A 61544-nucleotide genomic window follows, 5' to 3' on the forward strand; every position below is an offset into this window, starting at 1 on the left:
CCTAGGGCGGGTCATGTTTGACCCTCGGGGAATAATTTGAATAATCCTGGTAGTGGTCCACTAGATGATGCTACATAACAAATATCAAAGTTGTCTTCTGCTGGTTTTCACCACCTTTAAGGCATACAGACACTAAATAGCCTGAGCACCTATGAAAAAATGGTAGTCGCTTAATGGCGGATTCAAATAGTTCTCAGTTTTTTTTTGCTGTAAGAAGGATTTTCCTTGAAATCATTGCTATATATTGGTTGAAATCATATTGCATGCCTATACTTGACATACTGGTAGCATTTGCATGTTGAAAAAAGACTCCAAACTACATGTGAAATTTATTCATACACCCCTACCCTAAATTGTGATTGTCATTTCAGTGTAAAAATTACGGTGTGTCCGTTTGACCAGAAATATTTTTCTTGCATCAAACATGACCCCTACTTTTCTTTGGATATTTTTACAGTATTAATGTTGATCTACAAGAAAATGTAAGCTAAAGAAATTTAAAATGGGTCTAGGTGTGTATTGCAGCATTGTGAAAACTTGTCATTTTATATAGAATATATAGTGGTGGCTATTTAGTGTGTTATAACCTATAAGAATTGTCACCGGGTAGAATTACTAAAATTTTCTGTCGTCTGCAAATAAAAAACAATTTGTAAACATTGCACATCAACCCAGACAATTGATTTTTGAAAGAATTAAGCAAAAAATAAATGATAATTCTATACCGGTGGGGGAAAAAGGGTGTCGGAAATGGCTTGGTTGTACGACAGTAAATAAAAATCCTAGCTATGGAAAAATAACCACAAAACTGCCTGGAGAAACTGTCAGAAAACAATATTATGTGCACAGACTTATGTGTCAGGCCACTAGAAATATTTTAAAAATACCCGAAGGCCTACACGTGTTGCATATATGCCATTTTTCTCTTTGTGTGAACCCGGAACATTTGAGCAGAAATGTTGGGACCAATGCTCAGGCCATAAGTTTAGGGAGTTTTCTTTCAAGGACTGTATTCTATGGTATACAGTAGTTTACTATTTTATATAATATTTTTGATAAATATAGCACTATTATATACACAACTTATACAAGGCTTATTTACATTTGTGCGGTTAATATAACTTGTTAATGTGTGCAGTGCCGGCTCAGCTGGCCACAAGGCAGCACAATAATTTTACTTATAACCATCTTTATTTCATCCTAATATCACACTCTATGCATAAGCATGATCTTTTAGGTGTGGGGTGCTAGAAAAGTCAGGCTTGGGGTCAGTGAGACCCTTTGAATAGTGTAAATCTGTATGTAATTTGTAACCTATACTGGCGTGATGCAAAACGACTGCGTCTTGCTCGCGATATGTACCTAGTAGTTTTACGCAACTTGTCGTAGTACTCTGTTCTTAAAAGGTGTCTGATAACAGAAGAGCCATGTGACAGTTTTACACCATTTACCCTAGCTTTAAGGATAACAGTGTCAGCAAGCCCATGATTTAGTCTTAGAATCTGGCCATGGATACGCCATGGCAGTTGCGGAGAAATGTAACATTTTTGGGCAAGCATGCATTGTAGGATCTGTTCACTGCTTCACATTTCTGTGTAGATGTTAAAAATTTAGTTTTTTCTATGCTTTCTGGACCAAGGAGAATTTCAATACATTTCCTGAGTAAAGTCTCATCATCATCAGTCATTTTAAGCCTGACATTGTCTAGCATATAGTTTTTTGCTTTTCTGTAGTTGCCAGAACAAACCAAGCTGTATTTAGGACATGAGGTACCACAGTAACCTTTGAAACATAGTACTATTTCTGAAATTATATTAGGCATTTTGTGTTTTATTACTTTCAAATTGCTTTTGTACTTTTTATGTGCACTTGATAGCTCTGAAACACACCTAGATTTAATAGATAGAGCAAATCTGTTTTTAGATTAGACTTCTGTTTACCACGGAACATTTTGTCACTAAATGGTGCCCGGTTAATTTGCCTTTTTAGAGAATTTGCTAGGTGCCTCACATCTTTCAAGTGCACAGTTTTAGTTCCTTGAACTTTGTCTACATCAGAATGACCTTTAGAATCTCCATCACCTGTGTGGTGTGAAATCTGAAGATCTTTAGTAATATCCTTAGATACCATTTCATTCCATTTGAGCAGAGACCAGGTGTGCAGTATCAACACCTTTTTAATTACATTTGACATGAATAGTTGGAGAGAACTTGAATACCATGGCCATGAGATATGACTTTAGCTATAGAATGCAAAAATATGCAGTATTGTCCCATTTGAGATGAAAAAAAAGATAATTTTCCCATTTTTTACTGAAAAATAAGCTTTTTTTTAACAAAAAAAAATTCACTTAACACTAATTTTGTTCTATATTTTATCACAGTTGCATAATTATAAGTTTTTTTCAGTGTGGTTGTCTATTCCGCACTTGCTGGTGGTATATTTGATGTAATATCTTATGGGTTTTTTGAAAAAACAGCGTTTAATGACTATATGTGATTCAGCCAAATTTAACGGTTAAACTGCAGTCTTTGGACAAAATGATGGCTGTACAAAAATAGTGATTTTGAGAAAACTACTGGTTTGTTTGGGCTGAAACTTGTTTTATAAGCTGAATATAGATGAAACTTCACATAGAGAGCAAAAAAGCTGAAAAAAAAAAATATTCATATTTCCTTATAGGCATACAGACACTAAATAGCCTGAGCACCTATGAAAAAATGGTAGTCGCATAATGGCGGATTCAAATAGTTCTCAGTTTTTTTTGCTGTAAGAAGGATTTTCCTTGAAATCATTGCTATATATTGGTTGAAATCATATTGCATGCCTATACTTGACATACTGGTAGCATTTGCATGTTGAAAAAAGACTCCAAACTGATTTAACATGTGAAATTTATTCATACACCCCTACCCTAAATTGTGATTGTCATTTCAGTGTAAAAATTACGGTGTGTCCGTTTGACCAGAAATATTTTTCTTGCATCAAACATGACCCCTACTTTTCTTTGGATATTTTTACAGTATTAATGTTGATCTACAAGAAAATGTAAGCTAAAGAAATTTAAAATGGGTCTAGGTGTGTATTGCAGCATTGTGAAAACTTGTCATTTTATATAGAATATATAGTGGTGGCTATTTAGTGTGTTATAACCTTAATAGCACCTTATCTCACATTTGTCTTCTTTTTTACTTCTACATTTCCCCACCCGCTTGTTTACATTCATGTTTTCTAAATTTTCAGCATGTTTGAAATGCTTTAAACACTTATTTACTGTGCAACTATCTATTTTAAATCATTCTGCAATTTTTCTTCCACTACAACCATGTTCATGAAATGATAATATGGTATTTTTCACAAATCTTCTACTCATGTCACTTCAGCAGACGAAATATGTAAAACACCAGTTATTTCCCTTTTAAGATCTTCAGGTGCTACTATAAATTGTTACCCTGAAAAATGATCCTACCCTTAATTGGTTTTTAATTGGAAAAAATTTGCAGTCCCCTATAAATTGATAAACTTGGTGGTCTTTTTGAGGACATTAATTTGGCATATGAGTGTACATAGGAGGCTTTAGTTCTAAATAATGATGTTTATATTATAAACATTTATTGTATCAGATGATTCAATAAATATAATCTGGCGACAGGCTATATATCTGAGATTTTACTTACCCAGAGATAAAAATAGGTATAATGTGAACAAGTTTCAAGATAACATTTGAAAAAATAATCTAAGTACTATTATTTTACATTACAGAGAAATTTCATAGGAATGCCACTGGTCAGTTGAAATCCAGTGGTATTGGTTCCAGTGAAACTCAATGCCAGTGGACTCCACTGGAATTCCAGTGGATTCCACTAGAACTCCACTGTCAGTGGAATGCCAGTGATAATACCACTGGAATTCCAGTGGAATAACTATAAACTCATGCTTCCAGTGGAATTCCACTGGAAACCACTGGAAACCGCTGGTATTCCACTGACTTTTTTCTATAGGGAAACCTGTTTATTGGTATTTTGAATAAGAAAAAGATGAAAAAATAATCATTATTATAAAGAAATACATCTTCTACCGAAGTTGTTCAAACAGTTCCGCTTGGTTGCACATAGGCGCTGCTAGAGATAAAAATAGAAAAAACTTCAAATGACATCTCCTATACCAATGGTCCGATTTTAAAATAATTACACACAAATGGTCCTGATGTCAGCCTCTACCAACATTGTTCAAAGTATACCGATTATGGCCACCAGAGAGCCTGGTCAGTTTTCCCTATATGTATATAGTGGAAACTTTAACAATCGTTTTGTGTGAAACTGCTGGCCCGATATTAGAATAATTTTTCACAAATGGTCTTTGTGTGACCCTCTACCAAAATTGTAAAAAACATGGCCGCCAGAGGGCATGGTCATTTTTAGCTCACCTGAGCATGAAATGCTCAAGGTGAGCTTTTGTGATCGCCCTGTGTCCGTCATCGTCCGTTCTTCCATTGTCCGTCCATCTGTCTGTCCTGTCAGTCAACAATTTGACTGTTAACTTTCTAAAGGTCACAATTTTGATCTAATCTTGACAAAACTTGGTCAGAATGTTACCCTCAATAAAGTCTTGGACGAGTTCGATATTGGGTCATCAGGGCTCAAAAACTAGGTCACCAGGTAAAATCAAAGGAAATTGGCCCAATCTTATTGAAACTTGGTCAGAATGTTACCCTCAATAAAATCTTGGACGAGTTCGATATTAGGTCATGTGGGTTAAAAAACTAGGTCATCAGGTCAAATAAAAGGAAAAGCTTGTTAACACTCAAGAGGTCACAGTTTTGGCCCAGTCTTAATGTAACTTGGTCAGAATGTTACCCTCAATAAAATCTTGGAGGATTCTGATATTGGATCATCTGGGGTCAAAAACTAGGTCACCAGGTCAGATCAAATGAAAAGCTTGTTAACACTCTAGAGGTCACAATTTTGGCCAAATCTTAATGAAACTTGATCAGAATGTTACCCTCAAAAAAATCTTGGATGAGTTTGATATTGGGTCATCTGGGGTCAAAAACTAGGTCACTAGGTCAAAGCAAAGGAAAAGCTTAACGTTAACATTGTATAGGTCACATTTATGACTATATCTTCATGAAACTTGGTCAGAATGTTCATCTTGATGATCTCAAGGTCCAGTATGAATCTGGGGTCATGTAGGATCAAAAACTAGGTCACTAGGTCAAATCAAACGAAAAGCTAGTTTACATTCTAGAGGCCACATTTTTGACCATATCGTAACGAGACTTGGTCAGAATGTTAATCTTGATGATCCATAGGTCAAGTTCAAATCTGGGTCAGGTGGGGGTCTAAAATTAGGTCACCAGGTCAAATCAAAGGAAAAGCTTGTTAACACTCTAGAGGTCACAATTTGGACCTAATCTTAATAAAACTTGGTCAGAATGTTACCCTCAATAAAATCTTGGACGAGTTCAATATTGAGTCATCTGAGTTCAAAAACTAGGTCACCAGGTCAAACCAAAGGAAAAGCTTGTTAACACTCTAGACGTCACAGTTTTGGCCCAATCTTAATGAATCTAAGTCAGAATGTTACCCTCAATAAAATCTTGGACGAGTTCGATATTGGGTCATCTGGGGTCAAAAAATAGGTCACCAGGTCAAATCAAAGAAAAGCTTGTTAAGACCCCAGAATTCACAATTTTGGCCAAATCTTAATGAAACTTGGTCAGAATATAACCCTCAATAAAATCTTGGATGAGTTCGACATTGGGTCATCTGGGATCAAAAACTAGGTCACCAGGTCAAATCTAAGGAAAAGCTTGTTAACACTCTAGAGGTCACAATCTGGGCCCAATCTTAATAAAACTTAGTCAGAATGTTACCCTCAATAAAGTCTTGGACGAGTTTGATATTAGGTCATCTTGGGTCAAACACTAGGTCACCAGGTTAAATTTAAGGAAAAGCTTGTTAACACTCTAGAGGTCACAATTTTGGCCCAATCTTTGTGAAACTTGGGTCAGAATGGTAATCTTGATGATCTCAAAGTCCAGTTTGAATCTGGGTCATGTAGGATAAAAAAAAAAAATAGGTCACTAGATCAAATCAAAGGAAAAGCTGTAGAGGCCTCATTATGACCATATCTTAATGAAACTTAGTCAGAATATTAATATTGAGGCTCTATAGGTCATGTTCAAATCTGGGTCAGGTGGGGTCAAAAACTAGGTGACAATGTCAAATCAAAGGAAAAGCTTGTTAACACTGTAGAGGCCACATTTATGACTGTATCTTCACGGAACTTAGTCAGAATGTTAATCTTGATGATCTTTAGGTGAAGTTTGAACCTGGGCCATGTCAGGTCAAAAACTGGGTCACCGGATCAAATCAAAGGAAAAGCTTGTTAACACTGTAGAGGCCACATTAATCACTGTATCTTCATGAAACTTGGTCAGAATGGTAATCTTGATGATCTCAAGGTCCAGTTTGAATCTGGGTTATGTAGGATCAAAAACTAGGTCACCAGGTCAAATCAAAGGAAAAGCTAGTTTACACTGTAGAGGCCACATTTATGACATATCTTAAAAAAACTTGGTCAGAATGTTAATCTTGATGATCTTTTGGTCAATAGGTCAGGTGAGCGATACAGGGCGTTCATGGCCTTCTTGGTTATTTTAAGAAACCCTGTCCCCAACTTTTGAAGAAGTACTGTCTTTTTATTTTAAAGACAAAAATGATTATAAAACATGTTGGTTATTTATAGTAATACATATGTGACAGATACCAGTTGTTAATTTATTTTTCATTGTATTTCTAATTAAAACTTTCTTTTATTATTACCAAGAATAAGGATTTATTGCTCTCTTTTTAGCTTACGTGAGCACAAAGTGCTCAAAGGTGAACTTTAGTGATCGCCCTGTGTCCATCGTTTTTCGTGGTCGGTCCGTTTGTCCATTGGCAGCCGTCGTCAGCAATTTGACTGTTAACACTGTAGAGGTCACAATTTTGGCCCAAACTTAATGAAACTTGATCAGAATGTTACCTTTAATAAAATCTTGGACAAGTTTGATATTGGGTCATCTGGGGGCAAAAACTAGGTCACCAGGTCAAATCAAAGGAAAATCTTGTTAACACTCTAGAGGTCACAATTTGGGCCCAATCTTAATGAGACTTGGTCAGAATAAAATCTTGGACAAGTTTAATATTGGGTCATCCAGGGTAAAAAACTAGGTCACCAGGTCAAATAAAAGGAAAAGCTTGTTAACACTGTAGAGGCCAGATTTATGACAGTCTCTTCATGAAACGTGTTCGGAATGTTAATCTTGATGATCTCAAGGTCCAGTTTGAGTCTAGGTCATGTAGGCTTAAAATCTAGGTCACCAGGTCAAAACAGATGAAAAGCTTGATTACACTGTAGACACCACATTTATGACCATATCTTAATGAAATTTGTCAGAATGTTAATCTTGATGATGTTTTGGTCAATAGGTCAGGTGGGCGTCAAGTTCAAATCTGGGTTAAGTGGGGTAAAAAACTAGGTCACTAGGTCAAATCAAGGGAAAAGCTAGTTTACATCCTAAGGTCACATTTATGATGTATCTTCACAAAACTTCATCGGAATGTTAATCTTGATGATCTTTAGGTCAAGTTCGAACCTGGGTCATGTCAGGTCAAAAACTGGGTCACCGGGTCAAATCAAAGGAAAAGCTTGTTAACACTGTAGAGACCACATTGATCACTGTATCTTCATAAAACTTGGTCAGAATGGTAATCTTGATGATCGCAAGGTCCAGTTTGAATCTGGGTTATATAGGATCAAAAACTAGGTCAGCAGGTCAAATCAAAGGAAAAGCTAGTTTACACTGTCGAGGCCGCATTTATGACATATCTTAATGAAACTTGGTCAGAATGTTAATCTTAATGATCTTTTGGTCAATAGGTGAGGTGAGCGATACAGGGCCTTCATTGCCCTCTTGTTTTTAGCTCACCTGAGCACAAAGTGCTCAAAGGTGAGCTTTTGTGATCGCCCTGTTGTCCCTCTACGTCGTCAACAATTTGACTGTTAACACTCTAGAGGTCACAAATTTGATCCAATTTTAATGAAACTTGGTCAGAATGTTACCATCAATGAAATCTTGGATGAGTTTGATATTGGGTCATCTGGGGTTAAAAACTAGGTCACCAGGTCAAATCAAAGGAAAAGCTTGTTAACACTCTAGAGGATAAATTTTTGGCCCAATCTTAATGAATCAGAATGTAACCCTCAGTAAAATCTTGGACGGGTTCGATATTGGGTCATCTGGGGTCAAAAACTAGGTCACCAGGTCAAATCAAAGGAAAAGCTTATTAACATTCTAGAGGTCACAATTATGGCCCAATCTTAATGAATCTTGGTTAGAATAATACCCTCAATAAAGGGTTGGATGAGTTTGATATTGGGTCATCTGGGGTCAAAAACAAGGTCACCAGATCATATCAAAGGAAAAGCTTGTTAACATGGTAGAGGCCACATTCCGGACTGTATCTTCATGAAACTTAGTCAGAATGTTAGTCTTGAGGCTGTATAGGTCAAGTTCGAATCTGGGTCAGGTGGGGTCAAAAACTAGGTCACTAGTTCAAATCAAAGGAAAAGCTTGTGAACACTCTAGAGGCCACATTTATGACTGTATCTTCATGAAACCTAGTCAGAATGTTAATCTTGATAATATTTAGGTCAGATTCAAACCTGGGTCATGTCAGGTCAAAAACTAGGTCATCCAGTCAAATCAAAGGAAAAGCTTGTTAACACTGTAAAGGCCACATTTATGACTTTATCTTCATAAAACTTGGTCAGAATGTTAATCTTGATGATCCATAGGTCAAGTTCAAATCTGGGTCAGGTGGGGGTCTAAAATTAGGTCACCAGGTCAAATCAAAGGAAAAGCTTGTTAACACTCTAGAGGTCACAATTTGGACCTAATCTTAATAAAACTTGGTCAGAATGTTACCCTCAATAAAATCTTGGACGAGTTCAATATTGGGTCATCTGAGTTCAAAAACTAGGTCACCAGGTCAAACCAAAGGAAAAGCTTGTTAACACTCTAGACGTCACAGTTTTGGCCCAATCTTAATGAATCTAAGTCAGAATGTTACCCTCAATAAAATCTTGGACGAGTTCGATATTGGGTCATCTGGGGTCAAAAACTAGGTCACCAGGTCAAATCAAAGGAAAAGCTTGTTAAGACCCCAGAATTCACAATTTTGGCCAAATCTTAATGAAACTTGGTCAGAATATAACCCTCAATAAAATCTTGGATGAGTTCGACATTGGGTCATCTGGGATCAAAAACTAGGTCACCAGGTCAAATCTAAGGAAAAGCTTGTTAACACTCTAGAGGTCACAATCTGGGCCCAATCTTAATAAAACTTAGTCAGAATGTTACCCTCAATAAAGTCTTGGACGAGTTTGATATTAGGTCATCTTGGGTCAAAAACTAGGTCACCAGGTTAAATTTAAGGAAAAGCTTGTTAACACTCTAGAGGTCACAATTTTGGCCCAATCTTTGTGAAACTTGGGTCAGAATGGTAATCTTGATGATCTCAAAGTCCAGTTTGAATCTGGGTCATGTAGGATAAAAAAAAAAATAGGTCACTAGATCAAATCAAAGGAAAAGCTGTAGAGGCCTCATTTATGACCATATCTTAATGAAACTTAGTCAGAATATTAATATTGAGGCTCTATAGGTCATGTTCAAATCTGGGTCAGGTGGGGTCAAAAACTAGGTGACAATGTCAAATCAAAGGAAAAGCTTGTTAACACTGTAGAGGCCACATTTATGACTGTATCTTCACGGAACTTAGTCAGAATGTTAATCTTGATGATCTTTAGGTGAAGTTTGAACCTGGGCCATGTCAGGTCAAAAACTGGGTCACCGGATCAAATCAAAGGAAAAGCTTGTTAACACTGTAGAGGCCACATTAATCACTGTATCTTCATGAAACTTGGTCAGAATGGTAATCTTGATGATCTCAAGGTCCAGTTTGAATCTGGGTTATGTAGGATCAAAAACTAGGTCACCAGGTCAAATCAAAGGAAAAGCTAGTTTACACTGTAGAGGCCACATTTATGACATATCTTAAAAAAACTTGGTCAGAATGTTAATCTTGATGATCTTTTGGTCAATAGGTCAGGTGAGCGATACAGGGCGTTCATGGCCTTCTTGGTTATTTTAAGAAACCCTGTCCCCAACTTTTGAAGAAGTACTGTCTTTTTATTTTAAAGACAAAAATGATTATAAAACATGTTGGTTATTTATAGTAATACATATGTGACAGATACCAGTTGTTAATTTATTTTTCATTGTATTTCTAATTAAAACTTTCTTTTATTATTACCAAGAATAAGGATTTATTGCTCTCTTTTTAGCTTACGTGAGCACAAAGTGCTCAAAGGTGAACTTTAGTGATCGCCCTGTGTCCATCGTTTTTCGTGGTCGGTCCGTCGTCCATTGGCAGCCGTCGTCAGCAATTTGACTGTTAACACTGTAGAGGTCACAATTTTGGCCCAAACTTAATGAAACTTGATCAGAATGTTACCTTTAATAAAATCTTGGACAAGTTTGATATTGGGTCATCTGGGGTCAAAAACTAGGTCACCAGGTCAAATCAAAGGAAAATCTTGTTAACACTCTAGAGGTCACAATTTGGGCCCAATCTTAATGAGACTTGGTCAGAATAAAATCTTGGACAAGTTTAATATTGGGTCATCCAGGGTAAAAAACTAGGTCACCAGGTCAAATAAAAGGAAAAGCTTGTTAACACTGTAGAGGCCAGATTTATGACAGTCTCTTCATGAAACGTGTTCGGAATGTTAATCTTGATGATCTCAAGGTCCAGTTTGAGTCTAGGTCATGTAGGCTTAAAATCTAGGTCACCAGGTCAAAACAGATGAAAAGCTTGATTACACTGTAGACACCACATTTATGACCATATCTTAATGAAATTTGTCAGAATGTTAATCTTGATGATGTTTTGGTCAATAGGTCAGGTGGGCGTCAAGTTCAAATCTGGGTTAAGTGGGGTAAAAAACTAGGTCACTAGGTCAAATCAAGGGAAAAGCTAGTTTACATCCTAAGGTCACATTTATGATGTATCTTCACAAAACTTCATCGGAATGTTAATCTTGATGATCTTTAGGTCAAGTTCGAACCTGGGTCATGTCAGGTCAAAAACTGGGTCACCGGGTCAAATCAAAGGAAAAGCTTGTTAACACTGTAGAGACCACATTGATCACTGTATCTTCATAAAACTTGGTCAGAATGGTAATCTTGATGATCGCAAGGTCCAGTTTGAATCTGGGTTATATAGGATCAAAAACTAGGTCAGCAGGTCAAATCAAAGGAAAAGCTAGTTTACACTGTCGAGGCCGCATTTATGACATATCTTAATGAAACTTGGTCAGAATGTTAATCTTAATGATCTTTTGGTCAATAGGTGAGGTGAGCGATACAGGGCCTTCATTGCCCTCTTGTTTTTAGCTCACCTGAGCACAAAGTGCTCAAAGGTGAGCTTTTGTGATCGCCCTGTTGTCCCTCTACGTCGTCAACAATTTGACTGTTAACACTCTAGAGGTCACAAATTTGATCCAATCTTAATGAAACTTGGTCAGAATGTTACCATCAATGAAATCTTGGATGAATTTGATATTGGGTCATCTGGGGTTAAAAACTAGGTCACCAGGTCAAATCAAAGGAAAAGCTTGTTAACACTCTAGAGGATAAATTTTTGGCCCAATCTTAATGAATCAGAATGTAACCCTCAGTAAAATCTTGGACGGGTTCGATATTGGGTCATCTGGGGTCAAAAACTAGGTCACCAGGTCAAATCAAAGGAAAAGCTTATTAACATTCTAGAGGTCACAATTATGGCCCAATCTTAATGAATCTTGGTTAGAATAATACCCTCAATAAAGGGTTGGATGAGTTTGATATTGGGTCATCTGGGGTCAAAAACAAGGTCACCAGATCATATCAAAGGAAAAGCTTGTTAACATGGTAGAGGCCACATTCCGGACTGTATCTTCATGAAACTTAGTCAGAATGTTAGTCTTGAGGCTGTATAGGTCAAGTTCGAATCTGGGTCAGGTGGGGTCAAAAACTAGGTCACTAGTTCAAATCAAAGGAAAAGCTTGTGAACACTCTAGAGGCCACATTTATGACTGTATCTTCATGAAACCTAGTCAGAATGTTAATCTTGATAATATTTAGGTCAGATTCAAACCTGGGTCATGTCAGGTCAAAAACTAGGTCATCCAGTCAAATCAAAGGAAAAGCTTGTTAACACTGTAAAGGCCACATTTATGACTTTATCTTCATAAAACTTGGTCAGAATGTTAATCTTGATGATCTGTAGGTCAATTTTAAATCTGGGTCAGGTGGGGTCAAAAACTAGGTCACTAGGGCAAATCGAAGAAAAGCTTGTTAACACTGTAGAGGCCACATTTATGACTGTATCGTCATGAAACTTGGTCAGAATGGTAATCTTGATGATTTCAAGGTCCAGTTTGAATCTGGGTCATGTTGGGTCAAAAAATAGGTTACTAGGTCAAATTAAATGAAAAGCTAGTTTACACTTTAGAGGCCACACTTATACCATATCTTAATGAAACTTGGTGAAAATGTTTATCTTGATGGTCTTTAGGTCAATAGGTCAGGTGAGCGATACAGGGCCTTCATGGCCCTCTTGTTTTAAGAAACCCTGTCCCCGACTTGTGAAGAAATATTTTCTTTTCATTTTAAACACAAAAATGATTATAAAACATGTTGATTATTTATAGTAATACATATGTGACAGATATCAGTTGTTAATTTATTTTTCATTGTATTTCTAATTATGTCTCCCACAGGAGACATATTGTTTTTGCCCTGTCCGTCCATCCGTTTGTCCGTCCGTCCGTCCGTCCGTCCGTACGTCACACTTCATTTCCGAGCAATAACTGGAGAACCATTTGACCTAGAACCTTCAAACTTCATAGGGTTATAGGGCTGCTGGAGTAGACGACCCCTATTGTTTTTGGGGTCACTCCATCAAAGGTCAAGGTCACAGTACCCGAACATTGAAAACCATTTCCGATCAATAACTAGAGAACCACTTGACCCAGAATGTTGAAACTTCATAGGATGATTGGTCATGAAGAGTAGATGACCCCTATTGATTTTGGGGTCACTCCATCAAAGGTCAAGGTCACAGGGGCCTGAACATTGAAAACCATTTCCGATCAATAAATAGAGAACCACTTGACCCAGAATGTTGAAACTTCATAGGATGATTGTACATGCAAAGTAGATGACCCCTATTGATTTTGGGGTCACTCCATTAAAGGTCAAGGTCACAGGGGCCCGAACATGGAAAACCATTTCCGGTCAATAACTTGAGAACCACTTGACCCAGAATGTTGAAACTTCATAGGATGATTGGTCATGAAGAGTAGATGACCCCTATTGATTTTGGGGTCACTCTGCCAAAGGTCAAGGTCACAGGGGCCTGAACATGGAAAACCATTTCCGGTCAGTAACTTGAGAACCACTTGACCCAGAATGATGAAATTTCATAGTATGATTGGTCATACAGAGTAGATGACCCCTAATGATTTTAGGGTCACTCTGTTAAAGGTCAAGGCCACAGGGGCCTGAACATGGAAAACCATTTCCAATCAATAACTTGAGAACCTCTCGACCCAGAATGTTGAAACTTCATAGGATGATTGTTCATGCAGAGTAAATGACCCCTTTTGTTTTTGGGGTCACTCCGTTAAAGATCAAGGTCACAGGGGCCTGAACATTGATAACCAGTTCCGATCAATAACTTGAGAACCACTTGACCCAGAATGTTGAAACTTCATAGGATGATTGAACATGCAGAGTAGATGACCCCTATTGATTTTGGGGTCAGTCTGTTAAAGGTCAAGGCCACAGTGGCCTGTTCATGTAAAATCATTTTTTGGAAATAACTTGAGAACCACTTGACCTACAATGTTGAAACTTAATAGGATGATTGGACTTGCAGAGTAGATGACCCCTATTTATTTTGAGGTCACTTGATCAAAGGTCAAGGTGACAGAAGCCTGAACAGTGACTTGAGAACCGCTAGGCCAAGAGTGTTGAAATTTAGCGGGATGATTGGACATGCCAAGTAGATGATCCCTATTGCAGCCAACCATCAGTGTCTCTTTGACTTTTGCTCCTAACCCCTATTGACTTCTTGCCTATAGGACTTTGCATTGGGGGAGACATGCGCTTTTTTACAAAAGGATTTTCTAGTTAAAGCTTTCTTTTATTATTACCAAGGATAAGGATTGATTGCTCTCTTTTTAGCTTACCTGAGCACGAAGTGCTCAAAGGTGAGCTTTAGTGATCGCCCTGTGTCCATCGTTCGTCATCGTCTGTCCGTCGTCCATCATCCGTCGTCATCAACAATTTGACTGTTAACACTGTAGCGGTCACAATTTTGGCCCAAACTTAATGAAAAGCTTGTTAACCCTCTAGAGGTCACAATTTTGGCCCAATCTTAATGAAACTTGGTCAGAATGTTACCCTCAATAAAGTCTTGGACAAATTCGATATTGGGTCATCCAGGGAAAAAAACTAGGTCACCAGGTCAAATCAAAGTAAAGCTTGTTAACACTGTAAAGTCGCCATATGACCTAAAATTGTGTCGGTGCGACGTTAAACCCAACAAAATAAATAAATAAATGTTTACACTGTAGAGGCCACATTTATGACCATATCTTAATGAAACTTGGTCAGAATGTTAATCTTGATGATCTATAAGTCAAGTTCAAATCTGGGTCAAGTGGGGTAAAAAACTAGGTCGCTAGGTCAAGTCAAAGGAAAAGCTAGTTTACACTCTAGAGGTCACATTTATGACTGTATCTACATGAAACTTAGTCAGATTGTTAATCTTGGTGATCTTTAGGTCAAGTTCGAATCTGGGTCATGTCGTTTCAAAAACTAGGTCACTGAGTCAAATGAAAGGAAAAGCTATTTAACACTTCAGAGGGCACATATATGACCATATCTTAATGAACCTTGGTCAGAATGTTAATCTTGATGATCTTTAGGTCAATAGGTCAGGTGAGCGATACAGGGCCTTCATGGCCCTCCTGTTTCTTACTATGATTCTTAAAAATGTTAATTATTATATTTTTATTACTAAAGGCATTGAATTTATTCAGTTGTTAGCTTATGTTTTCAGTTAATTTCTTTTATTACTTTATCCAACCTTATTATTTAAGGTTAACCATATCCAATATAACTCCTTCAAAACTCATGATAATGTTAAATACCAGTTTTCAAAGTCAAAGATATCATGAAAAAGAGAAAATACCACATATATTTAGGGTGACAAAATTATGAAAAGGGGAATGAATTGACCAAAAAGGGACGAGTTGACCAAAATGGGGATGAGTTCACCAAATTTTATCATTAGGGAGATTAAATGAACAATTCAAGGGGACAAAATGACCATATCGGGGACGAGTTGACTGGGGAACGAGTTGACCGGGGGACAAGTTGACTTGATACCTTTTTACCGCTGTGTGCGCAACTGCGTAAGACCCTGCATGCTATTTTGTTATTCTCACATTCAAATTATATATATTGTGTTTTTGTATCAGTGCACAAGTATTGGATTTAGGCCATAGAAACCGACAGAAAAAGAATCTTTTAAAATATAAGGAACATTTCTCAGCCATTTAAAAGAATACTTAGATGTAGGCCTATAGAAAGAGATTATATCACTAATTTATACAAAATGTTCAATTTTAAAGGACTCTTTAACAGTACAGAATTGATTATATAAATCTTACATGTGAAAAGTACCCTGTTCACAACTCAATGCTCCGAGTCCTCTTTCAACTTGAGAAATCACTGCTCTATGGTCAGTCTAGAAATATCCATATATATTTGACAATTTTAATTAATAAGTCATTTTACTTACTATTTTGGATCAGAGGGGATGTGAGAAGATGTCTGGTTATATAGAAGATGTAATTCCAAATTACCAACCAAATACTTGAATATTAAGTTTAGAGCCTCATAGACGCACATCTGTTCAATATAGCTACAAAATAAAATATTGCTGGAAAAATTCCTATCGCATTTTTAGTATGTTACATTCCGTGCAAAATGAAGATATTTTTTAAGTACATACACAACACTATATGACAAATCATGAATAAAACAATCACACCCATCTGAGTCTAAAAACCAGCAACTTTTATCGTTACTTCAATAACTTGTAGGACGGCAGTTGCAGCCTGACTGCTCCAATGACCATAACTGAAGTTGTCATTTATACTGTACCTGACTGATGTTTCCCAAATGTTGATTCATCAACCTCTACATTCAAGATCTGATGACTGCCATCAACAGCATCAACATTTACCATGAAACCAGCTCTACTTGAAATTTGTTGGCAAACTTAATAAGTTATCCGGAGGGCACCTACTGTAAGCCTATGGCATTAGTTCTGTTCCCATTAATACTTATTTTTCCAGAACTATAAGCCTCTACAATCTGTATTTTCAGTGACTTACTTGTCAGATCTCTAGATAGCTGAAGATCCTTTGATAATATATACGTCTTTTATTATGTTAAGCTCCAGCTAATAAAAACAGATGTGAAAATAGCAGTTTTCAGAGTTTTGGAAACCAGAACTAATTTCCAGGAAGCAAAATCACCATGACCATGAGGTGTCAATGTATGTGGAAAGAGTCTACAATTGAATCAACCAACACAGCTAATCCCCCATCATTTCATGTTTGAAAGGATTAAATTTGGATAGAAAGCACAAAGATAAATTGTTTTCTCTGAATAATGTACAGTATTAGATTATCAACATGATTGATATGGTTAATGTCTGAATCATTTTGAGTAAAGATGATTACTACTTACCGCCCGCTTAACTCAGTAGGTAAGAATGTTGGTCTACGGATCGTGGGGTCGTGAGTTCGATCCTCGGGCGGGGCGTATGTTCTCCGTGACTATTTGATAAACGACATTGTGTCTGAAATAATTAGTCCTCCACCTCTGATTCATGTGGGGAAGTTGGCAGTTACTTGCGGAGAACAGGTTTGTACTGGTACAGAATCCAGGAACACTGGTTAGGTTAACTGCCCGCCGTTACATGACTGAAATACTGTTGAAAAACTGTGTTAAAACCCAAAACAAAAAAAAGATGATTACTAAGGCTCGATTTGGCTCGTGTGAGAATTACATCATTTTTACAAAAAAGAATATTACTTTCCTATGTCATTTTTGTTTGTTTTTGCCTCTAAGACAGACAACATTCACAAATCTTAACGCAAAACTCATACCGACCCCATGTTGATTCACTTTATCCTTCTGTGCCTTACGAATTCCGAGAAGAATGCTCGGTAGACTTTCTGAGGAGGCCTTCTGAATTAATCGAGTGTTCAGAATGGTAGGCTAGAATACCATTCCCTTCTTGGAAGGTCTAAATCGAGTCTGCCTAAAGTAAACTTTAAAGAAGTATTATGACAACATTGATGTGCGTAGTACAGTATCAGTTTTCTGAGAATTATTTTTAGTTTGACTTGCAGACCCTGTAAGGTAAGAATTTAAGAACTCTGATATATCTTGTACATATAGATTGTGGCTGCGTTCTTGAATGTGGGTTTTCCTGTTCAAATTTTATGCTTGTTTTATTCATTATAATTACAGACCCTCCAGGACCTCCAGTTATAACTGGCTACGCCGATGGCAGTGAGTACCGAGTTATAGAAAATACACAAGGACGATTATCATGTTCTGTAACTGGTGGAAATCCGGCACCAACTTTGACATGGAACTGTATCAACAGTGGTACCTTAGAAACAACCAGTGATGGTACTGTTACCAAAACACATGTATGGACAGCTCAACGAAACCAAGATAGGACCTGTACATGCCGGTCCTTCCATTACAGTGGTGAAAAAACTGTTTCTATTAAAATAGAAGTATTGTGTAAGTTTCACTTTTATGCCCCCCTTCGAAGAAGGACGGTATATTGTTTTGCAGATGTAGGTCAGGGGGTCAGTATGTAGACCAATCCATTTCCAGATGATAACTCAAGAACACTTGGGCCTAGGATCATGAAAGTTGATAGGGAGGTTGGTCATCACCAGCAGATGACCCCTATTGATTTTGAGATCAGTATATCAAAGATCAAGGTCATAGTGACCCGGAACAGTTAAATGGTTTCCGAATGATAACTAAAGAACGCTTGGGCCTAGGATCAAAAAAGTTGATAGGGAGGTTGGTCATGACCAGCAGATGACCCCTATTGTTTTTGAGGTCATTAGGTCAAAGTACAAGGTCACATTGGCCAGGGTTGAACAGTTTCCAGACAATAACTCTAGAATGCTTGGGCCAAGGATCGTGAAAGTTGAAAGAGAGGTTAATCATAACCAGCAGATGACCCCTATTGATTTTGAGATCAGTAGGTCAAAGGTCAAAGGTACAGTGACCTGGAACACTTAAACCGTTTCCAGACGAATACTTGAGAACCCTTGGGCCTAGGATCATGAAACTTGATAGGGAGATTGGTCATGACCAGTAGATGACCCCTTTAGATTTTGAGGTCAGTAGGCCAAAGGGCAATAACACATTGACTCGGAATGGTTAAACCCTTTCCAGACAATAACTTGAGAACGCTTGGGCCTAGGATCACGAAACTAATAGGGATGTTGATCATGACAGCAGATGACTCCTGTTGATATTGAGGTCAATAGGTCAAAGGTCAAGGTCACATTGAACCAGAACAGTAGAACTTTGGTTTACAGTGAGCAAATAATATTTGTTTCTTGTGCAATTACTGAATGCATCAAGGGGGACATTTCATGTTCTACTAGCTCTTGTTAATGTTAGGTTTTTTGTTTAAAGTAGTTACATGTATATCATGTCTAAATTTCTAAATGTGTTTTTGACCGAAAGTTTTTTTTTAATTTGATTTTCCTACAAAGACAGAGTTATTTTAGCATAAGTATAAATTAGATGAAAACAATTTGCCAAAGGATGATACGATTATAAGTATTGCCATATTATACTAAAGTTGTCAAAGATTTGCATTGATGAGTACATATTTTGCTAAAATTGAGCAAATCGATAAGTTTACATTTTGCCAAAGTTGATTACATTGTCAAATGAAATTTTATGAAACTATTATTCCCTCCTTTTGTCTGTCTCATTTGGGCAACCAAGATAGATTGAAAATAGAAGAATTCCAAAGCTACAGGCTGTTTTAAAACTTGCCTTTTGTTTAAATATTTATCAAATACAAACATGAAATTAGAAATTATGTTGAAAAAAAAGGAATAGTCTACTTTTTAAATACTTAGATGTTGCATAAAAAGTAATAAAATGCAGATTTCCTATAGGGATCTAAATCTTTGTAATGGGTCTTTTTGTTCCTTAAATAAGATTCTAACAGAATTTATGAAAACTAAAAAATGTCATAAAATGTTGCTCAAATATAATTGACAACCTTTGAAATATTTAGCTCACCTGAGCACGAAGAGCTCAAAGGTGAGCTTTTGTGATCGCCTCGTGTCCGTCGTCGTCTGTTGTCCGTCTGTCGTCAACAGTTTGACTGTTAACACTCTAGAGGTCACAATTTTGGCCCAATCTTAATGAAACTTGGTCAGAATGTTACCCTCAATAAAATCTTGAACGAGTTCGATATTGGGTCATCTGGGGTGAAAAACTAGGTCACCAGGTCAAATCAAAGAAACAAAAGCTTGTTAACACTCTAGAGGTCACAATTTTGGCACAGTCTTAATGAAACTTGATCAGAGTGTTGTCCTCAAAAAAGTCTTGAACAAGTTCGATATTGGGTCATCTGGGATCAAAAACTAGGTCACCAGGTCAAATCAAAGAAAAAGCTTGTTAACACTCTAGAGGCCACAATTTTGGCCCAATCTTAATGAAACTTGGTCAGAATGTTACTCTCAATAAAATCTTGGAGGAGTTCGGTATTGGGTCATCTGGGATAAAAAACTAGGTCACCAGGTGAAATGAAAGAAAAAGCTTGTTAACACTCTAGAGGTCACAATTTCAACCCAATCTTAATGAAACTTGGTCAGAATATTACTCTCAATAAAATCTTGGACGAATTCGATATTGGTTCATCTGGGGTCAAAAACTATTTCAGCAGGTCAAATCAAAGGTTAAGCATGTTAACACTCTAGAGGTCATAATTTCAGTTAATCTTAATGATTCTTGGTCAGAATGTTACTCTCAATAAAATCTTGGACGAGTTCAGTATTGGGTCATCTGGGGTCAAAAACTAGGTCACCAGGTGAAATCAGTGGAAAAATTTGTTAACACTCTAGAGGTCACAATTTTGGCTAAATCTTAATGTAACATGGTCAGAATGTTATCCTCAATAAAATCTTGGACAAGTTCAATATTGAGTTATCTGGGGTCAAAAACTAGGTCACCTTGTCAAATCAAAGGAAAAGCTTTTTAACACTGTAGAGGCCCTATTTATGATGTATCTTCATGAATGTTGGTCAGAATGTTAATCATGATGGTTTTAAGGTCCAGGTTGAATCTTGGTCATGTACGATTAAAAACTAGGTCACCAGAAAAAATCAAAGGAAAGTCTAGTTAACACTGAAGAGGCCGCATTTTACGGTTTATGACCATATTTAATGAAATTTGGTCAGAATGTTGATCTTGATTATCTATAGGTTCAAATCTGGGTCAGGTGGGATCAAAAACTAGGGCATCGGATCAAATAAAAGGAAAAGCTAGTTAACACTTTAGAGATCACATTTTTTTTATCTTTATGAAACTTGGTCAGAATGTTAATCTTGATGATCTTTAGGTCAATAGGTCAGGTGAGCGATACAGGGCCTTGATAGCCTTCTTGTTTTTTATACTTTCTCTTTTTACTTCTTATCTCTGTAATTACTTGATGGATTTGATTCAAACTTAAAATAGTTATTCCTCATCATCACCCACATCATCTGACATAAGGGCAATAACTCTGGCACCAATATTTCATGATTTATCCCTCCTTTCACTTTTAAGGTTAAAGTTTTGGTGCACTTTCACTCTATCTCTGTTATTACTGAACGGATTTGATTCAAACTTAACATAGTTGTTCAACATCATCAGCCACATCATATGACACAAGGCGCATAACTCTGGCACACATATGTCATGAATCATTCCCCCTTTTTACTTAGAATTTCAGGATAAAGTTTTGATGCACTTTACTCTATCCCTGTTATTACTGAATGGATTTGATTCAAACTTAAAATAGTTGTTTCACATCATCACCCACATCATATGACACAAGGTGCATAACTCTGGCTCAGATTTTTCATGAATTATTCCCCCTTTTACTTTTCTGGTTAAAGTTTTGATGCATTTTCACTCTTTCTCTGTTATTACTGAATGAATTTGATTCAAACTTAAAATAATTGTTCAACATCATCACCCACATCATATGACACAAGGTGCATAATTCTAGCACCAATTTTTCATGAATTATGTCCCCTTTACTTAGAATTATGTCTCACGACACACAGTGATGTGGGAGACATATTGATTTACTCAAGTCTGTTTGTATGCCTGTCTGTCTGTGTATCTGTCTCAAAGCTTGTCCGCACTCTAAGTCGAACATTTCTCATCCTATCTTCACCAAACTTGAACAAAATGTGTTTGCCATTAAGTGCTAGGCCAAGTTCGATAACTAGCCAAATCGGCCCAGGCACTTCAGAATTATGGCTCTTGAGTTACCAAAAAACACTCAGATTTTCTTGTGCATTTTTGCCCTCAAACCGACACCTATATTACTTTTAAAAGTAGTATAGGGGTCCTTATGGTGCCAAAAAATCGCACGCACATGTGCTTTAAGTAAACAGTATATAAAGACTGACTTACTATTTAGATAATTAGGCAGTTGTGGGAGACATGTGCTTTTCTTAAAAGCATCTCTAGTTTAATGTTAATTTTGATGCATTTTCACTATATCTCAGTTATTACAAAATGCATTTGATTCAAACTTGAAGTAGTTGTTCCACATCATCACCCAAATATGACACAAGGTACATAACTCTTGCACCAATCTTTTATTAATTATGCCCCCTTTTTGCTTAGAATTATATAGTGTTTTGATACAATTTATCTTTACTCCCTTATTATGTCTCCCACCACACAGTGGTGTGGGAGACATATTGATTTACTCCAGTCTGTGTGTCTGTCTGTGTGTGTGTCTGTCTGTCACAAAGCTTGTCCGCACTCTAAGTCAAACATTTCTCACCCGATCTTCACCAAACTTGAACAAAATGTGTCTGACCATAAGACCTTGGCCAAGTTCGATAAGTAACCAAATCGGCCCAGGCACTTTGGAATTATGGCCCTTGAATTACCGAAAAATCCTCGGAGTGCATGCGCTTTTGTGCACCCAAACCGTACCCTATACTACTTTTATTAGTAGTATAGGGTACGTTTTGGGTGCAAGAAAGCGCATGCACAAGTAGTATAGGGTACATTTTGGGTCCAAGAAAGCGCAGACTGACTTACTATTTAGATGATTAAGCAGTTGTGGGAGACATGCGCTATTCTCTAAAGCATCTCTAGTTACTTAATATTTTTGACGCAGTCTCAAGCTATTGTGCAATATATTCTTCCACCATTGGAGTCAGTGAAGACTCCAGTGACGGCTCCAGTTTCCTCATCCAGCATTGATATAGTCAAGCGCGCTGTCTCCTGTGACAGCTCTTTTTGATATTTTGACAGACAGATATGTGATGTTTACATCACAGAGCACTTTTAGCTCACCTGAGCACGAAGTGCTCAAGGTGAGCTTTTGTGATCGTTCTGTGTCCGTCGTCTGTCGTCAGTCATCTGTCCGTCCGTCTGTCGTCAACAATTTGACTGTTAACACTCTAGAGGTCACAATTTTGGCCTAATCTTAATGAAACTTGGTCAGAATGTTACCCTCAACAAAATCTTGGACGAGTTCGATATTGGGTCATCAGGGGTCAAAAACTAGGTCACCAGGTCAAATCAAAGGAAAAGCTTGTTAACACTCTAGAGGTCACAATTTTGGCCCAATCTTAATGAAACTTAGTCAGAATGTTACTCTCAATAAAATCTTGGATGTGTTTGATATTGGGTCATCTGGGTTCAAAAACTAGGTCACCGGGTCAAGTCAAAGGAAAAGCTTGTTAACACTCTAGAGGTCACAATTTTGGCCCAATCTCAATGAAACTTTGTCAGAATCTTACCTTCAGTAAAGTCTTCGAGAAGTTTGATTGGTCATCTGTGGTCAAAAACTAGGTCACCAGGTCAAATCAAAGGAAAAGCTTGTTAACACTGTAGAGGCGAGATTTATGATTGTATCTTCATGAAACTTGGTCAGAATGTTAATCATGATGATCTCAAAAATCAGTTTGAATCTGGATCATGTAGAGTCAAAAACTATGTCACCAGGTGAAATCAAAGGAAAAGCTAGTTAACACTCTAGAGGCCACATTTAAGACCCTATCTTAATGAAACTTGGTCAGAATGTTATTCTTGATGATCTATAGGTCAGTTTCAAATCTGGGTCATATGGGGTCAAAAACTAGGTCACTAGATCAAATCAAAGGAAAAGGTTGTTAACACTCTAAGAGGCCAGATTTATGATTGTATCTTCTTGAAACTTAGTCAGAATAATAATCTTGATGATCTTTAGGTCAAGATCGAATCTGGGTCATGTGGGGTCAAAAACAGGTCACCGGGTCAAATCAAAGGAAAAGTTAGTTAACACTTTAGAGGCCACATTTATGACTGTATCATAATGAAACTATCTTGATAATCTTTAGGTCAATAGGTCAGGTGAGCGATACAGGGCCTTTATGGCCCTCTTGTTTTCTGAGATCATATTGTGTATGTTTATTTGGTATATATAAATGTTTGTGTGTGATGAATAACAATTTCAGATCCCCCAACAACACCAACATTCAGAATAAGTTCAACCCAAGTCAATGGCACAGTAAAAGTTATCAGGAACAAGCAGTTATCTGTCAGTTGTATCAGTTCAGGAAACCCGCCACCATCTTACACATGGATTAATGCAGACATGGCTACTACAAACAGACAAGACCTAATTGTGAGCAGTGTACAGAACAATGGAACATATACATGTAATGTAAGCAACTCCATGAATCCATCGGTTGGCACTGCTGCATCTGGAAGTAACACATCATTTATAGATGTTCTCATTTTATGTAAGTTGTCACTAAATCATCATTGAAATGAAAGCAGATTTTAACCCCGTTTTTCAATAAGATTGGAAATGTTATTGGGCAGGCAGACATTATTGAAGTAAAAGGTAGAAGTTTCAAAGTAGATGGAGGTCTGAAGGTCCCTATTTAGAATGTATTTGACTAACAAATAATAAAGGAGAGGGAGGAACAACACAGCAACAATGGGGTAAAATGGACTTAAATTTATTAATGTCTTCCGGTTCCGGTCCTACTGGACCTCGTCAGGACCGTGAATGTATTTGTTAAAGAAAATGTACCCAGGTCTTTAGACCACTATAGCAGGACAAGGTCAAGGTCTCAGTTTCTACAAATATGTTTTGTTTTGCTGGGATCATCAACAAAGTGGTTAACAGTTGATAACTTTAGTTAGAATTGACACAGTCACCAAACTTACATAAGGACCTAGTTTGGGATTGGATTTGAGGTTCTTTTTTTACTAGGACAAGGATTACAACTCAGTTACTCTAATTAGGAATGGAATATTATGATGGAACTTTGTATAGAGGTAGCTAAGTAGGAGAAAAAATTAAGGTATTGTTTTTGTGTTCACAAGGGTAAAGGTCACTGTTAGGTCAAGGTCAGTGAACTAAAATTAGAAAATGTTTGTAAAACCTAGTGTTTGATTTTCAGTCACAAAAATTGTAGCAAGTTACAAATTTTGAGTATGGCACATGTGATATTAATATGGCTGCTCCATGTATGTGCATTAGTACAGCCGTTCGGAGCTTGATTTTATGGACAATAATGGAGCAGTCTTTTTATGCCCCCTTGGAAGAAGGAGTGGTGTATTGTTTTGCAGATGTTGGTTGATCGGTATATGGACCAATCCGTTTCCTGATGATAACTCAAGAATGCTTAGGTTTTAAGTTCATTAGGTCAGAAGTCAAAGTCACAGTGACCCAGAACAGTTAAACAGTTTCCGGACGGTAACTCAAGAATGCTTGTGCATAGGACAACAAAAGTTGATAGGGAGGTTGGTCATGACCAGCAGATAAACGCTTCGGCCTATGATGATGAAAGTTAATAGGGTGAATGGTCATAACCAGCAGATGACCTGTATCAATTTTGAGGCCTGTAGGTCAAAGGTTAAGGTCGCAGTGTTCAGGAACAGTTTAACGGTTTCCGGGTGATAACTCGAGAATGCTTGAGCCTAGGACAACGGGAGGTTGGTCATGACCAGCAGATGACACTATTGATTTTGAGGTCAGTAGGCAAAAGGTCAAAGACACAGTGACCCGGAACAGTAAAACCATTTTCAGATAATAACTTTATAACGCTTGGGCCTGGGATTACCAAACATAATACGGAGGTTGATCATGACCATGACCTCTATTGATTTTGAAGTCAGTAGGTCAAAGTCACAGTTACCTGGAACTGTTAAATTGTGTCCAGACTTGAGAATGCTTTCTGAAGAAAGACCAAAGTAGAAGGAGAACATCGGATAGTAAAGTTTCAAAGGGAAGCGTCATACTCCCATAGTGAAAGGGAAGAGTGAACACCTGGAGAGAATTCCCAATAAACACAAGAAAAATGTGTGTTTTTAACCACAGCGCACTCTTAGACAAGTTCTTGTAAAACGAAAGGATAAAACAAGTAAACAAGAAATCAGCCACCAAATTTAACATATAAAATGTGAAGGACATGATAAATTTCAATGTTACAAGGACTACATTGGTAAAACAGAACAAACACTGAGAGCAAGATTCATGGAACATAGACCTAGTTCTAGTAGTAGCGAGGTATCACACCACATACACCAAGACAGCTCAGGTCACGCTGTCTCATTGGAATCTGTGCGTATTCTTGACCTGGAACCCCCTTCCAGGTATGAAAGGGGGGTCAAGGAGGTGGTGTACATCAGAGCATACAAGCCTGTGCTGAACAGGGACGGGGGCCGCTTTTCAATTACCGAAAATATGGGACATAGCATTGACAGCACTCACGCCCTCGGATGTTGTTAATCTTAATCCCCAGTCAATGTAAAGAAAATAAATTGGCTGATAAAGTCCATAGTAGATGGATGAAAGCTCCCAACGTTAACTTTCAATACATTTTGTGTGTGAAAGTAAAAAGATATAAACATTTTGATATCTTAATCAAAATTGTTCAGAATATTTGTCTCCATGAAATCACTAGGTTGACACAGTTATTTGTGTGTTACTCAGGTGAGCGACCTAGGGCCATCTTGGCCCTCTTGTGTTTATATTATTTGATGCACTAAAGAGAATATATTTGGAGTCTGAATGTTAAAAAATCCAGTTTAAATTTTAAGCTCACATGAACAGTGCTCAGGTTAGTTATTGTGATCGCTCTATGTTCGGTGTCCGTCATCTGTCGTCTGTCTGTTATTGTGTGTTACTCAGGTGAGCGACCTAGGGCCATTTTGGCCCTCTTGTTTTGTGAAGTGGGTTCCATCACTTGATGTGAAAAATTAGTTAGAAGAAGATGTAATTATTGAAAGAAGTATTTCGCTTAAGATGTGCAGAGTTTTAGTTACATTAAAAATTTAAACTATATCAATAAAACTTGGTTTGAAAATATAAAGAGCAGTTGAAAACAAATCTTCATGTAAATGTCACTCTTCTTTTGGTGCTAACGGAACAAACGCAGCTGTATGATTTAATATAACTTTAAAACTGCTGGAGCAATTAAGCTGAAGTTTACACAAATATTGGCTACATTGATTTTGGTACTAATTTCCCTAACAATTTCTAAAACTGAACTGAATTACAGTAAGTTACAGAGAAAAACTCATAATTTTGAAAACCACCCATACAAATATTGACCTAGAGCAATTAAATTTTATAGGAACTTTATAGGAATGTATTTCGGTATGTGAAGTTTTGCCTTCGAGTTTTGTGTTGGTTTTATCATGCTCCCCGAAGGGCGAGCATATAGTTGCCGCTTTGTCTGTCTGTCCACCCGTCTGGACGTCGGCCACACTTTTGTCTGGGCTATAACTTGAAAAGTATTAATGGCATTTGATTGAAACTTCACATAATCATAGAATGCATTGTCAAAGAATCATAACTTTACCTTACCAAGTTTTTGAATGATCTCCCTTTATTATATACAAAATAAGTCTTGTCCGGAGCTTTACTTCACTTCACAAAGTGGTAGAGACCATTGACGGGAAGTGCAGTGTCAAAGAACATAACTCTACTTTACCTAGTTTTTGAATTATCTCTGTTACAAATTACAAGAATAACAAAAGTAATTAATTTAAGCTGGACATTATCTGTATTGTTATTGCTGAGACTCTTGTATTTCTATATATATATATAGTTACACCCAAACATTATTTCACAAGCAGTTAAATCTTAAGCTCTGAGAAAGAGACATCATTAGAATATATTTTGTCTGTAATCTGAAAAATAAATTGGAGTTTAAAAATGTTGTTTATTGATTGATTACCAAAATAAGAAACGAGCCATGCTCCACGCTACTATAACAATCACCCTTTATTATTCAAAATAAGGCTTGTCTTCGGCATTATTTGAAAAGTATTATTGGCATTTCCTTGAAACATCATTAAATGATAGAGACCATTGAGGGGAAGTGCAATGTCAAAGAACCATATCTCTGCATTACCTAGATTTTGAATTATCTCCCTTTATTCATTTTTAGCTCATCTGATTTTTTGAAAAAAAAGAATGATGAGTTATTGTCATCACTTGAGCGGTGTCGGCGTCGGCATCTGCGTCGGCGTTGCCTGGTTAAGTTTTATGTTTGGGTCAGCTTTTCTCCTAAACTATCAAAGCTATTGCTTTGAAGCTTGGAATACTTGTTCACCATCATAGGCTGACCCTGTATAGCAAGAAACATAACTCCATCCTACTTTTTGCAAGATTTATGGCCCCTTTTGGACTTAGAAAATATCAGATTTCTTGGTTAAGTTTTGTGTTTAGGTCAACTTTTCTCCTAAACTATCAAAGGTATTGCTTTGAAACTTGGAATACTTGTTCACCATCATAAGCAGACCCTGTACATCAAGAAACATAACTCCATCCTGCTTTTTGCAAGAATTATTGCCCCTTTTGGACTTAGAAAATCAGTTTTCTTGGTTAAGTTTTATGTTTAGGTCAGCTTTTCTCCTAAACTATCAAAGCTATTGCTTTAACACTTGCAACACTTTTTCACCATCATAAGCTGACCCTGTAGAGCAAGAAACATAACTCCATCCTGCTTTTTGCAAGATTTATGGCCCCTTTTGGACTTAGAAAATCATTTTCTTGGTTGAGTATTATGTTTAAGTCAACTTTTCTCTTAAACTATCAAAGCTATTGCTTTAAAACTTGCAACAGTTTTTCACCATCATAAGCGGACACAGTACATCAAGAAACATAACTCTATCCTGCTTTTTGCAAGAATGATGGTCCTTTTTAGACTTAGAAAATGATGGGTAGGACAATATTTCTATTATACAAAAAAATCAGATGAGCATCAGCACCCGCAAGGCGGTGCTCTTGTTTTTCTTTTATTATCTCCATTTTTAGCTCACCAGAGCACAAAGTGTTCAAGGTGAGCTATTGTGACCTGTCATTGTCCGGCGTCTGTCGGTGTCCGTCATGCGTCGTCAGACGTCTGTCAACATTTGCCTTGTGAACACATTTGTGAATTTATGAAACTTAGTCAGATGATCTCTAGGTCAAGTTCGAAACTGGGTCATGTGGGGTCAAAAACTAGGTCAGAATGACAGATCAAAGGAAAAGCTTGTGAACACTCTAGAGGGCACGGTTGTGACCCAATATTTATGAAACTGAATCAGAATGATTGTCTTGATGATTTCTAGGTCAAGTTTGAATCTAGGTCATGTGGGGTCAAAAACTAGGTCACCCGGTCAAATCAAAGGAAAAGCTTGTAAACATTTTATAGGCCACAGTTTTGACTCAATTTTTATGAAACTTGGTCAGAATATTTGTTTTGATAATTTCTAGGTCAAGTTTGAAACTGGGTCGTGTAGGATCAGAAAGTAGGTCAATAGGCCAGATCAAAGGAAAATCATGTCAACACTGTAGAGACCACAATTTAAATTTGAAACCCATGAAAATTTATCAGAATGTTAGTTTGTCTTGATAATCTATTGGTCATGTTCGAATCTGGGTAAAGTGGGGTCAAAAACCAGGTCACACTGTCAAATCAAGGGAAAAGCTTGTGAACACTCTAGAGGCCACAGTTGTGACCCATTCTTTATGATTTTTATGCCCCCAGCATCTACTGATGCGGGAGGCATATAGTGATTGTCCGTCCGTCCTTTCGTCCGTCCGTCCGTAGTTAACCAAATGGGACCGTTTCGTCTAGCATCAATACCCCTTACTAGAATGACTTGATACTAATGCAGATGTAACCTGTGACCATTTCTCACCTTCATACATCACCTGACCTCAGTTTGACCTTGACCTTGACCTCATTTTGGACATAGGTTGCTTTATATGGGCCATCGCTTGGTTAACCAAATGGGACCGTTTTGTCTAGCATCAATACCCCTTACAAGAATGAATTTATACTAATACAGATGTAAACTGTGACCATTCCTCATCTTCAAACATCACCTGACCTCAGTTTGACCTTGACCTCGTTTTGGACTTAGGTGCTAAATCGATTGACAAGGCTGCCACTGGGGGGCATCAAGCATTTATTGAACGCAGCTCCTTGTTGGCCAGAATGTTTATCTTGATGATTTCTAGGTCATATTCGAAACTGGGTCATACGGGATCAAAAGCTAAGTCAGTAGGCCAGATCAAAGGAAAAGCTTGCGAACACACGAGAGGCCACAGTTGTGACTCAATCTTTATGAAATTTGGTTAGAATGTTTGTCTTGATGATCTCTAGGTCAAGTTTGAATCTGGGTCATGATGGGTCAAAAACTAGGTCAGTAGGCCAGATCAAAGGAAAAGCTTGTGAACACTCTAGAGGCCACAGTTGTGACTCAGTCTATATGAAATTTTGTCAGAATGTTTTTTGTGATGATTTCTAGGTCAAGTTCAAATCTAGGTCATGTGGGGTCAAAAAGTAGGTCAGTAGGCTAGATCAAAGGAAAAGCTTGTGAACACTCTAGAGGTCACAGTTGTGATCCAATATTTATGAAACTTTGTCAGAATGTTTGTCTTGATGATCTCGAGGTCAAGGTCGAAACTGGGTCATGTGGGATCAAAAACTAGGTCATTAAGCCAGATGAAAGGAAAAGCTTGTGAACACTCTAGAGGTCACAGTTTTGACTCAATCTTTATGAAACTTGGTCAGAATGTTTGTCTTGATGATCTCTAGGTCAGTTATGCATCTGAGTCATGTGGGGTCAGAAAGTAGGTCACATGTTCAAATCAAAGGAAAAGTTTGTGAACACTCGTAAGGCAACAGTTGTGACTCAATCTATATGAAATTTGGTCAGAATGTTTGTCTCGATGAAAAACAAGGTCAGTAGGCAAGATCAACTCTGGTGAGTGATATAGGGCCCACATGGCCCTCTTGTTTTGTTTGTTTCTAATACGTTATTCTCCATATTGGGACAAGCAAATGCATGTTTCAAAACTGTAGCTCTTATTGATTTTGAGAAAAGATGGACATAAACAAAAAAAATTAACAGACACCAACGCCAGTGGTCAAGTGATGGCAATACCTCGTAAATTTTATCAAAATCAGACAAGCTGAAAATGGCTGTCCATCATAGCAGTAGTATTCTCAAGTTATGTTTTGCATAATTCTTTTTAGTGACAGTTTATACATACAAAAAATCAAATGTTTTTGATAGGAAGAAAATCTTTGGGCAGCTAAATGTTTATGCATCACAATCTTTATCTTATAAATTGTTATAAATAAAATCTATTAAAATATATTGTGAGAGCAAATAATGCAACCAATTAAAATAGTTTTGATTTGATTGAGACAGTTGAATGTCCATCCTTGGAAAATATTCTTAGCACCCTTAGCTATTTCTTCTTCATGCATGGAGGGATTTTAATGTTACTTGACACAATTGTGCACCATGATGAGACAAAGTGTCATGTTCAGGTCCCTTCTTTAGAATTACTTCCCTTTGTTGTTACAATAAATAGCTTATATTGCAACTTTTTCATTACTAGTCGTAGTGAAAAATCGAGACCACTTTTCTGTAGTACAACATGCATATTACATCCAGTGTTGAGGTGTATTTTGACCTATCACTTCAGGGTAAGGATTTTTATGTGGATTTTTTTTTTTTTTTTTTTTTTTTTTTAACTTCCCTGAGTTGTTACTATAAATAACCTATACTGTAACTTTTTAGCTCACCAGAGCACAAAGTGCTCAAGATGAGCTATTGCGACTGGTCATTGTCCGGCGTCCGTCCAAGTCCGTCGTGCGTCGTCCTTCAACATTTGCCTTGTGAACACTCTAGAGACCACATTTTTGACCCAATCTTTATGAAACTTGGTCAGAATGTTTGTCTTGATGATGTCTAGGTCAAATATGAAACTGGGTCATGTGGGGTCAAAAACTAGGTCAGTAGGTCAAATCATAGGAAAAGCTTGTGAACACTCTAGAGACCACATTAAACCTACTGACCTAGTTTTTGACCCCGCATGACCAAGAGTTGAACTTGACCTAAAGATCATAAAGACAAACATTCTGACTAAATTTCGTAAAGATTTGGTTACAACTATGGACTCCAGAGTGTTCACAACCTTTCCGTTTGATTTGACCGGTGACCTAGTTTTTGACCCAGATTCGAATCTGACCTATAGTTTATCAAAACAAACATTCTGACTATTTCCCATGAGTTTCAAACTTAAATTGTGGTCTCCGGAGTGTTGAAAAGAATTTCCTTTGATCTGGCCTACTGGCCTAGTTTTTGACCCCTCATGACCCAGATTCATACTTAACCTAGAAATTTTGAAGACAAACATTTTGACCCAGTTTCATGAAGATTGAGTCACAAATGTGGCCTCTAAAGTGTTCACAAGCTTTTCCTTTGATTTGACCAGGTCACCTAGTTTTTGACCCAACATGACCAAGTTTCGAACTTGACCTAGAGATCAACAAGACTAAAATTCTGACCAAGTTTCATAAAGATTGGGCCAAAAATGTGGTCTCTAGAGTGTTCACAAGCTTTTCCTTTTATTTGACCTACTGACCTAGTTTTTGATCCCACAGTAGGCCAGATCAACTTTGGTGAGCATGTATAGGGCCATCATGGCCCTCTTGTTTTATAATTGACCGTAGGAAAAAACCAAGATCACTTTTCTGTGGTACAACTTACAGTGTACGACATTAACTTTTTAACACCATAGCCAGTGGGGCTACGGACTTCCAATTTTTTGTAGCCCAACATAATTTTTCGTAGCCCCGCCAATTTTCGCACAAGAATGAACAGGACTTCCATTCTAATAATGTTTTATTTACTTTCTTTCAATATACTGCTGTAGGTTGGTGAATATATTTTGAATATTGGATATATTGTAGGAGTTTTTCAGAATTAATTTAGAAATCTGAAAGTTTTCACAAAAGTGTGCAGAAAGTCAAAGACACAGAGTCATGAAACCAGATCAAAACAGCTTTGTAGACAAGAAATAGCTTGGCAAAAATATATAATGGATTTAATTTTTTATACAGTAGACTGACCAGGGGTCTTGCTAGGCCCATTTTTTGTTTTGTTTTGTTTTTTTAGTAGTCAATTCTCCCTCAAACTGATTTAGGGAGAAGTGGGAAGACTCCATCAATTTTTTATATTTCTACCTCAGCGCTGTGAAGTGATTTCGGTGACCATTCATTTTCTTAGTTACATCATTTCCCATACAGTGATTACTGTTTCATTACAAAATTCTGAAAAAAAAAAAAAAGAATTGTTTTCAGTTCAAGACGGTGCTGAATCTAACCTGCCGATTTTTTGGTGCCATATCATGTAATATATGAATACACGATGAAAAGGGGTTGATAATTAATACTGAGTCACCACATGTATGAACAGTTTCTCATTCAAATAAAACTAAAAGTAAACTGTGTCAAACCTAGATATATTCAAATCAGTTCATCCATCAAAGTCAGTATTACGAAGTTAATACTTAATATATAATACAGTTGAACTTCGATGGCTCGAACTCGGATCTTTCGAACACCCGGGATCGCTCGAACTCTTCGCCCGGTCCCGAATTTATTCCTTCTTTATTCTATATAGTTCTAACTCGGATCGCTCGTACTTCGAAAATTCGAACTCTCGAACACATTTGGTGGTCCCCTTGGCTTAATTACAGTGATAATTATACCTATTCTGTCGAACAGACGATTCGTCGCCGGAATGGCTTGTGTTTACAAAATTTTTCACACCTCTGCCTGACATTCGCCAAGCTTCCCCTTTAACCGGCGCGTGCGTAATTATGTCTCCCCCAGGAGACATATTGTTTTTGCCCTGTCCGTCCGTACGTCACACTTCATTTCCGAGCAATACCTGGAGAACCATTTGACCTAGAACCTTCAAACTTCATAGGGTTGTAGGGCTGCTGGAGTAGACGACCCCTATTGTTTTTGGGGTCACTCCATCAAAGGTCAAGGTCACAGGGGCCTGAACATTGAAAACCATTTCCGATCAATAACTAGAGAACCACTTGACCCAGAATGTTGAAACTTCATAGGATGATTGGTCATGAAGAGTAGATGACCCCTATTGATTTTAGGGTCACTCCGGCAAAGGTCAAGGTCACAGGAGCCTGAACATTGAAAACCATTTCCGATCAATAACTAGAGAACCACTTGACCCAGAATGTTGAAACTTCATAGGATGATTGGTCATTAACTTTCACATTTCTGAAGGTACAGGCTTCAAATTTGGACCACTTGCATAGTTTTGTGTTCGGAAATAAAAGTTGACCTTGATTTTGACCTAGTGACCTACTTTCACATTTCTCAAGCTACAGCCTTCAAATTTGAACCACATGCATAGTTTTGTGTACCGAAATGAACTTTGATCTTGAGATTGACCTAGTGACCTACTTTCACATTTCTGAAGCTACAGGCTAAATTTGGACTGCTTGCATATTTTTGTGTTCTGAATTGAAATTTGACATTGATTTTAACCTATTGCCTACTTTCACATTTCTCAAGCTACAGCCTTCAGATTTGAAGCACATGCATAGTTCTGTCTACCAAAATGAACTTTGACCTTGAAATTGATCTAGTGACCTGCTTTCACATTTATCAAGCCACAGCTTTCAAATTTGGACCACATACACATTGTTTTGTACCGAAATGAAATTTGACATTGATTTTGACCTTGAGCTAGTCTTGAAATTTGGAACATTCAAAAATGGCTCAGTGGATGGCGCCAGGATCACTCTGTAATCTCTTGTTAGGTTACTAGGTTAAAGGTCAAGGTCAGATTAAACCAGAATGGTAGAACTTTTGTTTACAGTGAGCATATAATTTCTGTTCCTTGTGCAATTACCGAATGCATCAAGGGGGGCATTTCGTGTTCGATGAGCTCTTGTATATTATAATACTAATGACAATTGTAGCACGTTCAAGCTTCTGTAGAAACAAAATTTATTGCCAAGTCAACAAGTTTTGGCCTTCATATAAACAGGGCTTAACCCAGTCTTTTTGGGTCGGCATTAAATCTCCTGCATTGAGTGTACACATGCATTGAATGTACACTATTAAGCCTATGTTAAACCTAACCCTAACCTATAGTCAGTATATTGGACACTCAATATGTGCGTACATCCAATAGGAGAGATTTAATGTTGGTGAGTCTTTATGCAGAAGTTAAATATCATTGCCATGAATAAAAACCCGACAGATTTAGAAACATGAAAATGACTTTGTATAAAAATTCTCCCAGTTGCATACCAGGCATTTTGCCAGTTCAGCAGGAATAGTGAAAGTTAATCATTATTTGAAATTCATGACTGTATTCAGTATGGAGTACATATGTTCAAGGTCAAATAGTCAAATAGTCGTAGTTTTTATGCCTCCGAAGGGAGGCATATAGTTTTTGAACTGTCTGTCCGTCCGACCGTCTGTCCGCAATATTCGTGTCCGGTCCAAATCTTTGTCATCCATGGATGGATTTTCAAATAACTTGGCATGAATGTGTACCACAGTAAGACGACATGTCGCGCGCAAGACCCAGGTCCGTAGCTTAAAGTTCAAGGTCACACTTAGACGTTAAAGGTCCTATTTCATGATAGTGCATTGATGGGCGTGTCCGGTCCATATCTTTGTCATTCATGCATGGATTTTAAAATTATTGGGCATGAATGTGTACCACAGTAAGACGATGTGTCCCGCGCAAGACCCTGGTCCATAGCTCAAAAGTCAAGGTCACACTTAGACTTTAAAGGTCATATTTCATGATAGTGCAACGATGGGCATGTCCAGTCCATATCTTTGTCATTCATGCATGGATTTTAAAATAACTATGCATGAATGTGTACCACAGTAAGACGATGTGTCGCGCGCAAGACCCAGGTCCGTAGGTCAAAGGTCAAGGAGGCACTTGGACTTTAAAGGTCATATTTCATGAAAGTGCATTGATGGGCATGACCTGTCCATATGTTTGTCATTCATTCACAATCACTCTAACATCGGCCATAACTATTCATTCAAAGTGCCATCGCATGTGTCATCCTATGGAGACAGCTCTTGTTTCCATGAAATCACTAGGTCAAACATGTTTACACTGTTATGGTGTGTTATGGTGTGTTTCTCAGGTGAGCGACCTAGGGCCATCTTGGCCCTCTTGTTAAAGTTATGGCCCCTGAAATAATAAAAAAATGCACATTTTCACATAATTATGTGCCTAGCTCAAAAAGTATTTGATGTAAATATATGAAACCTTGCTTAGGTCTTTATCATGATGTGTTCTTGCAGACTTGGCATTCTTCCTGAGAATCTTGGCATTTATTACAAAGTCATGACCCTTGAAATAGCCAAAATAGTGGATTTTTTGTTTGTGAAGCTCATGGCTCAAAAAATATGGCCTAGAAAAATGAATCATTTTCATATAAATGTTTGTTGAGTCTATACCCCATTAAGACTGCAAACATTTGAATTATTTCCCCTTTATTTGTGACAAATGTACCAGTGGGGGGCACACCCTGTGTCCTACAGACACATTCTAGTTTCCTATCCGATCCAGAACTCTGTCATCCATCAAGGAATTACAATATTACTTGGCATAAATGTTCCCCATGATGAGACGACGTGTCATGCACAACACCCAATACCCTAGCTTAAAGGTCAAGGTCACACTTTGAGATCAAAGGTCAATAGGATTTTTTTCCTGTCCGGTCTATAACTTTGTCATGCAAAACAGGATTTAGATATCAGTTGGCACAAATATTCCCCTGGATGAGACAACATGTCATGCGTAAAACCCAGGCCCAAGGTCTAATGTCAAGGTCAAACTTAGAGACCAAAGGTCAGAAACAAGAATGACGTTTTCTGGAGCATTTCTTCTTCATGCATGGAGGGATTTTGATGTAACTTGGCACAAATGTTCACCAACATAAGACGGAATGTCCTGCGCAAGAACCAGGTCCCTAGGTCTAAGATCAAGGTCATATTTAGAGGTCAAAGGTGAAATTCAAGAATGACTTTGTTCAGGGCATTTCTTCTTCATGCATGGAGGGATTTTGATGTAACCTGGATCAAATGTTCACCACCATGAGGCACCCTTGTTTTTAGAATTACGTCCCTTTGTTGTTACTATAAATAGATTTTATTGTGACTTTTTTATTACTGGCCTAAGTGGAAAATCGAGACCACTTTTCTGTGGTACAACATGTATGTTACATCCAATTTTTAGGTGTATTTTGACCTATCCCTACCTGGTAAAGAGTTTCTCGTGGACTTATATTATATAGATTTTTTTTAGGATTAATTTCCCTTTGTTGTTTTTTTTGTTACTGTAAATAACTTATATAATAACTTTTATAATCGACCAAAACAGTTCAATATGAAAACAACTGTGGGGTTTTATATATGCACATTTTAATCCAAGTGTGTTGTTATAACATATTGCATATATAGTACAATATTGTTTGTACATCATTGACAGATATCAGTTCATTATGTTATACTGCAGTAGAGAAAATTAGGTGCCTTCCAGTAGGGGATTTTGTATTGCATGGCAATACTTCATTCGCTTGTTTTCCCTTTCTTTTGCAGCAAGGAAAAAAAAAACAATCCATCTGTGTCATTTTCAGAGAACTGTGTAACATAATATAGTTATGTTCTTTTATATGCATGTATGCTTGCCATAGTATTTTACACTGGTAATTTCATGCTGTAGACATAACTTTTACAATTTTCATAGATAAATTGAAAGTTGATTAAGTTTAGTCTTGCTTTGTCAACAAATAACATGTGGATAAACGGTATCAGTAAGTTTGGGCACCTGTGTCCTAGTTTTGTCTCTTTCCTTTTCAGCAAGATATTACTTACGAAAAAAACAACATTAATTCATCTGTCTCGGTTTCATAGAACTCTGAAACATAACATATATTCTTTTATATGCATGTATTGAACTCTTGCCTTAGTATTTGAACATATGCTTTAGATCCTCCTTCCATTCCAATGTTTAATTACTGGAACATAAGTGGGCCAAATATATCAACAAGGGAACTTGATGTGATACGAGGTGATACATTTAAAGTAGCCTGTACATCGAGTGGAGAACCAGCACCGGCGTACTACTGGGACAACCAAGGTCACAATAGGATACTTACAGTAACCAACATTACTACAGATCGTAGTAGTATATGTAAAGCTAGAAATACAATGCAGGAAACAGTTGGGCAGATATTAACAAGATCAGCTACAGCTTCACTGAAGATAAACGTACTATGTATGTATACTGTAACACTGTTACATACATGTATTTGTTTCATTTCATTTCAGTTCAGTTGTATAGAAAAAAAATCAGTTATGAGTTTACATTAAATTTGTATTTTTTGTACATAAAAAATAAGCAGTACATTTTAAATCAAAGGTAAAATGATAATCTAATAGACAAAGAACAGCTTCCTGCTTTTAAAACATAAAATACTTCTTAGAAACTTACAGTTTCCATCAGTGAGTTTAGAATTGCAATAAGTCTGTCATTTATGACTTACTGTACTTTACTATTCTTCAAGATCCACCAAGTGTTGTAACATTGAAATATCATAATGGGGACAGTTCACTGGTTAGTATAACAACAACTCTCAACATTAGAGAAGGAAATCCGCTCATGGTTACCTGTAGCAGTGTCAGTAAGCCGCCACCTTCATACACCTGGACCGGTACTGTTTCCGCCACTTCGGGTACATTGAAAGTTGACAGTGCCGTTAGATCTCACACTGGAAAAATTACTTGTAACGTAGAAAACGTCATGGCAAGGACTTTCGCTAATCCAGACAAGACCAAAGTAGGAAAAACAAGTAGAGGTTTCAACTTACAAGTTCTATGTAATTACTTCATTCTTGCTTTTTATTTTAACTATTGCACATTCATATTGTGATTCTCTATGTCAAGTATGCCTTCTGGTTTTTAGCTCACGTGACAGGCTGAGCTTTTGTGATCACCCGTCGTCCGTCCACAATTTCTTGTCTGCACGATAGAGGTTTCATTTATGATTTTATTTTAACCAAACTTGCACACAACTTGTATCACCATAAGATCTTGGTTCATTTCTTGAACTGGCCTGATCCCATTATGGGTTCCAGAGTTATGGCCCCTGAAAGGGCCAAAATTAGCTATTTTGACATTGTCTGTACAATAGCAACTTTATTTATGACTTGATTTTTACCAAACTTGCACACAACTTGTATCACCATAAGATCTTGGTTCCTTTCTTGAACTGGCCAGATTCCTTTATGGGTTCCAGAGTTATGGCCCCTGAAAGGGCCAAAATTAGCTATTTTGACCTTGTCCGCACAATAGCAGCTTCATTTATGATTTGAATTTAATCAAACTTGCACAAAACTTGTGTTACCACAAGATCTCGTTTTCTTTTTTGAACCAGCCAGATCCCTTAAAGGGTTCAGAGTTATGGTCCCTGAAAGGGCCAAAATTAGCTATTTTGACCTTGTCTGTGCAAAAGCAGCTTCTTTTATGATTTGATTTTAACCAAACTTGCACACAACTTGTATCACCACAAGATCTTGATTCTTTTCTTGAACTGGCTAGATTTCATTATAGGTTCCAGAGTTATGGCCCCTGGTAGGGCCAGAATTAGCTATTTTGACCTTGTCTGCACAATAGCAGCTTCATTTATGATTTGAATTTAATCAAACTTGCACAAAAACTTGTGTCACCATAAGATCTTGGTTCCTTTCTTGAACTGGCCAGATCCCTTAATGGGTTCCAGAGTTATGGCCCCTGAAAGTGCCAAAATTAGCTATTTTGACTTTGTCTGCACATTATAGCAGCTTCATTTATGATTTGATTTTAACCAAACTTGCACACAACTTATATCACCATAAGATCTCAGGGTTTTCCTGACGCGCTTTTACTGCTTTGAACTCGCATTTTTTAGTGCCTCTGCGTCCACTGGACCCGCAAAATCGGTCACGAAACTCCTTTGCACTGAAGCCTCCTTTGCGCAGATACCCATGTAAAATGCGCAGTTTTTTACCACCGGGACCATCACTGAATCGTGGGTGCTCATTATACCCAGGTATAGACGATTTTCCAACTTTAAAACAAGTTTTGTTATCGATGTTCGCCATTTTGGAAAGGGAAACTACTCTCCGACAAGTCAATGGCAGCCACCTATTCCCTTCGTTATTTCCAAGCACAATCGTGGCCAGCCTTTAGAAGCATAAATAATTAGTCGCTTACCTATAATAACTTCGTCCAGTTTCCGTCAATAACGATGCATCCAGTCAATTTCCCAACGCTGTTTATACCAGCTCACGTGGAGAACACACCTCCAGAATCGACCAGTCGCAAAAAGGCTACGTAGTAAAAACCAGTTCCGGGTCGCCGTATAAACATGGCAGCTGATGTTTTGAAAGAAATTTCCCAACGCTGGATGCATCGTTATTAACGGAAACTGGACGAAGTAATTATAGGTAAGCGACTAATTATTTATGTTTCTAAAGGCTGGCCACGATTGTGCTTGGAAATAACGAAGGGAATAGGTGGCTGCCATTGACTTGTCTATTGGCCCGAGAAATATACGGGTTAGGTCACATCGTGTACGAGATGATTTTGTCAAAGAATAGCGTCTCGCTGCATCAAAATGATGCAGCCTTGAGACCAAAGTGCATGTTTACCGTTAAGATTTATGCTTTATGCGTTGATTAAGACCAGATTTTCAAAAATCGACCGAAAATTGTGTACGCAGTGAGATCGTTACTGAGGCCATTCCATTTTTTCCTTAATGTTTGGCCGTAAAGTACCATACCTTTATTTTTTTTATATATAGCATTTTTTTTTTTTTTGGAAATGTGTTTTTCTGTTATTATGTTTGGGATCTGGGTTGTAGAGAACAGGGTGGGGGGTCCATCATTCATAAGGGGTCAAAGTCACACGCCGATTGCCTGTGTCTGAATTGAGAAGCTCATGCCATTTTGAAAGATACCATTCCGAAATATTGAATCAACTGCTATCTAAATTAAAAAGATACAATTAAGTTCATTCGGTTTTAGGGTAAATTTTTATAGTAATAATGTCCATTTTCAAGATCAATAATTTGTGGACCCCCAAAAATTATTAGGGACCCTTAAATTAGCAGCCATGGGAGTCCATGGACTCCCAAATAAAAAACCCGAGGGAAAACCCTGAGATCTCGATTCCTTTTTATACACCCTAAGAGACGTATTATGTTATTGCCTCGGTGTCCGTCTGTCTGTCTGTCTGTTGGTTAGCAATTTCCCTTCTGATCTGTAACTCTTGAACCCCTTGAAGGATTTCAAAGAAACCTGACACAAATGTTCCCCTCATCAAAACGATGTGCAGAGCGCATGTTTTGGATGGCTCACTTCAAGGTCAGGGTCACACTTAGGGGTCAAAGGTCATATGACTTTTGTTTTGTGTGTATATTGCTCAGCATTTGCGTTGCATTGCAGTGCTCTTGTTTTTATTTGGCAGATCCTTTTGTTCACTTACAATAATTTTTTTTTTTAATTACTTCCCTTTTATGTTACTATAAATAGCTTGTTTAGTAACTTTTTTATTATTGGCCATAGGGAAAAACCGAGACCACTTTCCTGTGGTACAACATGGATGGTACCTCCAATTTATAAGTGTATTTTGACATATCTGTACCTTTAAGAAAACTTCAACTATATTTTCTCATGATTCTTTTGATTGATCTTGATTATGATTATTTGACCTTCTTGCCCTTAAATGCAATGATGACAGGTGAGCGATATAGGGCCATTATGGCCCTCTTGTATATAGATAAATATTGCTTTTTGTAGACTAAGTTTTTTTAACATATTTCAATGCTTCTTAAAATATACATACATGCCATATCTCCCGCCGGGAGCCTTTTTCTCCCCTATTTTCAGTATATCTCCCGGTCTCCCGCCGGGACATGAAATCTCCTGTAAAAAAATAAATAAATTCAGAAAAAAAGTTCTCTGTCGAAAAATCGTATCTTGGACCCAATGTAGACCTTTAGAAAATACTTGAAATTCAATATCAAGTAGCCCGGAAATACTCTTCAAACATAATTTTGATAGTTGTCTATAATCCCTAGCTTGATTATTGAGAGATACACGCCTGAGGCATTAATTATCTTTCCCCTTCTGTCACCATCTGCAAACAATTAACCATTTAATCTTACCCGTAGGCAATTGTAAACATGTGCATTCGAGATTTTAGACTGATTCAGTAACATTAAAGTCGCTGATCTGTAGTTTGTAAAACAATATGTAAACCGTCTTAAAATTAGGAAGTGTCTAGCCGTCCGGTAACCAGACGCCTAGCCTGCGTTCTAGTCGTCCGGTTACTGGACGGCTAGCAAATCCTCAGGGGATTTTCTAGTCGTCCAGTAATTGATTTCTTAATGAATAAGTAATGATTTTATATAGTTTTAAATGTTATTTACTTAAATTATCAGTAGTTATCTTATTTTTTAGTCGATTAAACGCAAGAGATCGTGTTTGCTTACAAATCCGTTGATATTCTATTTTTAGAAAGGAAGTGTCTAGTCTTCCGGTAATTGATTTCTTAATGAATAAGTAATGATTTTATGATTGTTTTAAATGTTATTTACTTAAAATATCAATACTTATCTGATTTTTCAGTCCATTAAACGCAAGGGATCGTGTTTGTTTACAAATCCGTTGATATTCTATTTTTAGAAATGATAAAACATTGATCGCCGAACGTCCATATGCTATTTTGTAAAAAGTGATGTTTTTTTCTAACGGCCTAAACTTTAATTATTAAAACACAAACTTTTTGAAGAATGGAAAGCTTAAAAAAAGCAATTCATTAATTTTGAATATAATTATTTCAAAATAAAATGGATTAATTATGAATGCTTAACTATTGACCATATCGACATTAAGGATAAATCCTGTTTTCCGGTTTTTCTTAAAGTTTTGAACATAACGCTGCCGCTTTTGAAATTAGATGTCATTTAAAACAGTTATTCATTAAAAAATACTTGAATACTAAAATATGAAAATTGAAAGTACTTCAAAACTGTTTTAGTTTTGAAAAATCCAGTGAAAAAGTTGTTAAAATTTAAAAATTCCGATCCCATAAAAGCCTCAAGATGAACAGATTTTAGTAAGAGACGCCACGTCGATCTCGCCATTATTAAGTTCGGCAAACTTCCATTTTATCGGCTGAATAATGCAGTGATTTATTGTAAATGTTTATAGTATGTATTTACACAAAATTTTGTTTGCAGATAAGTATAGATATCTTAAGTAAATAACATTAAAACTTAATAAAATCATGTCTTATTCATTAGGAAATCAGTACCGGACGACTAGAAAATCCCCTGAGGATTTGCTAGCCGTCCGGTAACCGGACGACTAGAACGCAGGCTAGGCATCCGGTTACCGGACGGCTAGACACTTCCTTAAATTATAGAGGAAAAAATCGGTTCTTTAAAAAACTGCCCTTATTAACGGAATGGTCTCATTTTCGGACCGGTCGTTAAGCGGAACTTTACTGTATATGCAAAGGTAGAAGATATCATGAAAACGAGGATTGCAATAAAGCTTTATGAATGCAACAGCGATGGTGATGATGATTGCGGCGTTGAAGTAGGGCAAAACCAATGGCCCTCTTTATTCAGTGTTCTGCCGAGGCTGTGATATCGCGAGAAGCTCACGTAAAAATCACGAATGTCACGCCACAATTGGTTTAGCCATATTTTCAGACGGTCAGTAAAGGAGATTTGCCTCAACAGGGCTTTTTTAAGGGAGATTTGGGTAAAAATAAGGGAGACCTTTATTCGCTCATTTTACGTGCTAAATAGCCGTTTTCATGAAAAAAATCATCAAGTTTTCTATATTGAATTGACGAGTGGAGCCAACAGTTGTGTATAGAGTGCATGATTATTACTTACAGCACTTTAATTAATCCAACGAAATTCAGAATTCCATGAAAGATTGAACCAGGAACTTTGTTTTTAGGTTGAAACCGCGAAGCGGGTGAAACCTATTATAACCGTATTCTGGATACTGCAAAAATCCAATACTGTCAGTTTTCACTGAACGCAGATTAATCCGCCGTTCTATTTCCGCACTACTTTTATTGATTATTTACGAGTATACCGACCTCTTATCTCTCTACATAATTTCTATGTAAAAGTTCCTGGTCAGGTTTAACAATCATTTCAATGCAAATGATAAAAGAAAATATACCAAATTATACATCTTTGACAAGCTTATATCACAAGCTTTCTTATGGTGTATAACTTTAGAAAATTGAAAGAGAAACTATGACACACTGGTAGTTTAAAAATAACATTTTCTGTAGAGTTAAACTTTATTTCAACAACCTTGTCATACATGGTATACAACAGTAATTGCATGAAATTAATGAATTGGAAAACAAGTTATTTAAAACTAATTACAATTCATCAAATACCACATTGTCAGGTATCATGGCTAGTGATAACTTTTATGTGGCAAATAAGGATAGTATAACATAATTGCAATGCTATTTGTTTCAGTTAAATTTTGTAAAATAAAAGGGAGTGTTGCTTGAACCGATTATGTACTCACGGGGGATGCAAATCAACAGAGCAGGCTCACCCGTTAACCTCCTCCACCTCGCCAGATAAACTTTCTCATCTACGGCACTAACCTATTATTCTCTATATATTTGCCCGTTTTCAATTGGTTTCTTTTCCAGCGCGCCACTATGCCGTTTGACGTCATGACGTAATAATTGTGACGTCAGAACAATGATTTGTTGTATAATAATTCACTGTTTTCAGCCTTCTTTGTTTAACAGGAAAATGAATCAGAGTTTTGTTAGAATATCTAATATTTCTGTTATCTATATTCTCTATGAATATTTGTGTTTTTAATGAAACAGTCACTGTATTTCTCATTGTTATCATTATTGTAAATTTTAATTAAGCCGATTAGAGTTGCCTTACCCAACTTGTCAGTGTGTTTCAAGACACTTGATGGTTTTAGTCAGAGCAGAATTTCTAGTATATTTGAACGTTATACTGTTTCATGAAAGTAACTTGAACTGTTACAGTGGAGTGGTTTGCGGCTTTCAACCTTTCTGTGCTGTCAGCGCTTTGATTACTTTATGTGTTGATGCTTCTGCATCTGGAGAGAGTGATATTTTTGACATGTTTAAGCATACAATACTCAAAAGATTGCGGACATATCATGTTCAAACAGTCTTTTAAGGGCAGTCATTTCTCTATCTATCTATAAATACTGCATGACACCCTTGCGAGTATTTTATGCAGGTGCGCGTCAGTGCATAAGAGTTTAAAAGCAGGAATGTACAGGAGAAATAAAGTAATACATAAAGTATTTGTGAGAATTTGAGACAAAGCTGATAGTGCTAATAAAAAGGCGAAATGTACAGTAAAAGGATTAAAAACAGCCTGGTCACTCAGAAGTCCTGGCCCAGTTTGGTTACCCCTTGCCTAAACTGGTCCAGGGTAGGTGCTTGAGCAATGTCAGCCGGCAAAGAATTCCAGAGAATGATGGTAGCCGGGTAGAAAGAGAACTTGTAATAATTACAGGGTGTTTGAATTTGCCGGAAAGATAGGGAATGCATGTGTCTAGTGAGCCGGGTAGGAGGTAAAATATAAGATGGCATTGGCACTGCAACCAGTCCATGGACAATCTTGTAAAACATCAGTAGCCTGGCATCATTTCTTCTGTTTGCAAGGGAACGCCACCCCAATTGCTATAACATGTGTGTGACACTGCTGTAATTTGAATAGTCACTGATGACCCATCGAGCGGCCCTGCGTTGGACCATCTCGATTTTATGTATGTTGAGATGTGTATGTGGACTCCACACTGAGCTGCAGTACTCTAGTTGTGGTCTAACAAGGGTTTTGTAGGCAAATTCCCTAATATTTTGCTGTTTGGAGGGACTATTGCGCTTAATGAAGTTAAGTGTTTGACCAGCTGTTGAAGTGACCTGGTTTATGTGTTTGTTCCAGTTTAGATCTGAAGTGATGCTAACACCAAGGTATTTTGCATCACTCACGGTTGCAAGTGTCTGCCCATGTAGTGTGTAAGTGGATTTGTAAGGGTGTTTAGACTTGGAAATATTAATCACTGTACATTTGGATGGGTTGAATTCCATGTCCCATGTGTGTTCCCATTTTTGTAACCTGGTTAAGTCCTCTTGCAGAGTATGTTGTTGTGTAACATTGTTGACTGTGATATAAACAGCAGTATCATCAGCAAATAACCGGACCTGTGAAACAGTATTTTCAGGCAGGTCGTTTATGTATAGCAGGAAGAGAAGAGGGCCGAGGACAGAGCCCTGTGGGACACCAGATGTGACCGGGACCTCATCCGACTTATCACCATTGACTAAGACGGACTGACGGCGACCGATGAGAAATGATTTGACCCACTGTAGTGTACAGTCCTGGATGCCATGTTGGTGCAGCTTATATAGTAACTTTAGGTGATTAACCTTATCAAACGCCTTTGAGAAGTCGAGGAGTATTAAGTCTGTTTGGTGACCTTGAATTAAATTCCTGGATAGGTCCTCGACAAGTCCTAATAGTTGAGTTTCGCATGACCGTTTTGACCTGAAGCCATGTTGAAGGTGATAAAGTATGTTGTTGACCTGGAAATGTTTAGTGATGTTTGATGCGACAATGTGCTCCATAACTTTGCAAAGAACACATGTCAGGGAAATGGGTCTATAGTTAGCAGGGTTGCTTTTGTCACCTTTCTTAAAGAGAGGAGTGACATTCGCCTTGGACCAGTCTCTCCAGAAATGAAGTTGTTAAAACAAAAATGAAAGTTGTTCTACTGCTGGACTGTCCATATTTAGATTAAAATTACATGTATTTAAACTGGGAACTCTTCTCCCGTTAATTATTGCAACATCTTTGGGCAGTATGAATCGCAATTTATTTCATAAAATTCACTTATCCGAATTCATGTTTGTCCGAAATTCTGTGTAGTCTGACATTAACTCGCCCATTTTTGTAAAAAAGTGGATGATTTTTTGCATGTTATGCAAGTATTTAAATTGAGAAGCATGAACTCGGTGTTAGCACATACCTGTCTTATCTTCTGATGGCTCGATAAATATAAATATTGATGTCAGCGAAAACGAAAGTACACTTTGGCAGGTGGCGGTAAAATGACGTAATTTTAAGGAAGTGTCTAGCCGTCCGGTAACCGGACGCCTAGCCTGCGTTCCATTCTTCAAAAAGTTTGTGTTTTAATAATTAAAGTTTAGGCCGTTAGAAAAAAACATCACTTTTTACAAAATAGCATATGGACGTTCGGCGATCTATGTTTTATCATTTCTAAAAATAGAATATCAACGGATTTGTAAACAAACACGATCTCTTGCGTTTAATCGACTGAAAAATCAGATAAGTATTGATATTTTAAGTAAGTAACATTTAAAACAATCATAAAATCATTACTTATTCATTAAGAAATCAATTACCGGACGACTAGAAAATCCCCTGATGATTTGCTAGCCGTCCGGTAACCGGATGACTAGAACGCAGGCTAGGCGTCCGGTTACCGGACGGCTAGACACTTCCATAATTTAATGGTCGCAAGGTCCGAAAATGCGACCGGTCTGCTATTACGTAATACAACCACTTTTCAAAGAACCAAACACGATGGTTCAACGCAATAAGGGCATATCTACATATAATAATCATATGTAGATACGCCCTTATTGCGTTGAACCCTCTAACTGTCAAATTGTGTTGTTTTTGGTCTCTTTAATACGACTGCTCAACAATTATCGAGTGTTAACTAATTAGCTGTTATGCACAGACTGTTTCATTTTGCAACATTACCTAAGGACGGTTTACGACATGCGGCACAGACGTGTGAAAAACAAAGTGGGCTATTCCAGAAAATATCCACCCCCCCCCCGTGGAAGCAGTTTTTTCGGAGAAAATTACCCCCCCTCCTGGAGACATTTTACCCCCTCTCCCCCTTCCACACCCCGGTTACCTCAAAATACCCCCCTCCCCTTCCTCCCAATTGGATCCCTCCAAATACCCCCCCCCCCTCCCTCGGGTTATTTCAGAAAATCCTAGAGACATTTTACCCCCCCTCCCCCTTCCACACTCTGGCTACCTCAAAATACCCCCCTCCCCTTCCTCCCAATAGGATCCCTCCAAATACCCCCTTCCTCTCCGGTTATTTCAGAAAATATCGCCCCCCCCCCCCCCCCCCCCCACTCCTGGTGACATTTTACCTCCCCCTCCCCCTTCCACACCCCGGTTACCTCAAAATACCCCCCTCCCCTTCCTCCCAATTGGATCCCTCCAAATACCCCCCCTCCCCTCCTCTCCGGTTATTTCAGAAAATATCCCCCCCTCCCCTCCCATCGGGCTATTTTAGAAAATATCCCCCCCCTCCTGGTGACATTTTACCTCCCCCTCCCCCTTCCACACCCCGGTTACCTCAAAATACCCCCCTCCCCTTCCTCCCAATTGGATCCCTCCAAATACCCCCCCTCCCCTCCTCTCCGGTTATTTCAGAAAATATCCCCCCCTCCCCTCCCTTCAGGCTATTTCAGAAATTATCCCCCCCCCCCACTCCTGGAGACATTCTCTACCCCCCCCCCCCCCCCCCCCCCCCCCCTTCCACACCCTGGCTACCTCAAAATATCCCCCTCTCCTTCCTCCCAATAAGATTCCGCCAAATACCACCCCCCCCCCCCCCCCCCCCCCCCCCCCCACATCGGGCTATTTCAGAAAATACCCCTTCCCCCTTCCATACCCCGGTCAATACAGTATTCAATTCATAGATCTCAAGCATTTGCGACCCCACCCCCATGTAGTTCTTCAAATTCTTCAACTCCCCTTAGAAGTGTTTCATCACCATCTCCTAGCTACCAGCCAAACAGTTCCCACCCCCACTTGCCACCACAAAGACAATGCAGTCTGAAAGACAGCTAAATCCCCCGCCACTGTTATAGTGAAAGGGTAAACCTTTGACCTTGAGCTTTGATCTTGGCCTTGAACTGACATGGCTGACCCATGAATTCTGCACATCGTCTTGATAAGGTGGTCATTTGACCCAAGTTTCATGAAAATCCTTTAAGGGGTAAGGGGTTTAGAGCATCATAAAGAGCTCAAACCTTTGACCTCGAGTTGTGACCTTGACCTAGAACTGACATGGCTGACTGATGTGTTCTTGATAAGGTGATCATTTGACCCAAGTTTGATATAAAAATCCTTCACCTGGGTTTAAGAGATACAGAGCGAACACAAAATGGAAGGCCCAAACCTTTGACCTTGAGTTGTGACCTTGACCTTGAGCCGACATGGCTGACTCATGGGTTCTGCACATCGTCTTGATGAGGTGATCATTTGACCCAAGTTTCATGATTATAATTCAAGGGGTTTAGGAGATACAGAGTGGACACGAAATGGAAGGCTCGAACCTTAGACCTCGAGTTGTGACCTTGACCTAGAACTGACATGGCTGACTCATGGGTTCTGCATATCGTCTTGATGAGGTTATCATTTGACCCAAGTTTCATGAAAATCCTTAAGGGGTTAGGGGTTTAGGAGATACAGAGGGGACACAAAATCTTACGGAAGGATGGAGACCATTCCTATAACTCCCCACCACTCGCGGCGGGGGATTAAAAAGATTAGTGCTTTCACACTGTTGACCAAATTCTCCGCCTACCATATCCAAGAGTCTAGCCCCTCCCTGGCTGACCTAGTGTGGTATCTTCTTGCTACATGGTTGGGCAATGATAAACTACCTGCTCACTCGACCCCAGGACAGATGTCCTCCACTCCGCCACCAACTTGGTTTCTGCTAATGGCAAAACAATATTCATGCTAAAATGTGCTCCACATCCCTTGTCTATACTGTATTCAGTTCATAGACCTCACCCAACATGCCTGCATTTGTCCCCCTACTTTCTGCTTACCTCAAAATACACCCCCCCCCCCCCTTAACTGGCCACCCCCTGAATTAAACTGCTTCCGCACAATCGATTAGTTCTCACTTCTTCAAAATGTCCCTGTCCTAAAGGGTGCTTCCAGACAGTTGTTCAATACCCCCTCCTACCATCCAAATAATCCAGCCCCTCCCCTAACCCTAGTGTGGTTTGTCCTTTCTACATGAAATGGTAAACTACTTACCCCCTTCCCTCCCTATTAAACTAGATGCCCATGGGCAACATGTCGAGCCCACCCTTTGACCTCTAACTATGACCTTGACCTTCGAGATAGAGTCCGTCTCATTGGGTTAAACATTCATACCAAATATAAACAAGATTCCTCAATGCATGTCAAAAGTTATGGGCCGAACAAGATCTGACATGAACTTTGACTTCCAACTGTGACCTTGACCTTTGAGATAGGAATTGGGGTTTGCGCATGACACTCCGTCTCACTGAGGTTAACATTCAAGCCAAATATAAACAAGATTGCTCCATGCATGTCAAAGTTATGGTCCGGACAAACAAATCCGGATGCACGCACATACACCAAACAGCCATTTGGACAACTATGTCTTCGCTTCCGCAAGCGCGTTCGACAAAAAGTATGTAAGCAAGAGATAAAAATCAGCTCTTTAATATGTACGAGATTTTTTAATTCTCCATTGTTTACAGTAAGCAGTCTTGTTATAACTGGAACATATATAGACATATACACAACACATAATTATACACCCTGCATAGGGTGTAGCTCTCATGCACAGTACGTATGCATAATATAAAAATACAGGTATGTTTGTTGCCAAAACAAGAGTTACTAAATTAAAGCATCTTTAATGTTATATGCCACAAAATGCATCAGAATGCACCATTTTTTTTTATCTAATTCTCCAAAATTGGCAATAATAGGGGGATGCTTTTAGCAGTTAAAATATTCAAAAATTTGATCTTTTAAGTGTACTAATTCCCCTTGATATCCAACAAAATGCATCAGAATGCACCATTTTTGATCTAAGTTTCCAAAATTTCCCAGGTAACTGGCCCTGGCACCACCAGCAGAAGGGGGAAACCTCCCACCCCCACTCAGCTCTTGCATATCATTTTTGAAGCTCTGGCTACGCAAGAAAACACAGCTCTGTGGATTCCTTCCATTAAAGTAATGGGTTATAATGATACAATCTGCAATGTCAGCAAAAACCTACACCCCTAAATAAAATGAAGTTTCAAGAGTCAGTTTTCAAGCCCTGTTTGCTAGCATTGTATATATACATGTATATTTAAGTTAAATAGTTCATCCCTTATGAGTAAAAGTATTGTGATTGCACTCATTCTCTGGCTTGTATCCAATTTAAAAAGTGAGTTTTGAGTTAAAAAAAGCATGTTTTGAGGTAAGAAAGGAGTGTTTCGAAGTTTCTTGATAAAATCAGAGGCAATATAAGTCTGTGTGCTGGGACTGGTACTTCTAAAATGAATTATATTTCTGCTGTTTATCAGTTCTAGGACTTATAACCTTGCATCTTATTTAGCACGGATTTACTATCTGATACAGGCCACTACTGAGTAAAATGTTATAAAATCTTTCTGCCATAAAATCCTCTATAATACCACTTTCTGAATCTAATGACTTGACAAAATAGTAATTAAGTACATGTGTAAGTAAGTAACGACTTTATTTATAGTGGATGACATATTCCGCAGAGCCAATTCTGTATAAATATGTACAAGTACAATACCACATGATTATAAACAATAACAAGAGAAAATTTTACAAAACATGACAGCAACTGTTATGATATAATCCATTATTAACTACAATTACAACAAAAGCAATATGAACTGAAATAAATTATATACATGTATAAACAAACAAAAATATTCTAAGTAAAGTTAAAAGTCTGTACATGTAGAAACTTAAAGAATTTGGTAGGCAGTATTTTCTGATAGTAATTTTGGTTGAGAAAAGTGCCATTGAAGATAGGATTGTTTGAATGCATTGTGAATGCATGCCATGACAGTTGTTACTCCATCTCCACTAAATCCAAACATGTAATTTTATGACCATTTAATGGACATAAGTTAACCAAAAGCTGTTTATTAAGACAAGGTGCTAATAGATATGATCAGGCCTTCCCTTACAGAAGAAAAAGGCCTGCTGCGTACTCTTGCTGTGTACATACAGCGTATATGATGCGTACATGATGTGTACTGAAGTCAAGGGCTTTAAATAGTACGCAGGATATACACCGCACATACACCGATAGTACGTTTGTAGTACACTTTTGACATGCAAATGAGCTCTGCCGCGTACTACTTGCTGCGTACATGCTGTGGACTACATAGTACACAGGATGTACGCTGGAGGAATTTAGTATGCGGGAAATAGTACGCAGCATGTACGCGGCACATACACTTTTCACATGCAAATGAGCCTGCGGTGTACTACCCCTGCGGCGTACATGCTGTGTACTCCTGTGGTGTACATGCTGTGTACTCCTGCGGCGTATATGCTGTGTACTCCTGGCCCGAGTCCTGCGGCGTACATGCTGTGTACTCCTGCTGCATACATGCTGTGTACTCTTGTGATAATGTAAATTCCTTACCCCACCAACTTTTGTATGCAAATGCTGATCATTTGGACAGAAAGAAACAGAAAAAAGATAAGTGACATGCATCAATAAGTATTTACCCTTACCAAAATAATGTAGACTGATGTTATCAAATAAATTAGTATGCTTTTCTTCATCCAGTTTTCAATGAAATAAATCAATTTTTGTAGCATGTAATTTGGTAAACATTTGAAGAAAATGGCGTAACTGCATCAAGGGGAAACAACTTTAATGCAACTAAATATAAGTGTTATGATTTATTATAGATGATGTGTGCGTAGTATGTATTTAATTTGATTAAAATCCATCTGAGAACAATCTAAGACTGGAATTATATAAGCATTTATACACTTTTACGTCCGTAAAAAGTAGCGCACCAAAAAATTTTGGATTGATTTTTTCCAATGGGGCGAGCGCAATTAGCCAAAAACATTCTGAAAATATACAAGCGGCAAATCCGATGAACAACTTTTTAATCTGGTGAGGCCTTAATGAGTTAACATAATGAGCATTAAAGCCTTTATAAAACATGATAGAATGGTGTTTTGCTTAAGAGTATTCAAATAACAGTGAGAGCTATTAATTCTTCTCATTCGGGCGCTGTTGAGGCATTATCTTGGTAATTATTTCATGTATTACAAAATGTAATGCAACGAAGTTCAAATAAGGCTTTTCAATTATCCAAGTTAGAAAGCTCCAGGATTAATTCAAAATGAAAAAGAATATATTTTTACACTGCATGCAAGGTGCAGCTCAGAAATCACTAAGATGTAAGCTCCACAAATGAACATTGCAAATAGTAAATGGCAAATTTTCATCGTTCAGAATACCAGTAATCTGAACTATTCTATGCTATTAAGATAAAAGTTACTCGGAAATCAAGTTCTTGCTTCCAAAAAAAAAAAAAATGTACAAATCCTTCCTGCATGAAGTGTACTTCAGACTTTTACCTAAAAAAATTCAAAGTATAAACACCAAAAGAAAATGAACAAGTCCCTCCCGCATATATGAAGTTTACTTCAGACTTTAACTTATAAAAAAAAACTGAGTATAAATGCCAAAAGAAATTGTACAAGTCTTTCCCGCGTATATGAAGTGTACTGCACAAATTTCAAAGTATCTGCGGTGTACATGCAGTGTACTATTTTCTTGTACAAGTCCCTCCTGCGTACATGCAGTGTACTCCTTAAATTTTCAGAGTCTGTGCTGCGTACTTGAAGTGTACTAGTGACCTCCTGCGTACATGCTGTGTACTCGTCGAAATAGTACGCAGCATGTATGCCGCATGCGGTGTATGTAAAATGTACTCCTCTGGCGTACTGCTGTGTTCGCGGCATATACACAGCAAATACGCAGCATGTACGCCACAGAGGCTTGCTTCTGTAAGGGTTACTGCCTCTGCTATAATCCAGTGATTTCTTGTCTGCAGAAACAAGTCTGATCAGATATATGATTTTATAGTTTAAACTATGATACATATTTAAAAACCATTCAATGTTAATATATAAATGTCTGTGTACAAAATTAATAGTTTTAAATCGGAGTCATCACAAATAATTTTATTATATACCTATATAAATTCTGTAAAAAATCGGCTTGTATTTCACAATTAAATATGAACAGACAGACAAAAATTCCGTATTGAACCTTTTAAATTCCGTATTGTACCTTCTGTATTGTATGCTGCCAGACTTTTTCCATTAATATGCATAACCTGACACAGTTCTATAAATAACGCACATAAAAACTTCACTAAGTTCCATTTAATATCGATAAACATTGAAGATTTCGTTCAAGAACAAAACAAGAATCAAAATGGTAAAGGTATATATTAAAAGGGTCATTATAACAGTAGCTGGATCTGGGACTTTGTATTCGGCTCTTGTGGATTTTGCAAGGTCGGATCACACTCGGCACTTGCGCGCCTCGTGAGATCCGATCTGGCAAAATCCACTCGAGCCGAATACTGCATTCCAGATCAAGCTACTGTTAAAAATCGGCTTGTATTTCACAATTAAATATGAACAGACAGACAAAAATTCCGTATTGTACCTTTTAAGTTCCATATTGTACCTTCTGTATTGTATGCTGCCAGACTTTTTCCATTAATATGCATAACCTGACACAGTTCTATAAATAGCGCACATAAAAACTTCACTAAGTTCCAATTAATATCGATAAACATTGAAGATTTCATTCAAGAACAAAACAAGAATCAAAATGGTAAAGGTATATAATAAAAGGGTCATTATAACAGTAGCTGGATCTGGGACTTTGTATTCGGCTCTTGTGGATTTTGCAAGGTCGGATCACACTCGGCGCTTGTGCGCCTCGTGAGATCCGATCTGGCAAAATCCACTCGAGCCGAATACTGCATCCCAGAACAAGCTACTGTTATAATAACCCTATTATATTGTATGAATTGAAATAGTAATTTAATTTATTTTTTATTTTAAAATATTATGAATATAGTGCTCTGTTCTAAACAAATATAAATTTATTCTTAATGCAACATAAAATTACTGTAATTTATAGCTGTATAAAATATGAAAAAGGGCTGTGTGTAAGAAAAAAACATTGAATACATGGTATAAAATTTTACATACAATCCAACTTCATTCGCTTCAACTGAACACCCGCTTTTACTAAGTCCATGGCTTGAATTTCTCTGGGCGCAGCCAGTTTGAGCAAACAGAATTGAGCTGTATTGTATTTCGTTGAACAATGATCAAATTACATAATAACAGGGTTATAATATAATATAACAGTAGCTCGATCTGGGATTTTGTATTTGGTTGGAGTGGATTTTTGCCTGATGGGATCTCAAGAGGTGCGCAAGTGCGGAGTATGATCCAACCTTGCAAAATCCATGAGAGCGGATACAAAATCCCAGATCTAGCTACAGTTATATAATGACCCCTTTTATTATATACCTCTACCTTTTTATTTGTTGTTTTGTTATTGAATGAAATCTCCAATGTTTATCCATATTAAAATAGAACTAGGTGAAGTTTCCATGTGTGCTATTTATAGAACTGTGTCAGGCCATGCATATTAATGAAAGTAGTCTGGTAGCATACAATATGGAAGGTACAATATGGAATTGTTTCTGCCTGTTCATATTTAATTGTGAAATACAAGCCGATTTTTTACAGCATTTATATAGGTATATAATAAAAGTACATATTGCTACATCTCGATATCAAAATTTTCAAAACAGCAACATCTACATTAAAGATACATGTTCTTTTTCCCTTCAAAAACTATGTGATATCATCATTCATAATGCGGATAGTACAGATCCTAAATATATGTCATTCTTAATAGTACAAAAAGATAAGAAACAATGTCTTTTTATGTCCCTGAAGGTGTGTATATTAAAATCGCACTGTCCGCGTGTGTGCGTCCGTGTAAATTCTTTGAAATAATTTGGCATAAATGTTCACCATAATCAGACAGGCAAGACCCAGACCCTTAGCTCCAAGGTCAAGGTCACACTTACAGGTCAAATGTTTACAAGGTCTATTTTGTGTCTGGTCCATAACTCTGTCACATGAAGAGATTTTGAAATAAATTGGCATAAATGTTCCCCATTTTGAGATGGACATGTCATGTGCAAGATCCAGACCCCTAGCTCTAAGATCAAGGTCACACTTAGAAGTTAAAGGTTAACATAGTCTGTTTCTTCAATATTCATAGGGGATTTAAAAATGATTTGACACAACTGTTAACCATATTGAGAAGGTGTGTCATGCTTATGACCTGGGTCTCTCAGGTCAAGGTCACAAATGAATTTATATATATTTGTGAAAGCTCTAGCCGATTCTGAATCGTTTTTATACAAAACTATATGTTAGTCTCTAGGAAAACTTGCACCATAATGTTCCACAACATTCCTTCCCGATGCACACAAACTTATTGACTGCAGTTTTTGCACTCCCTTTTCTTTGCAGAGCTGTTGCATGAAATTAGACTAGCTCCTAGACTATGATATATCTTTTTACATTTTTATGATTGAATGTAGTGAACTGAGCTAGTCTATATTCTATGTCCAATATCATAGTCTGATAATTTCAACATCAGTCCTGTGTGAAAATCTCTAAAATAGACTGGCTTTTGTCTCTATGGAATTGAATTTGTCAAAAAAGGGAAAAATATAGAAATATAGTTATTATCAGTCTAGTGGCTAGTCTAGCATGAAATGTATCTAAACTGTTGTGCACGTGTTTTGTCTATTTTTTTGCAGAATTGTAAAGTTAAATCGCCAAAAACAATAAGGATATGTATCAATGCACCGTTAAACATCAATATCTTTAACATATTTACATGAAGAAAACATTACATTTCCAGTGCGCATGATAAAAAACAATTGGTTTGCAAGGTGAACTTATCTTCTGTTAGTTTTAAATCATATTTTGTTGCTATTATATAGCAAATGATAGAAAGACCTATCATAAAAAGCTGCACTTCTTTATTTTAAAGTATTATCGGCAAAGGCAGAAGCAAACAATAAAAACTGTTATTAGTTGAGCAGTATGTGGCAAAAAGATCACAAGTGGTAATTTTTGCGTTTTAGCCTTAATAAAAATGTTTTGAAACATGTTTACTAAACATGTGCTGCATGATATCATTAATTTATTCTAAAATCTGATGACTAATTTTCGATAAATCATGTTCAATTTATTTATTTATTTGGGTTTTACGGCGCACCAACACAGTATAGGTAATATATGGCACCAAACAGGACTACAAATTTTGGTTTCACATCTCATTTACATCGAAAAAAGAAATGACAAGCCTTGTTGGCGTCTGGTAATACATACATGTATGTTTTAAAATAAAAATGTCCTTAACTCAATATAATTCTTCCAAAACTGTATTTCTGTAGAAATTGTGCTAGATCCATTATACATTTTCATACACTGACTGGCAGATTTTCAGGATATTTGGTTGAACACAACCTATAGATTTGGACATTAAATTATAAAGCGCCAGCCTAAGTTGCAAATGAAAATCCGGCTTAAATATGCATAAATATTGGGCCTTCTTATATGCCAAGATGGAAGAGGAAGCAGAAGTTTCTTCAGGCATGTTCTAATCTCTGGCCTGGCCTGGCCTGGCCCGATGAGCCCAATTTTCGACTGGGCCGGGCCAGGCCAGGCCAGGCCAGGCCAGATTTTATTGTACATAGAGAAATGAATGGCATAAAATCTAAATATACAATTACAGTAGCAGGCAGTATTAACCGGCATGTTCTAATCTCTGGCCTGGCCTGGCCCGATGAGCTCTATTTTCGACTGGGCCGGGCCAGGCCAGGCCAGGCCAGGCCAGATTTTATTATACATAGAGAAATGAATGGCATAAAATCTAAATATACAATTACAACAGCAGGCAGTATTAACCTGCATTGTTTACTTGTTGCATGTCAACCAGTCCTCTGGAGAATCATTAATTAGCCGTCATTCATCTTATTTGAAATACAGATTTGCACTGAAGAAAATGGTGTAACTAAATGATAGCTACCCATTTTTTCTGTAATCAAATTATTTAAAGTCAACTTTAACACTTGGTTTTAAAACTAATGGCTAATTTCATTGATAAGTTTACCTGCTGCAATATAACTGAATATTTACATGCACTGAGAACACATCTCTTTGGGAAATGTAATTACAGGTTGTGTCCCTACTATCCTTAGCTGACCTTTTAACTGTTCAGTTGAACTTTTAATGTGTTTGGATTAGTTAAGCTGATGTTCAATTTATGGAAGAGTAATGAAAATAATATTCATTAATTGTGGGACCTCTAACTCATTGTCAGGGTGTTGGCATTTTAGATTATTGATATTTTTCTTGTACAAAAAAAAATAATGGTGCATTGTGTTTATGTTAATTCTAAGTGATATATTTCATGCTAAAAGATGCTCTTGAGCCTGTTTCACAAGACTTTGTATGATTTTTTTTCCACATACTTAGATCAATATAAAAACAATCTTACAAAATATTCAGTATGTGTATAACCTAAACCACAAAATTTATATATCGCTTCCCCGCACCATACTATCCCAGGTTCTAGAACGGAGTTAGCATTATTTTAGAAATTGAAAGTTGTTGTCCGTTAGTATTGACAGGTGCCACTCTTTATTTTACATCATATTTGTAACCTGAAAATATCTAAATTGACCAAAATAACATGCAAAGTTTACCAATGGCACAGTGGCGTAGTGATAAGTTCTCCGACTTTCACACATGTTACCGTGGGTTCGATTTCAATTCAGATTGTTTAATTAAATCAATATAATGTCATTTTATTGATACTGGTTTTAATATTACAACATTTTATGGTAATAATCTACTATGTAGAAGAATGTCAAATACTTGTGTATTTCTTTCAATAAATGAACAATAAATCACGATAAGCGATAATTTTCCTGCATTCTAAGTTTACAGAGGAAATTTTGAAAAAATGATAATGAAAATGGTCAAACAGGTGTTTCGAACTTACAGTCCCGAGATTGGTAGCTGAACGTTTTGTCAGCACAACTTTATCTGCATGTACGACCAGGCAGTAAAGAAATGTTTATTTATCCCCCCACCAAAGGTGAAGGGGATATTAGAAATGCTCTCCGTCCGTGCGTCCGTCCGTCCGTCCGTGCGTCCGCAACGATCTTTGTCCGGAGCATAACTCCAAAAGTACTTGAGGGATTTTCTTCAAACTTCATACACTGATAGAACACATTGGGAGGAAGTGCAGTGTGCAAGAACAATAACTCTACCTTGCCTATTTTTTGAGTTATTCCCCTTTATCCTATTTTCTTAAAAAATTTTGTCCGGAGAATAACTCCAAAAGTACTGGAGGGATTTTCTTCAAACTTCATACACTGATAGAACACATTGGGAGGAAGTGCAGTGTGCAAGAACAATAACTCTACCTTGCCTATTTTTTGAGTTATTCCCCTTTATCTTATTTTCTTAAAAAAATTTGTCCGGAGTATATCTTCTTCATGCATGGAGGGATTTTGATATATCTTGGCACAAATGTTTACCACCACGAGGCGGAGTGTCATACGCAAGAACCAGGTCCCTAGGTCTAAGGTCAAGGTCACACTTAGAGGTCAAAGGATACAAGAAAAAATTTTGTCCGGAGCATAACTCCAAAAGTACTGGAGGGATTTTCTTCAAACTTCATACACTGATAGAACACATTGGGAGGAAGTGCAGTGTGCAAGAACAATAACTCTACCTTGCCTATTTTTTGAGTTATTCCCCTTTATCATATTTTCTTAAAAGAATTTGTCCGGAGCATATCTTCTTCATGCATGGAGGGATTTTGATATATCTTGGCACAAATGTTTACCACCACGAGGCGGAGTGTCATACGCAAGAACCAGGTCCCTAGGTCTAAGGTCAAGGTCACACTTAGAGGTCAAAGGATACAAGAATAAAAACCTTGTCCGGAGCATTTCTTCTTCATGCATTGAGGGATTTTGATATAACTTGGCACAAATGTTCACCACCACGAGATGGAGTGTCATGCGCAAGATCCAGGTCACTAGGCCTAAGGTCAAGGTCACACTTAGAGGCCAAAGGTCAGATACAAGAATGACTTTGTCCGAAGCATTTCTTCTTCATGCATGGAGGGATTTTGATGTAACTTGGCACAATTATACACCATCATGAGACGAAGTGTCATGCGCAGTTCCCTTCTTTAGAATTACTTCCCTTTGTTGTTACTTTAAATAGCTTTTATTGTAACTTTTTCATTACTAGTCGTAGGGAAAAATCGAGACCACTTTTCTGTAGTACAACAAACATGCTAAATCCAATTTTGAGGTGTATTTTGACCAGTCTCTTCCTGATAAAGATTTTTGTGTGGACTTGCAATTTTTTTTTTTTTTTTTTTTTTTTTTTTTTTAAAGATTAACTTCCCTTAGTTGTTACTATAAATAACTTATATTGTAACATTTTTATAATTGACCCTAGGGAAAAAACAAGACCACTTTTCTGTGGTACAGCATAGATGTTACTCTCCAGTTTTAGGTGTATTTTATTAATTTTATTATATATAAGGTATCTCTACCTAGTAAGGAGTTTTTTTGTGGACTTTAAGAAACAAAAGACTTACAATGATTACTAAACAACCACAAAATTAACATTCCATTTACAAATACAGCTGCTAGAGTAAAGAAATTTGCTTTGACGGGCATATATTGTGACATTCTGGCACTCTTGTTCCCTGTTAGCTTTCCATTCCTTCTTTTTACAGTAGCCATATAGAAAAACATCATAGCTATACTCTTCATGAAAATTAATAAAATTTAGCAGTAAACCACCTCACTACTGACTTATTCTTTCTTCCACATCTTAAAACCCCTGATGCGGACCACATCCTTCAATTATGATATGCCCGGTGGGGGGATTAGCCATGTCTGACATGGCTCTTGTATTTTATTTGGTTTTCAATATTTATATTTTCATTTATGTTTGGGCACATTTTTTTTTACGGAAGCATACAAAATATATTCTTGAGTGCTAGTTCAATAATTTCAGACAATACTAAATAATCCTCAATAGACAAAATAATAAAATTAGTTAGGTTATTCAATTTGGGGAAAACCAAACCACCAGTAAAGGGTCAATTGAGGTGGAGATCCCCTGATAATAGTCATAACAATTAATCAGGCATCACCTTTAAATTAGACATAATAGTTATGTTATCTACAGGCTTATTCCCAGGTGTATAATTTTACAGAGTGGGAGTTCAAAATGTATTTATATAATGTCTGAAATATCCAAACTTATTCCAAAAGTCAGATTTTAAAGATGCTATAGAAATCACTTTCATGAAATTGAAATCTATGGCCTGGCCTGGCCTGGCCTGGCCCGGCTCAGTCGGAAATTGGGCTCATCGGGCCAGGCCAGGCCGGGCCGGGCCGGGCCAGGCCAGGCCAGAGATTAGAACATGCCATATTAACCTGTACTGTTTACTTGCTGCATGTCAAACAAAATGAGAAACCAGTCCTCTGGAGAATCATTAATTAGCTGTCATTCATCTTATTTGAGATACAGATTTGCACTGAAGAAAATGGTGTAACTAAATGATAACTACCCATTTTTTTCTGTGATC

The 61544-nt window shown here is 37.5% G+C and overlaps 1 protein-coding gene across 1 annotated transcript; it reads left to right on the top strand.

Annotated features, from left to right (window-relative positions):
- The first annotated feature begins 16705 nt into the window (after window positions 1–16705).
- LOC128552704 (hemicentin-1-like) lies at window positions 16706–38826 on the top strand. The gene is made up of 5 exons (XM_053533751.1): window positions 16706–16724; window positions 17708–17989; window positions 23962–24249; window positions 37817–38104; window positions 38394–38826. Exons 1-5 carry the CDS (start codon window positions 16706–16708, stop codon window positions 38756–38758), a joined length of 1242 nt encoding a protein of 413 aa, XP_053389726.1. The 3' UTR covers window positions 38759–38826.
- The last annotated feature ends 22718 nt before the right edge of the window (window positions 38827–61544 follow it).

The sequence above is a fragment of the Mercenaria mercenaria genome, unplaced genomic scaffold, assembly GCF_021730395.1.
Source record: "Mercenaria mercenaria strain notata unplaced genomic scaffold, MADL_Memer_1 contig_3064, whole genome shotgun sequence".
Taxonomy (NCBI): Eukaryota; Metazoa; Mollusca; class Bivalvia; order Venerida; family Veneridae; genus Mercenaria; species Mercenaria mercenaria.

What these genes read in the sequence shown, in the direction of transcription:
- LOC128552704 (XM_053533751.1), top strand. An exon ending in TATTAAAATAGAAGTATTGT is followed by an intron (nt 17,990 to 23,961) that starts GTAAGTTTCACT and finishes TAACAATTTCAG; the next exon opens with ATCCCCCAACAACACCAACA. An exon ending in ACTGAAGATAAACGTACTAT is followed by an intron (nt 38,105 to 38,393) that starts GTATGTATACTG and finishes CTATTCTTCAAG; the next exon opens with ATCCACCAAGTGTTGTAACA.